Source organism: Barbus barbus (genome assembly GCF_936440315.1).
Source record: "Barbus barbus genome assembly, chromosome: 19".
In the NCBI taxonomy this organism is placed as follows: Eukaryota; Metazoa; Chordata; class Actinopteri; order Cypriniformes; family Cyprinidae; genus Barbus; species Barbus barbus.
Genome location: NC_136747.1, coordinates 2,686,577 through 2,758,665, shown reverse-complemented (window position 1 = coordinate 2,758,665; position 72,089 = coordinate 2,686,577). Strand labels below are relative to the sequence as shown.

At 39.8% G+C, this 72,089-nt stretch overlaps 4 protein-coding genes across 4 annotated transcripts; 2 read left to right on the top strand and 2 right to left on the bottom strand.

The window, feature by feature from the left end:
• Positions 1–23,582: 23,582 nt before the first annotated feature.
• Positions 23,583–31,718, top strand: LOC306885546 (tripartite motif-containing protein 16-like). The gene is made up of 6 exons (XM_079442147.1): positions 23,583–24,244; positions 24,597–24,692; positions 24,819–25,052; positions 26,697–26,844; positions 26,981–27,028; positions 29,264–31,718. Exons 1-6 carry the CDS (start codon positions 23,669–23,671, stop codon positions 29,785–29,787), a joined length of 1,626 nt encoding a protein of 541 aa, XP_079298273.1. The 5' UTR covers positions 23,583–23,668; the 3' UTR covers positions 29,788–31,718.
• Positions 30,579–41,456, bottom strand: LOC306885547 (splicing factor 3A subunit 3-like). The gene is made up of 17 exons (XM_079442148.1): positions 41,184–41,456; positions 40,721–40,768; positions 40,577–40,629; positions 40,396–40,501; positions 40,236–40,308; positions 38,660–38,751; positions 38,493–38,575; positions 37,621–37,759; positions 37,297–37,365; positions 37,107–37,174; positions 36,851–36,958; positions 36,136–36,205; positions 35,590–35,754; positions 35,216–35,326; positions 32,027–32,117; positions 31,395–31,450; positions 30,579–31,153 (listed from the first exon to the last, which is right to left on the bottom strand). Exons 1-17 carry the CDS (start codon positions 41,277–41,279, stop codon positions 31,076–31,078), a joined length of 1,506 nt encoding a protein of 501 aa, XP_079298274.1. The 5' UTR covers positions 41,280–41,456; the 3' UTR covers positions 30,579–31,075.
• A 5,168-nt stretch (positions 41,457–46,624) lies between these two features.
• On the top strand, positions 46,625–52,809 carry LOC306885302 (splicing factor 3A subunit 3-like; the record flags this gene model as incomplete). The annotated part of the gene is made up of 9 exons (XM_079441737.1): positions 46,625–46,717; positions 46,775–46,842; positions 46,991–47,098; positions 48,579–48,648; positions 49,031–49,195; positions 49,459–49,569; positions 51,257–51,347; positions 51,940–51,995; positions 52,235–52,809. 9 exons carry the CDS (start codon positions 46,625–46,627, stop codon positions 52,310–52,312), a joined length of 840 nt encoding a protein of 279 aa, XP_079297863.1. The 3' UTR covers positions 52,313–52,809.
• A 598-nt stretch (positions 52,810–53,407) lies between these two features.
• On the bottom strand, positions 53,408–59,631 carry LOC306885161 (tripartite motif-containing protein 16-like; the record flags this gene model as incomplete). Its single annotated transcript, XM_079441517.1, has 6 exons — positions 53,408–53,934; positions 56,169–56,216; positions 56,353–56,500; positions 58,159–58,392; positions 58,519–58,614; positions 59,056–59,631. The coding sequence occupies 6 exons, from the start codon at positions 59,629–59,631 to the stop codon at positions 53,408–53,410; spliced, it is 1,629 nt and encodes a 542-aa protein (XP_079297643.1).
• Between the last annotated feature and the right edge of the window lie 12,458 nt (positions 59,632–72,089).

Below are 72,089 nucleotides of genomic sequence, written 5' to 3'. Positions count from 1 at the left end.
TTTAGGAAATAGTAGATATTGAATTGATGTTTGATTTTTTTGTTTGTTTTTTTGTCTTTTTCTCCTCATTCCAAATGATCAGAAAAGAGGAAACCAACAATAAAACAGGAGAAAGTACTAAATTATTACTATATTACTATACTATATAGTAGTAAAACGCATGTGAACAGTAGCCTACTTTTTGATCAGTTCATCAGTAATATTCAGGAAATAATAGATATTGAATGGATGTTTGAACTTATTTGCATGTTGTTGTTGTTTTTTTGTCTTTTTATCCTCATTCCAAATGATCAGGAAAAGAGGAAATCAACAGTAAAACAGGAGAAAGTAGTAAATTATTCTTATATTACTGTGCCATGGTAAAATACATGTGCCTATTTTTTGATCAGTTGACCAGCTATCTGTCCAATCAGGTATCTAGGTGACAGTTTATAGTTCTTGAGAGTATGGTACCTCTCATTGTATGGCACAGCGCACAGATCTATCCCAAACCGACTGCACCTGTACTGTCTGCCGGCGGCCCTTGAGCGCGCGCGATCAGAACAAACAGCGCAATCTGGCCGATCATCAGAGAGCAACAGCTCTCCTATGGACACTAAGACCACGTCCACCCCTGCCACCCCCATCCCCGTTGGGCAAAGTGTTGAAATGATCACTTGTTTGTGCTTTGTGAACGATCGCGCCTTGAGCGCGGCACCATGGCACCATTGGAGAAGCGCGATCATTAGACGGCCGATCGTCATTTCCAAAAGGCAAATATTCCCCTTCAGAGTCAGAATCGGCGAATAACATTTGCAACACATCCTCACAGTACAACTTTTTATTAGCCGTTTGGCGATTTTCTCTCACAAATCTCACAATTTACTCAGACGCTATGAACTGAATTGCTTCCGCATCAATAACACGATAGCTCACTTACTCTGCTATTTCCTCGAACAATTTTGGTCTAGAATCGAAGTACTACATGTCTGCCATCTAGTGGAAGGGAATACAAATAAGCCATTACACTAGATTAGGAACTACAGCCCATTTCATGAAGTATGACATCTTGTCGCAATTTTGCGACTTTGGCGCTTAGAGGGTTAAAGACATCTAATAGACGTCTATTTGACATCTAAAATGAAACGTCCTATAGACGTATTGCAGATGAGCAAACACCCTAAATAATACGTCTTGCAGATGTAAATGCAGATGTCATATAGACGTCTCCGAGATGTACTTGTGCTATCAGGGGATTGATGACATGCCTCTGAAGTTTGACTTTTTGCACCATTACAATACTTACAGGCAACTAGTCATCATATCTTCCGCTCCATGAAACACATTAATGCTCAGAAGTACACATATGGTTTTTTAATGTATTTGCATTGTACTAAAATGCGTTCATTTTCAGTGGGCACATATCCGGCTGAAACAGGTAGCCTAGTGCATCCCACATTTTTCAACATTAACATTTTAATATAACATTATAGTCATTATGGCCTTTAGAAAAATGTTTTTTTGAGGAGGTGGGGTAGTGCACAATAGGCCCCTGTGCCGCGGCCTAAGCTTTTGTCCTTAATGGCATTTTTTTTCCTTCCATTACTTTTACTTTTATACTTTAAGTAGTTTTGAAACCAGTACTTTTACTTGAGTAAAAAAACTTGAGTTGATACTTCAACTTCTACAGAAGTCTTTTTAAACCCTAGTATCTATACTTCTACTTGAGTAATGAATGTGAATACTTTTGACACCACTGCTGCTATTGAAGCAATATACTGGAAAAACACTATATATATTATATTCACTACATATATTAAGGTTGTCACGACATGTATAAACTTTACTGTGTTATTGGAACGTATGATATTGTTGTAATCTTCTGATGCATAACGCCACCTGATGCCTAGTGTTCAGTTCACATGCTGGATGTGTTTGTGTAGAATTTAGGATCGTTTAATCAATGCATTAACCACTTAATGAATACAAAGGATATATGCATTTTTGTGCATATCAAATACGTAGGTGTTTGGTTTCAGATGAAAGCTGATTTCATTAATAGTACGCTGGGGTGGATGAAATTTGTTTGTTCTCATCAATGCATGATTACAATACGAATAGAAATCTGCTGTTAATAACTTTTCATGTGATAAATAACTGAACAGATAAGGTATGCGCACAGATAGAAGCTGTGCAGGGCAGGGCTCCGCCCCACAGGAAGAATCCGATTGGGTCAGTCGCCCGGGGGGCAGATCCCAAATCGTCCCGTTAAAAACAGATGCCCAACTGTTGTTGGAAATTGAAAAGAAAAGCTTAAGCTCAGCGCTCCTTGCTCGACGCTCTCAGTCATTTAACATCACAATCGAGCAGTAAACTGTGATCAAGACTCAAGCTTCCAAAGAACTTTAACATCTAAAAGTCTCCGAAACTAAACCAACTTCTGGGAGCGTCATCAAGTCAGAACGAGGCCAACCAACCACTGAAGAGTGTTCTCGTGACAGCAACCTACCAAGCCACCATCAGCGCGCAATCTTTTCTGAGCCGGGAAGGAAGAAATTCAACTGAAAGCAGAAAAGTTGAAGTAGAGACTCCTTGAACCGAAAAAAAAGACTGAACTCGACCGAAAGCAAAGTAAGACAAAAATCTCCTGAATTGGCTGAACGGGTTGTATTTATCTTTTAAGAGTAAAGATAGAAGAGTTCCATGCGTGTGTGATTTCCCTCAGGTTGAAAACGAGCATTAGAACCTAAGACTCTCTTCAGATCAAAACAATCCATTGCAACGAATATATGTGTTTGTTTACGTCTTGTGTTGTGTTGTTTAGCTTAGTATTGTGTTAGAGTAGTGAAATAAACTTTGATTCTATTAAGAAATCTCATGTCTGTTGCTATGTGATTTTCCAAGTCTTGAAACTACTTGCCAAGATCGTGTTACCTGTGCTCATGAGCTTGATAACTAACTATTTGGTTTGTTTTATCGTTGGCCGCGAATAAGATAAACAAAATTGTTAAGAGATAACGTGCTGATTTTAATGCTTGCTGGTCGCTAATAAGGTATCGTTAACAAGGTATAAGTTGGACATTCTGATTAATCTCAATTAATCATATAAATATCGAATCTTAACCCTCTAAGCGCCAAAGTCGCAAAATTGCGACAAGACGTCATACTTCATGAAATGGGCTGTAGTTCCTAATCTGGTGTAATGGCTCATTTGTATTCCCTTCCACTAGATGGCAGACATGTAGTACTTCGATTCTAGACCAAAATTGTTTGAGGAAATAGCAGAGTAAGTGAGCTATCGTGTCATTGATGCGGAAGCAATTCAGTTCATAGCGTGTGAGTAAATTGTGAGATTTGTGAGAGAAAATTGCCAAACGGCTAATAAAAAGTTGTACTGTGAGGATGTGTTGCAAATGTCATTCGCCGATTCTGACTCTGAAGGGGAATATTTGCCTTTTGGAAATGACGATCGGCCGTCTAATGATCGCGCTTCTCCAATGGTGCCGCGCGCAAGGCGCGATCGTTCACAAAGCACAAACAAGTGATCATTTCAACACTTTGCCCAACGGGGATGGGGGTGGCAGGGGTGGACGTGGTCTTAGTGTCCATAGGAGAGCTGTTGCTCTCTGATAATCGGCCAGATTGCGCTGTTTGTTCTGATCGCGCACGCGCTCTAAGGGCTGCCGGCAGACAGTACAGGTGCAGTCAGTTTGGGGTAGGTCTGTGCGCTGTGCCATGCAATGAGAGGTACCATACTCTCAAGAATAAACTGTCACATAGATACCTGATTGGACAGATAGCTGGTCAACTGATCAAAAAATAGGCACATGTATTTTACCATGGCACAGTAATATAAGAATAATTTACTACTTTCTCCTGTTTTACTGTTGATTTCCTCTTTTCCTGATCATTTGGAATGAGGATAAAAAGACAAAAAAACAACAACAACATGCAAATAAGTTCAAACATCCATTCAATATCTATTATTTCCTGAATATTACTGATGAACTGATCAAAAAGTAGGCTACTGTTCACATGCGTTTTACTACTATATAGTATAGTAATATAGTAATAATTTAGTACTTTCTCCTGTTTTATTGTTGGTTTCCTCTTTTCTGATCATTTGGAATGAGGAGAAAAAGACAAAAAAACAAACAAAAAAATCAAACATCAATTCAATATCTACTATTTCCTAAATATTATGAAATTCAAGAGGGCCGCCCCTGATGACGTCATAATATGCAAATTAGATGAGTATATTTACACCCCACATAAACTTTCGGTCATGCCCAACATTTTTCTAATTTACAGTAGATCTCTATCTTTAAGCCATTTCAAGCCACAAGCTTTTGAAATCTTGATGTCAAAATCCAGCATTTTTTCCAAAAAACCCTGGCGCCTAAAGGGTTAAGAGTGATTCCCTAAAAGCTAAAGTTAGAACAATGATTACTACACATTTTGGTGGAGAATGCGGGCATTAGTTTGATTTGAAAATTCATAGCACATTCATAAATAATAAATTTGTGTGTTTTTCTATTTTTAACTGGAAAGAAATAGTTGATACACAGAAAGCCAAAGTTGTTTTCACTATACTGTACACGTACTTGTGGCAATGTGTTTTGAATGAAAGTGCAATGTGTGTTGTTGTTGTTTAAGAAAATAAGAAACTGCAGTAAAATTAAAAGGTGTCCGTGAGACATAAGTCGCTCCTAGCGCAGAGGAAAAAAATAAAAGGAGAGAATTTAAGCATGTTCCTTTGTTCTCTTTCATAAGGCCTTCATAGTGTTAATATTTTGTGTGAGTTCCACGTCTATTCACCTATGGTTAATAAATCTCCCTGTCACTTGTGATTCACTAAAGAGTGAACTCAGCGCGCGGTGCTCAGAAGGAGCGGCCGAAACGCGTCTGTAAGGGAGCATTGCATCTTGTTGAAAATAAATAGTGTGATAGAAAATCCACTGTGTTTTGTCTGTGAAGTTACACAGAGAACTACGGCCCGCCGCGGCCAAAGTGTTAGATTGAAAATTAATCTGTGGGTTAATTTAATTCGGTCTAAATGAGTTGAGATTGTTAGCGCTATAAGAAAGAAACAAATCTAAATAGGGCTTTTGTGGCTGTTGAAACCTGAGATACCCTGAGACCAGGTGTGTCACCATGGTAACGGCCTGACTGGAGGTCGTCAGAGACTCTCTCGGAAATTTTCTTGTGCTCACGTTGTAACCCAGGTTCGACGACAGCAGTTGATTGGAGATGACCAGACAGCTTGGTCATAGCGGGTTTGTATTTTTGACATGTGGTACATTCCTTGCAATACTTCCATACATCATTTCTCACATTAGGCTAATATGCAATATGAAGTAATTTTAATAGAGTTTTCAATCTCCCCAAATGTCCACTAAGGGGACTGTCATGTGTGTAGTGTAACAGAGCTTCACGTTGACTGGACGGGATCATCAGTTGGAGTTTTTGTCCTTGTTGTCCTTTAGGTAGACTACGGAACAGAAAACCGTTCTTCATTACGTAGTGGATGCGGGTAGGATCAGCAACTTCATTGCCCTGTGCCTCTTGAATCAGTTCTTGTAATTCTGGATCTTTTTGTTGATCTGTGGCAATTTGTGCTAGATCTACTTGCAAGTTGCTTGATAATACTTCAGTGGCTTTGATTACTGCAATCATTTCCTGAGGAGTGTGATTGGTATGCACTCTGGACAATATGTCAGGCACTACATTGCATTGACCTTTACGATACTTTACGGTGAAGTGAAAATCTTGTAATCTCAAGGTCCAACGGGTGAGGCGTGATGATGGCTTTGGGTGCTGAAAGACCCATGTCAGCGCTGAATGGTCCGTGATAACTGTAAATGGTCGTCCCTCCAAATACGGCCTCCCCTACAGCCCAGATTGCCGCTAAACATTCCTTTTCAGAAACAGAGTATGCCTTTTCTGCTCCTCGTAATAAACAGGAGGCATAGGCGATGACCTTTTCTTCACCTGCTGTTTCCTGAGTAAGCACCGCACCTAACCCAACCTCACTAGCATCTGTTTGCACTGTGAATGGTTTACTGAAATCTGGGGGTATCAACACTGGTGCTTGAGTTAAATCCTGTTTTATAGTGTTGAATGCATGTTGACATTGTTCTGACCATAACCAAGTGGATTTTTTTTGTTTCAGTGCATGAAGTGGGGCAACTTTCTCAGAGAAATTAGAAATATAGCGGTGGTACCAACCAGCGAGTCCTAGGAATCGTTGCACATCTTTGATTGACTGATGGGTTGGAAAAGAAGCGACTGCCTCTACTTTTGCTGGATCTGTTTTTATTCCACTGCTTGACACAATGTGCCCTAAGAAGGTGAGAGTCTGTTGCATGAAGTTACATTTGTTCAAGTTGAGGGTTAGACCAGCTTTATGGAGACAATGGAAAACTTGCTGCAGGTGGCAAAGATGTTCTTCCTCATTCTTGGAGAACACCACAACGTCATCAATGTAAATGAAACAGCACTTACACTTGATTTCTCTAAGCACCTGTTCCATTAGTCTCTGGAAAGTTGCAGCAGCATTTTTAAGCCCGAAAGGAAGACGACAAAATTCGTATAGCCCAGATGAAGTGACAAAGGTAGTTTTCTGGATGCATCGAGGTGAGTTTTAGCATTCCAACCCCGATAGTCTACACACAATCTTGAACTACCATCCTTCTTAGGCACTACTACGACAGGTGCTGCCCATGGAGACGCTGATGGCCTGACAATCTTCTTGGTTAGCAGATTATTGATTTCAGATTCAATGAACTGCTGCTTGTCCAGAGACACTTTATATGGGCGTTTTCTGACTGTACTTCATCAGTTGTGAGGATTTGGTGTTTTACCATGTTGGAATGTCCTATTTCATGAGTGCATACTGCGGGCCATTGCAACATTAACTTTTCCAATTGTATTCTGAACTGACCATTAGTATTAGCTTGCTGAACCAGTTTTTGAATGATCAACTGGGTTTCGTTAGATGTAGGAGGGATGGGTACAGCTATATAAAAATGTGCTGTTGCTTGGGATCCATGTGGCAAGAAAGGGAAAGTTTCTTCAGCTCTTCCTTCTCTGGCGGGTATGGTGTATTGTGATCTCTGAAAGTCTAAAGTCAATCCAGAATCCATCAGAAAGTCCATCCCTAGGATGATTGGCACAGTCAAATCCACATCACTCATTATGTATAATGTTAGCTCCATCTTACATCCTTGGATCTCACACTTCCAAGTCACTCTTCCAATTGCAGTCTGCTGCTGTCCATTGGCGAGAAGAAATGCTTGTCCACCACAGAGCTGATATGACTCATTCTTGCTCATCTGGTCCCAGGTTGACTTTTTAATGAGCGAGAGTGTGCTACCAGTATCTACCATTGCTGTACAGTATCGATCTTGTAAAATAATAGGGATGGTTACAGTCTTGACTCCAGTTATGGCTGGATTATGGGAAGGTTGGACTATGCTCGTACTAGTATGACATGGTCCTACTTGGAGACAGCGAGCTGGTTGAACTTTCTTCTTTTGGTCAGCTGTATTAACTTGACTCCAATACTTCTTGGACTCTTCAAAATCCCTTTCGATTTGTGTGCCAATCCTTACTAGTTCAGCAACATCCTTCACTGTCCCTCTTAACAGACTAGCTAGACGAGGGTTACAGTTTCTTAGGACAGCCTGGACAATGTCTCTCTCACTCATTCCACTTTTCCATTTCATACACAACGCTCGATACCGGTAAGCAAAGTCCCGAATACATTCCTTCACCCTTTGTTTTCTTTCCTGCAATCTACTAATAGCTACGTCTTCGTAGTCTTCACTTAAGAAGGACTGCAAGAAGACTTCTCGGAACTGCTTCCAACTCCTCACGTGTTTCCGTTCTGCCAGCCACCAGTCTTTAGCGGTACCTTTGAGCACAGCAGTCAAAGCAGCCAGAACTTCAGCATCACTAAGAGGTCGAACTGCAAAGTACTCTTCACATCGCTCAATGAAGTTAACAGGATCCTCTTCCTGAGCATCACAGAAGCTAGGGAACTCAAGTTTAACCGGGGGATTGTACTGTAAGGATGTATGACTTTCTGAATACATTGATGGAATGTTCTGTACATTATAAGTTTGATTTTGAGAAGCTGTATGAGGAGTAGAGCAATTGGGAACAGTCTGTGTGGAGTTATACAAGCGAGTATTACATGATTTGAATTTTTGTTCAATTTGGACATCCCTCCATTTCAAACAGTCTATCATGGATTGTCCTAAGTCCCTTATTGCTAGTTCCAACTGGTCCTTCATTCTATCTCTCTCTCTATCAAAACGGTAGTTCATTTTTTCCTTCAGCGTTTGAACCTTGGATTCCAACAACTCTTGAGAAACACACTCATCTAACCGCCGTTTATTCTCTTCCCAGCTGCCTTCAAGTGTAGTTAGTCGATCTGATAGCCTCTCTACTATCATTGTTGTTGATATTGGTGTGGCTTGGTTATGCTCACGTTCCCATTAAAGGGGGGGTGGGGGTAGACACCTTTCCTGCACATCATCCAAGATATTTCCCTCCTCTTCTCCTGGATCAATGTACAAGTTGCTGAATGTGTGCATTAACTCACCCAACGGGTCTCTTCGGGTAATAAATGCCTCAGATGAGAAATCCAGTTCAGGACCATATTCATCCTCTCCCAGAGCAGCCTCACTTGCCATATTGAAATATCTGAAATCTATACTGAACACAAGAGCTTATAAATGCCTGCAGGTCCCTGTTCGGGCGCCACTATGTAACACTTCGTCTAGTAATCACACCCAGACTAATTGCCACAAAATTTATATTAGGGAGGGAACCACCGGCTATGGTCTGTGTTAGTTCAAATACTCAAAAAGACAAGAAATAGATGCAATAATGAGTATTATTCACAAAAAAAGAGGTAAAGAATACATACAATCATCAATACCTGATAGGAAATCACACATATAATACCCAGAGTCAAAGCATTTCAACATAGAAGGACAAAGTCATGCATCAACAATATTATTTACAAAAGTAGTTCAAATGTTCTTATCTGGATAGGCAGAAATGACAAAGTCCTTTCTGCTGTACTCAAGTGCACAACAGTCTGGAAATGAAATGGCCGGCACCAATCTGATATAATCCGTCATCAAGCAACGAGGATAGAAGATAACGAGGAGAATAGGAGTAAGGTGTCCTGGGGTTAAACAGTCCTTTTGAAGTACAATCCTCCTGGATATTATCAGGAAGGACTAAAGAGTCCTTCTACAATCAAACAAACAAAAATCAACATCATACCATATATGAATCCACACAGGCCAACAATAACCATGAATAAAACATACACAAAACACCAGATCTTACATTGACTGAGCAGAAAATCCCATAGATTCCCAGTCTGGACTCTAAGAGTGGTAAGCCATGCTGCTGGTCCCCAAACACATCTCACTTCTTCTATCCTTGCCTTACTGATATGGTAGAGCAATAAGCACACTACCTCCCCCTAATGTCAGGTAATAGCCTTACATACCAAAGGGAAACTAATGTGACAGGTCAAGACTGTTACAACGTGCAGCCTGTGAGCGCCATTTTGAAGCTGTTTGTAAACAAATAGCATAGCACGGAGCTAACTGAAGCTAGTAGGTAGCATTGAAGCTTATCTAAAGCTGGTAGCATTGAAGGCTAGCGATTAGCACCTAGCAGTGTGTACCCTGTGGGTTGACAGCAGTGTGTGCTGTGCAGTGTGTGTGTTAAACGGTTAACTCTTTTACTGCTGAACTTTAACTCACACTAAGAGTGTTCACATAATTTCTCTCTCTCTCCTTTGCATTTATTCATGCTATACCTCTCCTCCCATTTCAAAGGACTTTAACAAATGCAGACTTAGATAAACCATTGCTAAAGCAAGGCAGCTAATTTTTATAGGAATAAAGGTATTTAACGTTAGTCAGGATTGGTCTTTTTCCCTTTGAGTTAGACAGTTAATGTTGGACCTTAGCCTCATTGCTTTGATAGGAAGATAATTAATTTAATTATAATTGCGATCATGATTTTTAAGGATATCAGCGGGTGAATCGCTACGAAATATTTGAAACTGATAATTTGATTTCATAACTAATCCCAGATGTGAAATTAAAATAATTTCATTAAAATAATTTCAGCTCCAGATTCCATATAGACTGATTGAGATAATTATGCGTGCTTTGATAATTTACCAATAACATTAAGATCTTAATTATCAACTATCAATGTGTTTGATTGTCGGTCCGGGAAAATTTGAGAATTTCTTTTACAAATTGAGATGGTAAAAATTAATTTGTTCTGAAGGTTCTAATGACACAAGGAATTAGTAACCTGTGAGATTTAGGGATGTGGAATTTGTAATTTAATTTCATAATTAATTACAGTTCCTGTTTCATACTGGGTCCAGTTGTAATTGTGCTTGTAATTTTAATGACAAACCTCATTAAGATCTTAATACTTAACTGCCAATAATACTCTGCAACTAGGAAGACCATTATAATATTATAATATAATTATATCCCTCTGAAAGTTAATCTGAATCAATCCTATCAATTTTAACCTGTTAACCTTCGCCCCCATTGTGGGCCTCGCAGGTGAAAATAACCTACCTAAATTAAAATGGTAACAGTTTGTGACAAAGTGTGCTTACACAAACAAATTAGGTATCTTTGGAAAGAAGACACTCTCTGCTTTACTATCCATCATCCAGAGTTGATAATGTTCAAAAAGATAAAAAGTTATAAACACTGACATGCCTTGAAAAATATTTTTCCACACTGAATGTTTTTTTATTTCATATACAAATACATAACATAAGTCCTGGAGCAATCCAGAAAAGTAATGGTTGAAAGCCATGTGTCTCATGAGTTTATATTTCAAATTTGAAGAAGATACCATGAAAAATGAGATTCCTGCAATATTTTTTCTGAAACTATTTATAGTCCCCCCACCCCCCTGTTTGAGGAAAAATAACCACAAAATGGATTGCAGAATTATACAAGCAATTTTAGTCATTATACATGTTCCTGCATAGTCAACTATAAAATAATAGACAGATTTATTTGAGCACTAAAAAATACAAAAATAATTATTTGAGTAATAAAAAAGGAAAAAAAAAATAGAAAAAGAATGCTTTGTATATAGTATGTATACTGAAGTATTCTGTTTGCCAGACATGAAGTGATATTGCCAGACATTGTCATACAGTCAGTAATCACACGCTGATGTGCTTCCATTCAGATGATAATCATACAGATGGGCCATATAATGGATAAAGCAGATCGCTAAGTTACGCCCCGCTCAGAGGACAGCGTGCGTGTCACAGCGTGCGTCAGAGCTGGCAGGAGGGAGCGCTTTTATTCTGCCTGTTTTGATGTGTACTGCTTACACAAATGTAGCAAATACATTCCTTATTAGCTTTCCATCGGAAAACAGCGATCTGTCGTCGATGCTTGAGGCTTAGACCTTCAAATTGATATATAGTTTGTCAAGATTAACTTTGTCCCGTTTCATTTATTCTATTAGAAAACAATGACACATGCAAACAAAGAGCGTTCAGTGCGACGTCGCTCTGGTAAACGTTAACAGGTTAAACTGTGGAGTTAATTTGAGCCGCACCATCACCGGACTGAGCACTTTAGAAATCATAAACGGTCCAACAAATTTGGGTCCCAGTTTACGCGAGGGAAGTCTGAAGTTGATGTCCTTAGAAGACAACCAGACCCTCTGACCACACACGTAAAGTGGGGGCTTGGTACGGTGACGGTCCGCCGACGCCTTGTTCCTCTCGCCAGTCCGAGTGAGGGCTTCTCTGGCGATCCTCCAAGTACGGAGGCATCTCTGAATAAACGCGTGCGCGGAAGGATCGCTGAGGGTAATTTGGGGAGGGGAATAAAGTGGGCCGCCTTTGAGAACCTGTCTACCACAGTGAGGACTACCGTCTTGCCATTAGAAGGGGGCAAGCCAGTAACAAAGTCCATCGCTATGTGGCTGGAGTAGCCCTACTGGGGGTCGATTGGAGCCCTTACCCGCAGCGCAAATCGGACAGGCCGACACGAACAGTCGAGTATCCCGGGCCGCGGACGGCCACCAAAAACGCTGCTTGATTAACCTATACGTACGAGTCGCTCCAGGGTGGCACACAAGGCTAGAGGAGTGGCCCCACTGTAGGACGGCCGTTCGGACTGACTCGGGCACGTACAGCAGGCTCTCTGGGCATCCTGCGGGAACAGTGGCGTCGCGTAGCGACCTTGGACTCCACCCCCCAGGTGACTGCCGCCACAACCCGTTCGGGATGCAGAATAGCCACAGGGGGGGAGGGACTAGCCTTAGCCTCAAAGATGCGCGACAGCGCGTCAGGTTTACCATTCTTAGATCCTGGGCGATACGAAATGGTAAACCTGAAACGTCCAAAAAACAATGCCCAGCGAGCCTGTCTGGAATTTATTCTCTTAGCGGTGCGGATATACTCCAGATTTTTATGGTCAGTCCAAACGATAAATGGAAACCCCACACCCTCTAACCAGTGACGCCACTCCTCCAGCGCCAGCTTGACAGCTTGACCCTATTCCCAATGTCGTAGTTCCGTTCCGTGAGGGTTAAACGATGAGGAAAAAAGGCGCAGGGATGTATTTTCTCGTCTGAAGATGATCTCTGAGACAAAACTGCCCCAACCCCCACCTCGGACGCATCCACCTCCACCATGAACTGCAGAGACGGGTCGGGTGTCGTTAAGATGGGAGCCGAAATAAACCGACTCTTCAAGTTCTCAAAAGCAGTTTGGGCTTGCGACGACCAACAGAATCGCTTCTTAGTGGAGGTGAGATCCGTCAAAGGAAGGGCGACCTGACTAAAGTTCCGAATGAACCGCCTGTAAAAATTGGCAAACCCCAGAAAACGCCGGACCGCTCTACGGCTGTCTGGGGTGGGCCAATCAGCAACAGCTTTTACCTTGGCAAGATCCATTCGGATACCTTCTGTTGGAAACTTTTCCTTCGTCAAAGCAGAGACCAGGAGACTTTGGGATAAGTTACTCTTTATTGAGAACTCGCTGTAGTCGCTGTAGTCATCCAAGTCTGACTCAAACAGTATACATTGTAGTTTATATACATTTCAAGGGGGAGGGATACATAGAGGTGGAGACAATCTAAACAAAGCATGCAAATACAGTACAGGAATCGGCCCATTACCAGAATTTCCCCAGCCATGACATCATCAGCATAACAGTGTGATTCAAATGCATAGGTGCTAATCCAATCAGCATAGAGACAAAAGGTTAATGTCAGACACCTGGATTGTTTGACTTCATCATCTATGCCTCAAATGCTAAATTCAGTCTACTAAACTTTCTCAGATTATATACTATTGTATTGGAACCTAAATTAAACATTTAATAAATTTGTAATACAACAGTTCCCCCTTTGAGAGTTCTAATAACTCTCACAAAATACAAATTTAGACACTTAAAAGTTCATTCTTGTAACTTGTGATCGTTACAGGCACATAGCACATGCTCTGTGTTGATTTTCTGTAATTGCATGCTGACACAGAAACAAACATGCAATTAGGGTTCGTGAAGTTCTTACGGGTAATAGTCTTTTCTGGTTGGAACTGTCATTTTCTCGTGAGAGGCGTGAGTCATTTGTTGAATGAAACACTTGATACTGTGGACGCATAGATAGTATGCCAGTAGGAGAAACAACAGAAGAATTGCTATTTGCTTGATCCACAGCCAGGGTTTACCTAACAAGTTTCTGAACCATGAAGAATTATCTTCAGTCATCTTGTGTATTTTTTTCTGAAAGATCAAGAATGTCTTGTTGGATTTTGTTAGTAGTACGACAATCTTGATCATGTTGATGGATGACTGAAGTTCCCGTATGTGAGTCTCTGCGTTGTGTATTTTTTTTGTTTGTTCTGTCTTCCGTGACAGTTGGCTCGGCAGTGGGTCTAGTTGTCTTTTAGAGGTTGTGGCTTCATACGCAGGTGAGGAGGTCGGTGCGTATGGGTCTCGGGACAGCCATCAAGCGGTATCTGCACAGAGTAAGAAAGAAAACAAAAGACAACAGAGCCGTATTTGTTGTAAAAGACTAGGGTTGTATCCTTTGTTCGATCCGAGTCTGCTATTGTTGTTCCTTCTTTCCCTATTTCTTAATTGCTGCGATACCTAAAGAACAGTGAGGTAAGGATGGACTAGTGGATGGGGAAGGCCTATGAAGGAGTCTTCACCGCAGGGTTGGTCCCCGAGGCCTGTTGCATTCGGTTCTTCCCTGGGCTCCTCACTGGTCTGTGTGTCCTAGTCTGTCCCTGTAGTTGGTGTATGAACTTTACTGTGTGACATCTCCATCCTCTAATGGAACATCAGTCATAACAAACATCATAACCCAGAGAGGATAGGTGAGTGACTGGAGTGTGCTGTAGTATAGCTTTGAAGGCTGGGAGTGTACTTAGCTAGCATTCTCTCAATGGAAGAAAGTGACAGTCACCTTCCTGTAGTTTAATTTACAAAGGATCTTTCATCTTTGCTGTACATTACTGGTGAAGTTAAGCACTCACAGCCCTAACAGTTAACACCTGAGCAAGCTGCTCCAACAGTTCGGTGAAGTGGGGAGGGGCTGCTTCAGAGAAGCAAGTAGATTGAGTAGGAGCTGAGTAAAGCTGTTAATTTCTCCTAATGTCTTTTTACTTTTCCTACACTCTTTCATCCAGTGTCTAGGTTTACCACAGTAATGACAACTGCCCTCCTTCTTAGGACATTTACGCTTCTGTCGGTTCTCTGCGTTGACCTTATAGGATGCTGCTGCAATCTTTACTCTGGCTTTAACATCAAAGTCTCTTTCCCAAGTAGCTAACCTGTCCAAGTTGTTTTGCAGGCTTCCAGTGGACCATGTGAGATCTAAGAATGGCAAAGCAGATCTGTGCTCTGATAAAAGGCCATCAAACCATGTTCGAACTAGTGGTCCTTTATGATCCAGTACCTTCTCTGGAGTGTCAGCTATTCCACTGTATGCTGCAGCTGACTGACAAAACCTTTCAGTGTATTCACTTACAGTTTCTTCTTTCCTTTGCAAACAGTTAGTGATTCTGGACCAGTCTATTTTGGGTCCCATGATATTCTTTAGAATTTTCAAAACACCTTCTCTCAAATTGCCTTTACTGGCATATTGTAGTTCAGAAGTAACAGCGGACTCAAAACTGTTGAATTCAGATTCAGTTAGAATTTCTGACATTAGCTGTGTGACTTCTGCCAACGACATGTCATAGAGACGCATTTTGCTGATCAATGCTCTTCTAAATTCAGAAAAATTTGTGCGTGCTGAGGGTAAACTCTGGGATAGTCTCTCTATATCTTTAGGTCCTAGCACTTTGGCAACAGTTTGTATTTGGACAAAGAGTTGGGAGGAACACTTTCAGTTCCCTCAATTCCCTGAGATCTTCTCCTAGCGCCACATACCTTCACTGAATCTACAGGCTCATCAGTTACTGATTGGCTGGTTACATCTGTTTCAAAGAAAGCTTGTAAGTCAGGATAATTGTTATCAGGCTGACTAACTTCTTCCACATCAGTTTTTGCTGAAGCTTTGTTGCGGTTCAATTTCTTAGTCAAAGAGGATACTCTAGCACGGAGCTCTTTGTTCTGTTCCTCTAGCTCTGAGTTACGCTGAGACTGTTGTGTAGCTAGCGCTAAACCAAATTCTCTGTGGCAGCATATAATGCCTTTCACGTTGTTCTTGCGAATACATGCTCCTAGTACCTTTTTACACTCATTTACAGACCAAGTCTTGTCTGGATGCATCTCATATTTCTGAGTTAGTTCTTGTCTAACTTTCTCAGTGACTATTAAGTTCATTTGCACTCCTAACAGTGATTTGAATTCGCTATCTGACCACAAAGGAGTCGCTAGACCACCTTTTTCAGTTGTGGGGATCAGTCTAGCATTCTTTCTAAACATTTTGTGAGTTTCTTTGTTACCACACAATCAAAACACTAAAACTTCTCTGTTCAACAGAGGGTATGCTTGTTAACACATCAACTATTGTTAACCTTCCTTGCCAGAGCAACGGATAACGCAAATTACTATCACTTTACGCTAATCTTCTCTGCCGAAACAGAGGATAACAAATTCTTCCCTGCCTGAACAGAGGATAACCAATTCTTCCCTGCCGAAACAGAGGGTAACAAATATTAGCACGTAATGCTAATCTTCCCTGCCTGAACAGAGGATGAATCTTCTCTGACTACACAGAGGATAAATCACCTTCCCTGGTAAAGCAGAGGATAAATCTTCCCTAACTTTACAGAGGATAAACCTTCTCTAGCAACATAGAGGATAAACTAGTCTATTAAACAACCTTCCCTGATTAGACAGAGGATAACGAATATTAACATGTAATGCTAAACTTCCCTGCCTGAACAGAGGATAAATTTCATCTCTAAAAGAAAACTTTAGAGGATAGCTTAGTTAACCAAACCCTACAGCTGTCTGTTAACTCTTCTCTGACGGCGCAGAGGATAATACATTTGTACTGGTCTTAAAGGTTCTTTTGGATAGAGTGGCACTCACCAACCCTTGGTTTTACAGAAAGATTCAGTCTGGAACACAGTCAGATCTTTGTTGAGCTTGAAGTTTCAATCTGGATTCAGAAGATTCAGTCTGGAATGCAGTCAGATCTTTGAGCTTGAAGTTTCAGTTTGGATTCAGAAGATTCAGTCTGGAATGCAGTCAGATCTTTGTTGAGCTTGAAGTTTCAATTTGGATTCAGGTGAGGAGCTCTATCCGGGTCACGGCGCCAAAACTGTTGGAAAATTTTTCCTTCGTCAAAGCAGAGACCAGGAGACTTTGGGATAAGTTACTCTTTATTGAGAACTCGCTGTAGTCGCTGTAGTCATCCAAGTCTGACTCAAACAGTATACATTGTAGTTTATATACATTTCGAGGGGGAGGGATACATAGAGGTGGAGACAATCTAAACAAAGCATGCAAATACAGTACAGGAATCGGCCCATTACCAGAATTTCCCCAGCCATGACATCATCAGCATAACAGTGTGATTCAAATTCATAGGTGCTAATCCAATCAGCATAGAGACAAAAGGTTAATGTCAGACACCTGGATTGTTTGACTTCATCATCTATGCCTCAAATGCTAAATTCAGTCTACTAAACTTTCTCAGTTTATATACTATTGTATTGGAACCTAAATTAAACATTTAATAAATTTGTAATACAACACTTCAGGCGAGAGAATAAACCCCAGGAATGGAACCGACCGTGCGTGAAACTCACACTTCTCCACCTTGGCGAATAAACGATTCTCCAGCAGCCGCTGGAGCACTCGCCTGACGTGCTGGACATGATCACGCTCGTTCTGGGAGAAGATCAGGATGTCATCGATGTAAACAAAAACAAACCGATCGACCATGTCTCTGAGCACGTCGTTGACGAGTGCCTGGAAGACCGCTGGGTAATTAGAAAGGCCAAACGGCATAACCAGGTATTCAAAATGCCCAGAATGGGTGTTAAAGGCGGTCTTCCATTCGTCCCCCTCCCTAATCTGAACCAAGTGATAAGCACTGCGGAGGTCCAACTTCGTAAAGATGGTTGCCCCCTGCAAGAGTTCAAAGGCCGACGATATCAACGGCAAAGGATAACGATTCTTTACCGTGATGTCATTCAACCCCCGATAGTCTATACAGGGGCGCAGCGAACCATCCTTCTTCTCCACGAAGAAGAACCCTGCCCCAGCTGGAGAGGAAGAGGGACGGATAATGCCTGCTACCAGAGAATCCTGTATATATCTCTCCATGGCCTCCCTCTCTGGTCTGGACAGAGAGTAAAGGCGCCCCTTAGGTGGGGAAGTGCCTGGCAACAGGTCAATCGCACAGTCGTACGGGCGGTGCAGAGGCAGAGATGAAGCTCGGGACTTACTGAACACCGCTCTCAAGTCATGGTAAGCCTCCGGTACATCTGCCAGGCTCACCGGCTCCTCCTGCAACACAGAACAAGACATGACCGGGGAAAATGCAGCACCCAATCATTGAGCTAAACAGAAAGGGCTCCAAGCCAAAACAGAACTGCGAGCCCAATCGATATGGGGGTTATGTTTGACCAACCACGAGTGACCCAACACCACTGGAGTGGTGGGCGAGTGAATAAGGAGGAAACGGATCTCCTCCGCATGATTACCAGATAGTGTTAACGTGACAAACTTAGTGACATGTGTAATATTAGTCAGTAGTGTGCCACAAAGAGTTCTGGCAGAAATGGGTTCGGCCAGGGCAACAGCCGAAATCCCCAGGCGTGTGGCCAATCCAGAATCCATGAAATCGCCCTCCGCTCCAGAGTCGATTAAGGCAGAAATCTGGGAAACAGCTCCCCCGAACCGTAACGAAGTCTGAAACTCTAAACGACCACCAGATGGCAGTCGAGTGGCAGTCACGCTCACCCTATGCTCTCCCCTGCGTGATGAGCGTCGCCCCGCTACAGGGCACGCAGCTGCCACATGACTCGCCTCCCCGCAATAGAGACACAGCTGATTGACCAAGCGACGGTGTCGCTCCCCCACAGTCAACCGTGCTCCTCCGACCTGCATAGGCTCCTCCTCCGGGAGGACGAGGCGGTGAGACAGCGTGTCACCAGCTGTTGTCGACTCGGCGCCCGTGACGCGCTCGCGGGGAAATCCCCCTCTTCGGTGCTGGGAATGGAGCGCGATCCGGTCGTCGACTCAAATGGCGAGGTCGATCAACCCATCCAAGCCAGCAGGCAGCTCAAGGGAATAAATCTTGTCCTTTACATGCTCTGCCAAGCCGTGGAGGAAGTGATCCCAGAGTGCCTTCTCGTTCCAGCCACAGGAGGCGGTGAGCGTACGGAATGCAATGGAGTAACCGGACACGGACTGCTCGCCTTGCTGAAGCAGTGACAAGGCGCGTGCCGCCTCAAATCCCCGAGCCGAACGATCGAACACCTTGCGTAGCTCCTCCGAGAACGCCTCCAATTTCTGACAGCAGGCATGCTCGCTATCCCACATGGCCGTGCCCCACTCCCTCGCTTGACCCACCAAGAGCATAATGATATACGCTACCCTGGAAAGCTCCGTGGGAAAACAGGATTGTTGGAGATTGAAGACGAGTGAGCATTGGGACAAAAATGACCGGCATGAATTGGGCTCACCCGAGTACGGAGTGGGCGGATTAAGCCGCGGCCATTATAGAAAAGTGAAGCCAAAACATCTCAGTATGGCCACTGCCATCGTGAGTAAATGACGTCATTTGGAGCCCGAGTCTGCGCAATAGAGCTTCGTTTGGAGCCCGAGTCTGCGCAGTAGAGCTTCGTTTGGAGCCCGAGTCTGCGCAGTAGAGATTCGTTTGGAGCCCGAGTCTGTGCAGTAGAGATTCGTTTGGATGAAGGCCTCGTGGAGGAGGCGGGGCTGGAAAGCCCCGGTGTAGAGGCTAAAGCCCTCGTGGAGGAGGCGGGGCTGGAAAGCCCCGGTGTAGAGGCTGAAGGCCTCGTGGAGGAGGCGGGGCTGGAAGGCCTAGTGGAGGAGGCAGAGCTGGAAGGCCCAGCTGTGGAGACTGAAGGCCTTGTGGAGGAGGCGGGGCTGGAAGGCCCAGCTGTGGAGACGGCAGGCCTTTTGGAGAAGGTGGGGCTGGAAAGCCCTGCTGTGGAGGCTGAAGGCCTCATGGAGGAGGCGGGTGAAATATATCTACCTAAAAAAGGTAACTCTTACAGCTAACTTTTAAAGCTCTTAAAGCAACATTCCGCCGTGTTTTGGTTAATTTGCTCACTTGCTGTCTACCAGAGAGTTAGATTAGGGAGGGACATATAATTTTTTTGTATTTGCATGCAACATCCCAGTTCGACATATCCCCCTATTAGCCTAATTCAATTGAAGTCGGAGGGGCCGACTAGCATGTAAGCTAAAGGCTAGTTGTCTCCAACTGAAATCATTAGCTTAGCTTGGCCCAAGTACTCCTGTGATTTGGCCAAGCTAAGCTAATGATGTCAGTTGTTACAATGGAGGTTATTGCACACATAAGAAAGATTATGGTATGTACTGTATCCAACAACTTTTTCAGCAATTTTGCTGGGCAACTTCTCAACCGATTGATTTAGTTCTGATTGGGTCAAGATGATAATTTTTGTGGTATGACATAGGTTACACATGAGGGTTTGTGTGCGTATTGTTGTGTGTGTGTGTGTGTGTGTGTGTGTGTGTGTGTGTGAGCGAGCAAGTGAGTGTGTGAATATGTGCCTGTTTTAATGAACATGTATAAAAAGACATACATAGATAGTCCTTAATTGTTTGCCACTCCATACTTAGTTTGACATCTGACTTCTTCAAAACCACAGGGTCAACAGGGAAGAGAAAGCAGAAGTCAGGCATGTTTTGCATTTGTCAGGTTTTTTTAATGATATTGATATTTGTAATAAATGAGGCAGAAATGGATAAAAGAAAAAAAAAGAAAAAAAAAGTAAGTTTAAATGACATACTACATTTGTATTCAGACTTAATATTTGATCATTTACATTTACGCATTTAACAGACGCTTTTATCCAAAGCGATTTACATTGCATTCAAGTTACAGTTCTTACATTTTATCAGCTCTTGCTTTTCCTGGGAATCGAACCCATGACCTTGGCGTTGCTAGCGCAATGCTCTACTATTGATGTGAATGATTGACCTGAATATGTTAATGATGTTGTTGTGTTCCTAATCTGAGTTTTCAGATTGCTCCTACCACACAGGCCTAGGTGTTTATCCAATTAGGATAATTCTGAAAGAAAGAGTGAGAAAGGCAAGACATGCATAACAGAACACCATACTACTCTTTATTTGTTCTATTTACATCAAACTAAAGTCAAGATGTTAAGTTAAAATACCTGTCAATCACAGAAGTAAAGCTGGCAAATAGTCAAACAATGTAAATATTGTATACAGTATATACTATAGTCTCTTGACTAAAATACTTTAAATATCATGGTAAAACATGAAACAGGAAACATGGCGGCTGTTACCAAAGCCTAATGCAAAAAATATGTAAGCATGTATTGTTGTTCCTGTCATAGGGCCAAACAGAATTGCTGATTGACTGGGAGCCTTGTGCTGCTGGCAAGTCAAGGGCCCAGACATCCTCGGATCATAAGACAGCATGTGGGCAGTAATTTTTCAACAATTCTCCAACCATTGACAGAACATTTACAGGCTATAGGCTTTTAGAAAAATATATGGTTTTGGTGGTTGAATCAGCTGTCCCTCATTGGTAAATAGGCCAAAATGTACCACCTGTAAAGATGGTTCCACAATCTACAATATGGGGCTATGTAAACTGTAACCCATATGCTAAAAGCCTGTGCATGTCAATTCATATGAATTAAGACATGTTCCATCTTCCTGCTTACTTCGGTGCATCATACTGCATACATAGCCCTGTATTCTATATTGATGAACTGACTGTCCAATGCATCAATCTCATCCATGCCCTCATCACCTCCAGACTGGACTACTGCAACAGTACTCTCTATGGCAGTGTTTCCCAACCCTGCTTCTGAAGGACCCTCAACACTGCATGTATTCTTTGTCTCCCTAATCAAACACACCTGAGTCAACTCATCAGCTCATTATCACATGGGTTGAATCAGGTGTGTTTGATTAGGGAGACAAAGAAAATGTGCAGTGTTGGGAAACTTTATACCCTATATATTTGGGGGGGGGGGGGGGGGGGGGGGATCAAGTAAGAATCCTTGATCAATGCATTCAGTTTGGCTGGACCAATGAGTTCAAAAGTAAAAAACAACTCTACACCCCTTTCATGAAAATGTTTGACAATTGAGAGCAGCTAGATGCAATCACAGACTGAATGAGTCTGAGGTACCTAGGCTTATATAATAGCCTTATATAATACTGTTTTCTGATAAGCTACAGAGTGATTATTATAGCCTAAATATTTCTTCAACCATTAAGATACAATGGATAGTTGTTTTATGTACGTGGCAATACATAGAATAGGCCCCGATGTAGGCACTGTAAAGCACCTACCCTGGCTTCAGTCAGAACATGTTCTAAGCTCATTTCAAGAGCCATCCGTCTCCCCTCCATGTAATGGCCATCTCGACAGTCGGTGACACGTGTAGTGTTCATCAGACAGAAAAAGAAGAACAGACACTGAGATGGACAGAGATATGAGACACAGACAGCCCGAAAGACAAACAGTGCAGAAATCCAGAGAGGTTGGCGTTTAAAAGGGCCTTTAGTTGTGGTGATCTACTGGTGATCTACTGGTGATCTACTAGTGATCTACTGGTGATCTACTGGTGATCTACTAGTGATCTACTGGTGATCTACTGGTGATCTACTGGTGATCTACTAGTGATCTACTGGTGATCTACTGGTGATCTACTAGTGATCTACTGGTGATCTACTGGTGATCTACTGGTGATCTACTGGTAGGTAGGTTGGTAGAATCTAAAAAACCAAAAAAAAACACTTGTTTAGGGGAAGGGAGTTAATGGGACAGAGACAATAAACTAAACTCCTTTGTAAAATCAATATTTTGTGTCAAATGATTGATTTATTTGGTAAGTAGCCATGTAATAGGATAATGTAGAGAGATGCGGTTGATATAGTGAATGCTGGTGACAAAAACACAGATTAAATGTAATTTTATTTTAATTCTTTTTGCTGTAAGATGCGCAATGGTTCTTTTGTTTACTTTTTTATTTTTATTTTTAAAATTACAGAATTAAATATCAAGTCCTTGACACATTACTTTTACACATTTTAACATTTAGTAACAATATAGTTTAAATAAAAAGAACCAAAAAAAAAAACTTAAAATAAAGGGCATCACAAACGTATGTTAAATTCTTTTAGCAGAGATAGGCCTACAGATCTTTGGGACTGTAAATATATTGTAAAGGCTGCTTGTGAATGCAATCGCCTCTACTGTGGTTAATGACCCGCTGATCGCTGTCAGATTCTGTGATATGAATGCATTGCATTGAGGCTAATGGGCTTAGAATGAGCCCCGCTCGGCCCATGTTCTGGCTTACTGTAAATGTTGATTAAACAGCTTCTCTGCTGCAGCCCGGCTGGCAGAAATAATCGTTTTCGGTGCATGTCAGTTCCTGAACATGTATGATGAGATACACTTAAGTCTCAAATACCGTTCTGAAATGTGGATTTAGTATTCATTAATAGCCATGAGCTTTGCCAATTTTTTAGAATTGGGACACTTACTTACTGTCACGTGCAGATACTCTCAAGTGGCCAAGACCACAAGTGTGGATATTATAACAGGCCCATACTTATGCTTGTCTGTATACTTGCTGGTATGACAAAAGATTACTTAACTTTCATTTTAAATATATCTTTGAATAGCAAATATGAGGTAGACTTAAAGTATACTCTCTTACTTTAATATAAGTATACTAATAGCATATTTAAATAAACTTCTTTTTTGTAAGGGTAACATAAAAATAACACTCTGCATTTCAGTGTGAGACTGACATCTAGTGGACATTTCAGTATGAGAGTTTACAGACTTACAGACGAACTTGTTTTGCACACGTCTCTCAAACACAGAACCAGGAAACTCAGTTAAAAGAAACTGAAACTGATCTGCTGTTGAGCTGTTGTTTGTGTGTCTGTTTTGCTGTAGACGGTGAAATGGCTGAAGCCGGTGTTTTTTCAGTGGAGCAGTTCTTGTGTCCAGTGTGTCTGGATCTCCTGAAGGATCCAGTGGCCATTCCCTGTGGACACAGTTACTGTATGAGCTGCATTACAGACTGCTGGGATCAAGAGGATCAGAAGAGAGTCTACAGCTGCCCTCAGTGCAGACAGACCTTCAGTCCAAGACCTGCTTTAGGTAAAAACACCATGCTGGCTGAAGTGGTGGAGAAACTGAAGAAGACCAAACTAACAGCTGCTGTTCCTGCTGGACCTGGAGACGTGGAGTGTGACATCTGTACTGGAAGAAAACACAAAGCTGTCAAGTCCTGTCTGGTGTGTCTGGAGTCTTACTGTCAAACTCATTTTGAGCGTCATGAGGAGTTTCGCTCAGGAAAGAGACACAAAGTGATTGATGCCACTGGACGACTGCAGCAGATGATCTGCCATCAACATGATATGCCTCTATTGGTTTTCTGTCGTACTGACCAGCAGTGTGTTTGCATGCTGTGTGCAATGGATGAACATCAAAACCATGAGACTGTATCAACTGCAGCAGAGAGAAAAGAGAAAGAGGTATGAACTGAAATGAATGCTGACACTTCAAGTGTTTCTCCTCACTGCAGTATCCAGCTGTATCATGGGTGCATCATGTGATCTACTCTCCCATTGGGTGTTACTACACGACAGCTCTGTGCATTTGAGCAGGAGTTGAACTTTGATCATTTTTGTAACATTGCTCAAGTTCTCTGCTCAGTAATAATCATATATGTCCCCTTCATGTGAAAGGACTTCATGTCTAACCTAAATTCATATAATGATCTTGCAAACGCTGTAAAGAAGAAATCAAACAGGCACCTTTTTACATGATGAATTTGTGATAGTTTTATGTAATAAGTCTTGGGTTTGCTTTTAATTTCTCCTCCAGAAACACTTGAAGGAGACACAGAGTGAAATCCAGCAGAGAATCCAGCAGAGACAGAAAGATCTTGAGCAGCTGAGAGCGGCTGTGGAGTCTCATAAGGTGAGTTTGGAGAAGAAGAGAAGTTTGAGACTCAGTTTGAGTCTCCTCTTTCAGTCCCACTGAAGCCGCTGTGGCTCTCAGGCTGTGAGGAAGCAGTAAGAGCTGATTGTGATGTGTGTCTAACAGCGCTCTGCACAGACAGCAGTGGAGGACAGTGAGAGGATCTTTACTGAGCTCATCCGCTCCATTGAGAGAAGCCGCTCTGAGGTGACACAGCGGATCAGAGATCAGGAAAAGACTGCAGTGAGTCGAGCTGAAGGACAAATGGAGCGACTGGAGCAGGAGATTGATGATCTGAAGAAGAGAAACACTGAGCTGGAGCAGCTTTCACACACAGACGATCACATCCATTTCCTGCAGGTAACAGAGATCTAGAAAAAAACAGAGTAGACTTTAGCAAGATCTGCTGTTACAGCAACTAAATTAGTCTTTAATTAACTGACATTTATTATCTGAAGCACACTGATTGACTGATTGAATAAGAATCATTCTGCTGCTGGGAATGTAGTCAGGAATATTGTCTCGTGATGTTGTTTTTACTGTAAAACTGGTTTCAGTCAGGTACTCTGCAGCAGTGAGGTGACCTGATGAAACATGCTAATAATAGAGACCAATACGCATTATATGACTCTTTTATTTGCCCAATTAAGCATTAGTTTTAAGCATGTTTAACCCTCTGTTTCTCTTAGATCATTTTGTCCAATAATGTTTACATTTTGTTTGTTTCTTTAGATTTTTTTATTATTATTATTATTATTTTTCTTCATTGGAATGGTACGAAGCTTGGTAAAGGTTTTGGCTCTTGCTACATGAACACACACCAAAAAATGAATGGAGATGATTTGAAAAGGTTAAATGATCCTGAAACAAACAGTCACACTTGTACTCATCACAGACACAAAATATGGTCTTGAAATGGAAACAAATGGGAAACTAATTTCATCTAGAGGACACAATTGGGTCTGCAACCAAACATTTCACTTAAAGCTTGTGCTGTATATCATCCTGAAATTTAAAACACAACTTTTTAAGATGTATGGCTTTGATTTTCTCACAGGTTTAGACCAGTGGTTCTCAAACCTCTCCGTGAAGTACCCCCAGCACGGCACATTTTGTATGTCTCCCGATATCTGACACACACACTTCAGGTCTTGCACTAATGAGCTGATGAGTTGAATCAGGTGTGATAGATGAGGGAGATGTACAGAATGTGAAGGACAGGTTTGAGAACCACTGTACAAAACATGTTTTAAGCCCGAGATACACGGCACGATTTCTGATTGGCCACGATTGTTTCATGATGCCAATCTTTCGTGCAGTGTGTTTAGGGCTTTAGAGTAAAATATGATTTTTTGAAAATTTCATATCAAATTTTGCATTGTTCGTAACAATAAACTTCTATAACTTTTTTTCTATTTTACTTTTTTCTACTTCTGAAAAAATCTGGCAAGTGTCTTTTTTAAAAAGAGATAAAACTTTATCTGATTTATGACAGTTTCAGATAGAAATGTAATTTTCAGGTCTGTGCTCAAACAGTGGTAAAGAGGTAATAAATTAATTATAATTACTGCATAAATATAATTTATAAACTTTAACCTAACCTGAAAATACAAAATATTAAAAACAAACAAAAAAATAACTAAAACATAGTACATTAATTTGAATGAAATTGAAAAAACAAAAACAATCATCGCCATGTGAGGATCACCAGAGGGTTAAACTTCTCTCAATGATGCATCATGACACAGTAAATATTTATTCACATATTATTTAATGTAGTGTTTTAAGTGGGCAGCTAAACATTACATTATTGAGGAATTAATTGAAAGAAAGCAGGTGTTTTTCTAGGCAGTCATGTTTGGAAGCTGGAACAAGAGACTTGTGAACTTTTACCAGAAATGTCTCTCACTCTATTTACTATTTCTTTGCACTCACTATTATTTTATAATTTCTTTTTTTTAATAATCAGATGTATTTCTGGTTTATTGATTGTTATTCCTGCAGAGTCTTCAGTCTCTCTCAGATCCTCCTGAATCTACAGAAAACATCTCTGTCAGTTTCCTCTCTTCTTTTGATGCTGTGAGAGAATCTGTCCGTCAGCTGAGACACAAACTGGAGGATTTCTGCAAAGAGGAGATGAAAAAGATATCTGGTAAAATATTAGAGATTCATCTGCTGTCTGTAATGAGACAAACAGCATCTAATATTATCATGAAAATGTTAGAAATGTCTGAGGAATGGATACAGGCATGGTTTTCTCTCTGTGTTTATATCTGTTATTTTCTCAGTCACTCACAGTAACATTGTTCCCAGGACCAGAGAGGACTTCCTACAATGTAAGTCACTAACAAACACAATAACACACACTGAGATACTTCATCTAGTAAGTTTAGTTTAAAGTGACAGAAAACATTATCAGTGTTTTTATTAATCATGTGCAGTTTAGGCAAATTTATTACAGAATATTGCAGTTTACTAATTACTTCCCTAAGGTTCGAATCAACTTACTTACAGCTTACTCTGCCTTCTTGGAGGCTATTTACAGTAACTCCGCCAGCCAACGTTTGGTTGAGCTGGACAACATTACAAAACATGATCTTCTGACAACAGCTCACGTGGCATTGGTGGTAAATCACGGGCCATTTTTGATGCCATCGACCCGCGTTTGAATCTGTCTTTTGCTGAACTTTCTTTTCTCCTTTTCAAATCTCATATCACATCAGAAAGACGTTTATTTTCAATAAAAATGAAGGAAATAATCGAAAAGTTGAAAATAAAGTATCAGGTAGGGCACCGACATGTCAAACAATAGGGATGGGCGATACCTCTTATTTTATTTTCGATCCGATACCGATATTTTCAAGCCCAGTATCGGCGATATTGATACCAATACCGATACCTGTAAACTAAAATGATATTTTAAATTATTAAACGAATATAAGCCATTTTTTAAAGCCATGTTTGTTTGTTTTTTTATATTTCACAGGCCTTTTGTTTATACTGTCAGAAATTAGATATACTAAAATTGTATTTTAGCCCTTTACTGGGGCAGTAACCTCAAAACATCAGTACCTTTGAGGGTACCTCATGAAAAATAAACATGGTGTTACATATAGTAAGTACTAAAATGTATTATTATTATTATAATTACCATGGTAAATTTGTGGTTACTACAGTTTTACTACAAATACTGTGGTAAACTGTGTTTACTGTAATAAAACCATGGTTAATTTTTTTAAAAGGCTGCCAGAATGCTGTACTCCTAAAAGTGAAACTTTAGCATATTGTTTTCTGACAGATTTATTAACAGCAATTACAGAAGATAACAGAATCCATTTGAACTTTTAACAACAGTTTAAATTGACTTACACAAACTAGCCTATTTAAAACATTTCACTGCTGGTTATACTCTGTATTATTGTGTATGTGACGAATACAAATCTTGAATCTTTAAAATAAATATTACATGTACACAAAAGTTTGGGGTTAGTAAGATTTAGTAATATTTTTTAAATAAGTCTCATGCTCACCAAGGCTGCACTTATTTGAACAAAAATACAGTAAAAACAGCAATATTGTGAAATATAACCATTAAAATAACTATTTTCTATTTTAATGTAGGCCTATTTTAAAAATGTAATTTAAATGCATCTGTGATCAAAGCTGTATTTTCAGCATCATTATTCCAGTCTTCAGTGTCACATGATCTTCAGAAATAAATCTCATATCATTTGCTGCTCAGGAAACCTTTCTGATTATTATTGCTGCTTCATATTTGTGTATGAATCGTGAATCAGAATTAATTGTATATATAGTAATAATGATATTTAATGTAATGTAATAATGTGGCAATGGTTTCTTAGGCTCTACTTCTGCTTCTGATGCTTTTGGGAAACGCAGCTCTATTTGAACAAACACTGACTGAGCCATGCGTCAGCAGCGAACGCTGTCTGTGATTGGTTGGTTCTGTCTTTCAGCATTTGCTTTGTTCCAATGAGCAGGAGAAATAGCTCTATCCAACACTATGGTTCGCTAATATAGTCTATTTTTCCATTTAGAAGCTTATTTTATGCACAGAGTTTCTTGATAAATAAAATTAGTGGTTAAAAAATGCACTTTAGAATCGATATTTTTATGTGAGGATCGATCCTTTCGATACAACACCAGTATCTAAAGTATCCATACCCTAGGATCGATCCGCCCATCCCTAATTAATAATATCAAACAACCAATCACAGTTCGTTTCGTTGCGGGGCGTGGAAATGTCGTCACAATAACAGACCGGTGTGTGAAACTCTTGATGTATTTAAACGATTCTTACTTTTCTGAAAATGCAGCTTGACTTGTTTGTCTGTTCTGTCCAGATATCTGCAGCTTTCTGTGCTTGTGTGTGAATTGTAGACCTGCATGTGAATGTGTGAGCATTTGTGTTCATGTACAAGAAAAGAGAAGCATAACCAAATAAAATTAATCCATTTAAAAAAAACAAAAAAAAACACTCAAAGAGTTTTTTACAGTTTAACTTTAATAACCACTGATTACAGTTAGTTTTGTGTGTTTTTCTTCATCAGATTCCCATCAGTTCACTCTGGATCCAAACACTGCATATAAACACCTCCGTCTGTCTGAAGAGAACAGAGTGGTGACTTACACTAACACACCTCAGCCGTATCCTGATCATCCAGACAGATTTGATAGTTATCTTCAGGTGTTGTGTAGAGAGAGTGTGAGTGGACGCTGTTACTGGGAGATTGAGTGGAGTGGGAGTTATGTGTATATATCAGTGTCATATAAGAGCATCAGCAGGAAGGGATCTATGTATGAGTGTGTGTTTGGACGTAATGATCAGTCCTGGAGTTTGTCCTGCTCTCCCTCCAGTTTCTCATTCTGGCACAATAATAAAGAGACTAAACTCCCTGTTGGCTCCAGCTGCAGGAGAATAGGAGTGTATGTGGATCTCAGTGCAGGAACTCTCTCCTTCTACAGCGTCTCTGACACAATGAACCTCATCCACTCAGTCCAGACCACATTCACTCAGACGCTCTGTCCTGGGTTTAGTGTTTGGGGTCGTCAGTCATCAGCAAAGCTATTATAACTATCTAGATTATAGAGAGATCTACACATTGTACTGTTATATGCTAACTCTGAGATGCATGATAAATCTGAATATTTATATTTTATGTGTATTCAGTTACCATGCACTTTTATCCAAAGTGGTTCACAAAAGAGAAACAGTGAAATGTTGTAGGTCTTTTATTTTATAATCGTTAAAGGGGTCATAACATGTGAAATCAACTTTTTGTATTAACATTATACTGCAAGTAAACCTCGAGGAACATGTTGAAATTGTCACGACCCCTTTAAAACAAAACTACAGCTGAACTTCTGTCACTGACAGTAACATATTATACAGTACTATAACTGAGCAAATACTTTATCACATTCATCTAATATTGATTGTAAAATTGTTTGTCTATGAAAAAATTGTTAAAATGTCATTCTATAACCAAAGTCCCTATTTTAATTATTCAGGAGTCCCAACTGAGTCTTAAAAACAAAGAGTTAATCTTATCACCCAAACTCAGTTCAATTGATGAAGATACATTAAAACATCTTGGCCAAAAGACTGAAGATGCAGAATGGGGTTGTTGTTTCATGATCCTGTAGGAAGGGATCTGATACAGCTGTGCTCGAATTACACATAAGAGGACCTTTAATAAGGTGAACTCAACATTGAAACACAGTGGAAATCTGCATTTGAAGATGTTTTATCTCAATGATGATCCAGAGAACTTGGGTGCATCTGAACTAAATTCAGTCAAAGCAATAATACTTCATTCTTATGTCAATGTGATACTGTTTTTCAGTTTGTTTTTTTCCTTCTTTCAATACATTTGCAGTTATCACATCTGATTTTTCTTTTCATTATGATGTATGGAGTGTAGATTGATGTGAATGAAGAATAAAGGATTTTAGCATTAGGCTGCAACATAAAATGTTGGGAAAAATGAAGGGGTCTGAATATATTTTAGTACAGTGACAGATGCCTACTGAAATAAAACCATCTCACTGTTTGATTTTATTGTACAGCAGGTTTAAAAAGTCTCCAGACTGGTTAAAAACAGCATGCTGCACAAGACAACATTTTTCACACAACGTACTAAAATTTATTGATTAATGAACGTCTCTGTTTCATATTTAAGACAGCAAATGAGACAATGGGGAATAATCAAAGTGTAATAAAAATGTACAAACTGATGATTTTCAAAAAGACATCACATTTGTCAAACTGTGTGAAAGACAAGAGGACTAAACTCAGGATCACATTTCTGCTTCAGTATTTACACTGCGAGTATTTATGTTCAGAGATCTTGTCTGTTGTGCTACAGAAGCCCCTGTCGTTTCAGATCCTCATAAGTCTTCTTGTTGACCACGTTTCCGCTGGAGTCTTCATATTCCTCCTGCAAGATAAAAACATATGTTCTTTCTGATCTCATAAACATCCAGTCTCAAGATTTATTCCTGCTTGAAAACTTCACTAATCTCTCTCCAAAAGGATCGAATCAAGCAGCTGAAGCAGAGTTTTAACAGCTGATTAGCGTTGGTTAAAGCAGATGCTTCAGTCAGAGCAGAGCTGTACAGCTGAATGTGACTTCCCTCACCGTAATGTCTGACTACTGAATGTGTTTCAGAATAACTCACCTCTGTGTCTGGCTGCCAGCGCTCTAATGCTTTCTGTGACTTCAGCTTTGACCAGACTATTCCAGAGAAGAGAGAAAAATGCATTTTAATACAGGGACAGATACCATTAGGGACAGTTTCCAGAGCCGGGCCCTTTTGTGTCGTTTATTAACATGCATCAATATTCATTTATAGGTATTTTTCTCAGCTTTTAAATGGTTTAATATGGTAGTTTGTCTTTCTGTATATTTTCAATATATTTTGTAAAGCTCAGTGATATATGTTGTGCTCCATGCAACAATCTGGTCTTTTTTTCCCCCATTTATTAAAATGTGTTCTTCTCTTATCATGGACAATTAAAATTTGTCAGGGGGACAATTATAACCCCGTTATTTTTTTTTATTAAATGATTACTGAAAATAGATATTGGTAAAAATGTATCTCCAACAAATAGCTTGTAGTGTCTTGAGTTTGAGCAGAAGGCTAGTAATGTCAAACTACAACAAAACTGTTAATCCTGTTAGCAATTAAATAACAGCATGATTGGAGATTGAAGAATGCTTTTTAATCATTTATTAACATAATTCATAGTATACATTGCATGAATTGGGTGATTTATGTACTGTATATCTGTGAGGAACTATTGTACTCACGGGACACTGCGTCCTCAATCTGGGTGACGTTGGCGAAGTGGGCTGTATTAGGAATGCCCAAACAGCGCATGCCGTGAGCGTGACGCCACTCCTGAAACACAGAAAACCAGGAACACCAAAGCTGTTATAGGCTTTTCAATACAGCACAACGGTTAAGAGTCAAATTACAAATACTTGTTACATTACATTTACATTTAGTCATTTAGCAGATGCTTTTATCCAAAGCGACTTACAAATGAGGACAATGCAGGGCTTGACGCTTACCTTTTCCCCAAGGAGCACATGTGCTCCTAAGTCAAAAAATTTAGGAGCGCATTAAAAAAATTTAGGGGCGCAATGCAAATTTTTCAAATTAGGTGTTTAGCTTAATAAGGGGATACAAAGAGACATTTACAAGCACAATTATTTAATTTATCAGAATACAGAAAGTACACAAGGTTTTTAAATAATTTTACTTCAGACACTATTTAATAGGCTAATTATGTAATTAGTTATAATCCTATTAAACTGTGTCGGTAAAACAATTTCACAATAAATCATTGAAGCTTTTGTCACGGTATATGTTTTTGTTTTTAAATCACAATATATAATTTCTAAGTGAAAAAAAGTGTTGTCCTCCTAACAGGTTAAATAACTTTATTAAAGATAATTTACTAAAATACATAAAAATATAAAGTAAACAAGTGTTTCAAGATTAGAGTGCAAAAAAAAGTTCAAATGAATGAAAGAACAATAGGTAAGTAAGTCCCATTTGTTAACATTAGTTAAAGCAGGTTAACATTAACTAAAAATGTGCAATAGCTAATTGTTGCAGTAGTTAATATTCTTTGTTAATGTTGATTAATAAAAAATACAACTATGTTAGTTAATGTTAGCTCCATTGAATTATATTAAGACAACTTTTGATTTTATAATGTATTATTAAAAGTTGAAATTAAGATAGCATTATTAATAAATGCAGTCATAGTTTTTTTCATGTTAACTAATGGAACTTGTGTTACTGAACAATAATAACGAATCAGTCGTTGATGTATAGATAGGCCCACTGTTCTCTATTATAGATCAGTGGATGGGCCATGCTTTAGCTTAGAAACAATGTTTGAAAATAAATAGCTCATTAAGTAAGAATTATTTGATGCTATTGTGAAGACTAAAGCGAATATAAATATCTAAATGACTGAGTGTGAAACATTATTTACACAGTTTTAGGAGTAGCGCAGCTGATTTGTTTACTGGGTTACCGGGGTAACGGCAGCGGCAGCGCCCTCTAGTGACGAATATGCGTCATTCAGCGCGTCTTCACTTTAACTCGCTCCGCTTTTCTTCTCATCTGTGCTCATTTAAATCAAACCGTTGCCTTTTTAAAGTTCTAAAGTAATCATATGAGGCTGCATCGAAGTTTTTCCATAAATAAACAGAATAAATTAATACGTTTGTTATAGGCTACTGTATAAGTTAGGCTGTTTTGTATTCGCACTTGTGCTCCTAAATACATTTTCCAGTTCGCACACATCTATTTTTAGTCGCAAATGCGAGTGAAATGCTCGCACTGTCGAGCCCTGCAATGGAAGCAATCAAAACCAACAAAACAGCAATATGCAAGTGCTATGACAAGTACAGCTTAATGCAGTACATGTAGCAAGGGTTTTTTGTTTTTTTTAAATTATATAATAATTTTTTAAAAAACTAATAGAAAAAGAAGAGGAAGCTAGTGTAAGAGGCCTTTTTTGCCAATTGTATTATAATAAATAAAAAGACAACTAATAGATAGAATACAAAAACAATAGAGAAGCTAGTGTTAGTTAGTTTTTTTTTTTTTAAGAAAACAAGCAGTTATTTAATGAATGAAGTGCAAGCCTAAAAGTATTTTTTTTTTTTTTTTTTTTTAAGAATAGAGTGCTAGAGTTAGAGGGTCAAATAAATATGGAAGAGATGTGTTTTTAGGCATTTCTTGAAGATGGATAAGGATTCAGCTGCTGGGATTGAGTTGAGCAGGTCAATCCGCACCAGGAGGGAACATTTCATTTAAAAGTCTGTGAAAGTGATTTTGTGCCTCTTTGGGATGAACAATAAAGCGATATTCACTTGCAGAACTCAAGCTTCTAGAGGCACAGAAGTCTGAAGTAATGAAATTAGGTAAAGGGGTGCAGAGCCAGTGGTGGTTTTGTAGGGAAACCTCAATGTTAAAATTAATCTTGCTGCCGTGTTCTGGATTAATTGTAAAGGTTTGATAGAACTGGCTGGAAGACCTGCCAAGTCCATTGCAATAGTCCAGCCTGGACAGAACAAGGAGTTGTGAAGCATGTTCCGGAAGAAAGGGCCTAATCTTCTTGATGTTGAATAAAGCAAATCTGCAGTTTTAGCAATGTGGTCAAAGAAAGATTTTGGCTGTTTTTGAAGGAGTTATGGTTGATGTGCCTAACTGGATGGTGAAATTGTTATGAAACGATGGGTTTGATAGAACCACAATCAGTTCTTTCTTGGCAAGGTTGAGTTGAAAGTGGTGGTCCTTCATCCAACAAGAAATGTCTGTTAGACAAGCTGAGATGTGAGCAGCTATCGTCGGATCCTCAGGATGGAATGAGAGATAGAGTTGAGCATCAGCATAGCAGTGATATGAAAAGCCATCTTTCTGAATGACAGAACCTAGTGATGCCATGTAGACAGAGATGAGAAGTGGTGCAAGGACTGAGCCCTGAGGCACCCCAGTAGTTAGATGTTGCGACTTGGACACCTCGCCTCTCCAAGATACCTTGAAGGACCTATCTGATAGGCAAGACTCGAACCACTGGAGTGCGGTTCCTGAGATGCCCTTTGCCAATGGGTTGACAGGATGAGCTGGTGGTTAACCGTGTCAAAAGCAGCGGACAGATCCAACAAGATAAGTATAGAATATTTGAAATCCACTCTTGCCAGTCTTAGGGCTTAAACAACAGAGTCTCGGCTGAATGTCCACTTCTGAAACCAGACTCTTCATTTACATTTGTTTCTTTACAGTGTAACATACTAGCAGGTATTTTATTTCACATTAAGAGTAGATCTCTCAGTGCATGATTAGACCCAAGTAAAGATGGCAGAAAACATGGGGAAACTGCATTAAAAGTCTGTAAAATCACTAACTAAATTATAACTTGGATCTTGCTCCATTAATACATCTGCTACATAGAATATGTTTTCTTGCAAACTTACTGCAAAGTGTCTCTGGAAGGCTTTGGGTCCTCTGTACGTGTAATTCCCACAGATCTCACAGTTGTAATTGATGTTCAGGCCGTGCAGCTTGTACAGCCAGTATGGAATCGGCTACAGACAAACAAAAGATTAAGTTAATGACACACTAGAAGCGTTTTATCACTAGAGCTGAGTGATACATGTGAACTAGTAAAGAGTTCAAATTTACTAAGGAGTAAAAAGAGTTATTTACTAAGGCCCAGTTTTAATGATTACTACTGTTCATTATGTTTTGGAGGGACTGGAATCCTCTCAATGTCTAATTTGAATTTAAAAAACATTTGTGTTCTTTAGAGATCGAATCAGAAAACTAACTACAATAAATCTAAACACACCTTTCCGTCCCAGCCGAGTGGCAGGTTTTTGGGGTTGTATATGATCTCATTATCTTCATCTTCACTCTCACTCTCACTGGGCTGCTCTTCATCCTCCTCGTCACGCTCCTCTCCTGTGCGCGCCTGCTTCCTCTGGACGTTCTCATGGGTCAGCTGCCTTTGCTCCTGCAGCACACAACAAAACACCCCAGCTTCAGCAACATCACTGTAGAGAATTCACACCAACGTCAGCAAACCAAAACCATTAAACCAAAACTCAGTTAGTAGGAAAAACACTACAATACATACTGAAGGGGACCTGACATCAATGTTAGACATCTCTTATTGACAAATTTGGATTAAAAATTATATATATTCTAGCTGACTAATATATCACACCCCTTCACAGATGCCACTGTAACGATATAATCAATGTTATTCACTTCATCTCGCCGTGGTTTTAATGTTGTGGTTGTGTATATATTCAGTCTAAATATTTTGCAAATATTATAGTATAATGTGAAATGAGGGGAGACTAAACAAAACTACAACAGGCAGACTGCTTACCCCCAAAATCTCCACATATTCATAAATCTGAGCTTCAAGAAAAGCAGTTTCCTTGTTGCGCTCCGAGTCTCTGCAGACAAAAGACAAGACAAAAGAACAAATGAAGAGCATTCAAACAAATACATGTAACTTACAAAATTAAAAGTTCATTGAAAGTAGCTGTTTTTTATAAATTAAAAATTTGTTTTATAATAAAAGCAGATAACTCCAGTTGTTTTTTGGCAAAAGCATATAACCTCACATTTCATGTTTCAGAGATTTCAAACAAAACCACTCGTTTAATCTTTAATAGCCTCAGCTGAGTGTCACCTGACCTGAATACAGTGCACTGATTCGCTAAAACAGACTCATCTGCTTCTGTTCACAAACAAGAGCCCTTGCTGGCTGTAAAACATGAACTTGCGATGCTTTGAAAATGGACAATACTGGCTTTTTGTTCAGATCGCACTATATGTGGAGAATAATGCACTGCACCCAGTCCACATTTTCTGAAAGTGGCGTTTATCGGTTTTTGCAAATTAACTCTTTAAATATTACATAAGACAAGACCAAATAAATAAACAAAAGTTACATTATACAAGCAAATAATGCATATAAATAGGGCTTCATCTACAACAAAATTAACAAATATTTAGTAAACAAGTCACTTGTTTCTGAACTAATTTAAACCTGAATGCATTGCATTATACAGTTTATCAAATTAAAATAGGCTTACTTCTTTGGTCCCTTGGCTTTTGGGTTTTTGGCAAACAGTGAGGGGTCCAGCGACTCCAGAGACTTGCCTTTAGTGCTGAACAGACGCTGGGCCCTCTCTTCTAGTGTGCTACAAACAAAACACACAAAAATAACATGTTTGGACATTACGAACAGACTCAAGAATCAGGGACTACCAGTCCTATGAATGTTTTATTTGCGATCCAGTTAAATGTGAAACTACAGTTAAACAAGAGCAGGACAGTGTTCACACTCACCCTCCACATTTGAGACCCAAGGCCATGAGAGCAGACTTCAATCTGTCCAGACCCAGAGACGCCAGCTCCTGTAGAAATTGGACATTACTGATCAGGCAATAGAAATGTGTGTGAGACAACATTACTGAAAATATGTTTAACTAGGAAAACATGAAAGTCACATTTTTAACAGACACCAAGAGAAACTGACCTCCCAGGAAGAGAAGGCAGACAGATCCAGATGTGCTCCAGCGTGAGTCAGAGCACTACTCGTCTCTTTCTGTAACACACATTTATAAAACACCTCGATTCATTCCTCATGCGCTCACATGCATTCAATAGAGGACAGCAGGACAATGTAGATGTAATAGATGATAGAAATCTCTTCCAGTACTTCTTTATTATAGCACTGATGAATATTAACTTCAGTGAATGGTAATATATTGATATATTTGGAAAATATGCAGTCACTGCTGAAACACATGTGATAATATCTGTGGAGCTCATTAATGTTGTCTCTGAAACACAAACCCACCGGCCAGCCTGGAAACACTCCACTCTCCCACTTCTTCTCAAACTCTACCAAGATCTTTCCATAGAGCTCATTCTGATCCAGCAGAGGCTTGACCCGATCCGTGTATTCCTGCAGGTACTCCAGCAACATCTCCAGATACCTGCAAGAACACAGACATGAGATCCCTGACCAGGAACAACATACATCCATATCAAAGAGCAGTCTTTAACAACAAGAACTAAACTAACTAAAAATTACACAAAACAAGCCACCTTTTATGTTTTAGGACTGAAGAATTTGAGAGAAAAAAGTGATTTTTCTGAGACAATTTGCTATTGGTTTCCTGTGATTGTTTGTAGGGCTGCACAATCTGACCAAAAACTAGGGCTGGGACAATACATCGATGCATCGCGAATTTCAATGATTCAGCATCGATTCTGAGATTTTTCTAATGAATCGCGATTCCTCTGGAATCGAGTCTGAGCTTAGTTTTGAACAGCAGATGGTGCTGCATGCTTTAGAAACAGCCGTACTCTGTTTCCAAATCCTTACACACACTTGAACCTAAAATAATCACTCATAAAATTAGAAAATGTGAATTACAAGGGAGTTCACAGTGGGCTGCGTTTACATTAATTTCTCATCATAAAAGCATCCTGAGCCGAGGTGAAATTACAGACTCAGCCGAACGCACAAGCGCTCTTCTTCATGAGCATTTGAGTGTGCGGATAAAAACTAGATTAGAGATCTAGTTAAAAATCTATAAAATCTAGGCTCAGAATCAATTCCTGAAGACTCGCGATGCATTCTGAAAATCCCAGAATCGATGTATCGTCCCAGCCCTACCAAAAACTCATGTCATGTGGTATTTAAAATGACCACCTTTCACCTACTTCTTATACTCTGCATTCTTCCTGTCTTTAGAGATGTCAAAGAGCTGATCGAATGTGGACAGATAAGTCACATACTCCAGTTTCTAGAAAAGAGGAACCGACAGAAGTATAAGAATCTTTTGCTCAATTATTTGAAGATGGGTGAATCATAAGAAGTCAGACAGTACCTCCACTCCTTTGAGATTAGTGTACTTCTGGTAGCAGTCATGGAGATCCAGGTAGCGTCCGTAACCCTCTTCATCAGTGAACTCCACCAGATCTGTGATCAGCATAGAGACAGTTACTGTCCATTCACAGCATGAACCAGCAAACATCAGTGACGCCTGCCTTATAGGGGTGGGCGATATAGCCTCAGAATTATATCACGATATTTCAAGAATATTTGCAATAATGATATTTATGAAGATACAGAAAAAAAAATGTTTTATTGGTGATTGCAGCTGGCAGGCAGCAGCATTTATTAGTGCAAACACAATGAAGGGCATTTTCCATCCTTTTCCAACGAGCTACTGTCATTGATTACAGACTACTTAACTGGAAGTGTAACTCTATTGTCATAAGCTGCTGCAGCAGCAGCATTATAGTGTAATAGTAGTGACCAGTGTTGGGCAAGTTACTTTAAAAAAGTACTTACTGCTCCCAAATAGTTCCTGAGTTACATCATTATAAAAGGAACTAATTACCAGGGAAAGTAACTATTAAAAAAAACAATAAAAATTAAATGTTAAATGAAATAGACACTAAATAGAATAGATTATTATTTTTAAACATTGTACAATAACACAAAAAACTATTTAAAAACACTTATTTAACACTGAACATTTTAGCATGACAAAGCACAATATTTTGTGGCCATTTTTGAGACCCCCTTCTTGAATCAGGCTTGCAAATAAATGCAGCCTTGCAGAGCAGAAGGGAATTCTTTGGAAACATTAGAAAATATTACAGATCCCAATTTGAACACTATGTGTGGATGTTATAATACATGTATTAATAGAGTTGTTATTGTCTTTTTAATTTTAAAACAGAACAACAGTACAATCACGAAACTAACATTTATGAATGTTTCTGGAGCTTTTATTTTGACGGAAACCCGCAGAAAGTCCTCAGCGCTTCTTTTTGCTGACAGCAGCAGATTTATCATTTATTCTCATTACTAATTTGGGAAGATGCACGCATCACATTGTCACATGCCGTGTAAAAGTGCATAAAAGTGCTACTGAGCAGCTGACGAGTAACAGTTTCAGCGCAGATTTCCCTCGTGGTTTGGACTTTGAACCCTGGTTAAGGAGACTGCATCAGCTCCTGCAGCGCTGTTCAATGCAGTTTGAGCGTGTATTAGAAAACATAACGTTCTGCAATGCATTTAATCGTTTAAGGCCATTTCGCCAGCAACAACCACCCCTTCCTCTTCTCACCGGAGACATGAGATGCAGCACTAAACGGGCTCTCGCTGTCAGTGCTTGTAATGATTTTTGCGTCTTTCTTTCTTTCTCGGACAGTTTCAAATGCTTCCACACTGCCATCATGTTTACTGCATTAATGCGCGCCTCTTATGATCACGTTACGTCATTGTTCAGTACAATTTATTCGGTCCTATTGCTTAATTTCGGCTGCTGCCTTAGTAAATGCGCCATACATCATCGCGTCGCTACATCATATCACACTTTTTTTATCACGTAAAAATGTTATGGTGGACGGTATGATATGGCACACCCCTGCTCTCACATACTCCAGGCTTACTTTGTGCCTCCTCACTGGGGTTGTCTTTGGCTTTCATGAGCTCTTCAAACTCCACTGACATGGGCACACAGATCTGGAATTGACACACAGAACAAGCGGAGTGAATATTTTCACTCTGAGACAGAAGCGTGTCGTTCAGGACAAGGTGACGGCTGTTTACCTCATTAGGGTGTTTTCTGTGGAACTCCTTGATCAGTTTGAGGCGGTTGTAGAATTCAGCAAACTCGTTCGGTCCTGATATTGCATTCAGCTCCTCCTTCCTCATACTGATGATCAGACACACAAACTAAATAAGGCTGATATATTTCTATACTGACTCGGATGTGCTTGAGATGTCTTACCCATCTTTGTCTTCATACAAGTCTCTGAGGTTTGCGCTCACTTCCATGTATCGCTGCAAGAATCAAACACAAACACACCAGCTGCATGAGTTTAATGATTATGAAAATTATTCGGAAATGTAACTAAAAAGTGATGATCCTTACATCCAGCATAGCTCTCACTCGATGATCAGAGTTGATCTGGTCTCTCAGCTGATGAACAGAGAATAGAAATGTTGTGCTGAATAAGAGCATCTGCTAGATTTAACTCAACTTTCACTTTAAAGAAAACCGTGGTATTGTCAAAACAACAAACAAAGTACCCTCCTCAAAACAGTCTGTGTTTATTATTAGCTCCAAACAAACCAATGGTTTATCAATCATAACAACTACATATAGAAGTAATAAAAATACACTTAAAACACTGAGAGGAAACAAACTTGAGTAACATTAAGTTATAAGAAAACTATAATGTTGTGAACAAAAAGTGCCATAACATACATAATCTTTAGTCACTGTTAGGCGTAAGAAATGTAACAAGTGTTGGATTTAGTTTAGAGTTTGTTTATTAATAACATGATTAATGTGTTAGCATCATTTAAACTCATTCAGAGACCCGTGAAGTTACCGTGGCTTTTTTCGTCAGCATCTCCTTCGTTTTGGCGTCCATCAGTCTCTCTTTCTCCTCATGGTATCGGCGCTGTTGCTCTAAAATCGTTTCCATCGTGATTTATTAATTTCAAGATATCTGGTTTATTCAGTCGTTGTTTAGATGATCCTGTGTACGCGCGTGTAACGTGAACTACAGGAAACAGATCCGGTGTTTATGTCCCTCGACCGGAAACACGAACGAGAGAAGAAAGGGTCCGACTCTTTCAAACGTATTGAAGTGTTTTATATCTACTGTATATCTAAATAGTATCGAACATATCTAAATATATCATTTCCGAATGAATTTTTAGTTATTATTTTGCAAAGCGGAAAGACTGTGGGAACACGATTTTAAATACACTAAATATGTTTTTGATAAATGCAGTCTTGTTAAAACATTTTCGCAGTTTTGTCCATCTCCAACATAGGACTAAGCGACCAAAGCATCTAGCATATATGGCTGTTTTACATTTAACCAGCTTAGTCCAGAATATGCCCTCAGCGTGTGTGTTTTTTCCAATTTACCAAGCATTTGATTAAATTGATTCAAAGATTCATAAAGCCTAGTTTCTTCTATTAGGGTAAGATGTAAAGTGTTGTCATCCTCTGTGCTGGCCCTTATATTTATTCCACACTGATTCATATGCTTGATCTATCAACATACAACACTTTTACTCTATCAATATTGCATTTGTTGTTCGGATCATATATCACTTAAAATGCATTCGCAAGAGACAACACATGTTTTTAAAGAAACGTTAATATGCTTAATATATATTATGATTCATTTGCAGGTTTATAGACAGTTTATTCATCAGAACGAATAATAATAATAACGATGATGAAAATAATAATAATAAATAAATAAATACGTTTATTCATCAGAACTACTATACTTCTCAGATACTGTCCTACTGACCTATACTAATACATTTATACTAATACACTTTACTATTACATTTGAACAATTAATACTTTATAATGCAATATAAACATATTACTTTACTTTACACAACACAAGGCTGGGGCTATACTGTTGTGGTGTTGATGTAACTTTAACCATTGATTCTTCTTGTCCTTTGGCAGTAAAAAAAAATTAATAATAATAATAATAAAACAATTTAAAAAAGACAGTGCAGAGCACAGCATATTTTTGCCACCCCAAAAGCAGCACCTACACTGTAAAAAAAGAAAAAAAAAAGAAAAAAAAAAGTTGAGCCAACTTAAAATTTTAAGGCAACCGCTTCAGCAGATTTTTGAGTTCTCAACTTATTTTTTTTAGGAAATTTCTCAACTATTTGTTGTATAAACTTAAAACAAGAAGTAGAGAAAACTCACAAATCTGCTTCTTTTTACAGTTTAGTGGCAAAGAATTAATTTGCACTTTCATTCAGACCAGCTTGAAAAGACCAACAGTTTTATAGGAAGAGTCACAAACTAATGTAAACTCTGTCTTCAAAGAGAGCATCGAAAGGCAGAGTCAGATTCACATATGCTGATTTATCAGGGCATAACATAACATACAATAGACATTATGTTCTGTTTTTAAAATCACAATTTAAAACAAAAACAAAAGTGCCAGAAACAAAAGGGAGAACTCCAGAGAAAATTATGGAGATATTAAATATAAGTAAAACAAAGATTATGTTATTTGGAAAATATATGAACAAACCCTCAAGTAGAATTGAAAAGTAACCATGTAAATATAGAAAGAGTATATGAACATACATTTTTGTGTAATTTTAGATCACAATGCTGGAAACCACAAATAAAGTATGTTAAAGCTAAACTGGCAAAGACTATAGCTGTTACGAAGAGATGAGGCAGAGAGAGAATCCACTTGCAAACACAACTTTAATTGAGAAGATACAAAACACTCAGATAATCCATCAGGCAGGAGCCAAGAACATCCAGGGAACAACACAGCATCAACAACAACCAGCGCCACAAGTGAAAACCAAGCTGTTTAAGTGCACACAGACAAACAAGATAACAAGGGGGTGTGGGCAGTTGGCATAGGATCACACAAGGAACAAACAAGCAGACTAAATAAACTCAGAAAGTGAAGACAGACCACTTCAAAATAAGAATCCACAGCATAACACAGGAGACAGATCGTGACAATAGCAATTCTGAATAAAGCAATCTTATTTTGGACAATAAATCAATGCATATTCTGTATAATACACTTGTATTGCCGTACTTGAGTTATTGTGTGGAGATCTGGGGAAATACCTACAAAACCAATTTACAATCGATATGTATATTACAAAAGAGAGCAATCAGAATTATTAATAATGTGGGATACCTGGAACAGACAAATGTATTATTTCTACAGGTTTTTTTTGGTTAGATTTAACATTCTGATGTAATATATTAAACGGTAATAAACATACCAACATGATATATTAAGATATACTGGAACGTTATGGAAATATATATGGGGTGGGAAACATCCTTGGGACGTGTTTTTTCTTTGGTGCTGCAACATATTTGTTGTGTTTATATATTGTGCTTTTTTCGAAATAAAAAAATGAAAATGAGAACTATTTTAGAACTGAATGTTCCCTCACCATTACTGAAGCTTAGTGTGATGTCACAGTAGGGGGGGGGGGGCGAGTGATTAGAGCCTGCAGGGAATTTGAACCACTCCTTGTTTCTAGGCAACCTTAAAGTGCCCCTATTATGGGTTTTTGAAACAAGAGTAACACAGATCTAAGTGAATGAAAACATCCTGCAAACTTTTAAACCTGAAAGTGCACCGTGTATAAAGTTATCGTCTCTCAAAAGAAAGAGTCTGTTATATTCTTGTGTCCTGTAAGTGTTTGTCCGATTGGTGCGTGTCTTATTATTCTAATAAACACACTGTGAGACAGTGACTCTCAACGATTCTCCATCATTGCACACAACCCCCAGGCTAGAGCAATCAACCCGCGATCGATACAACATATAAATCTTGAGAGATTTCAAACTTTTAACCATATAAAATAATGCATGTGAATTAGCAAATTATATTTTTATTAGGCTTATAATATACATCACTTTCCTATGCACAGCACTCGAAAGCAAAAGTCTTCAGATTTGCAATGTTCTAGAGTAAGATTGAGAATGATTTTCATAGATTTTTAAACATTTTCTTAGACTCGTGAAATCACGGAAGAAAGCCTATTGAATTTGAAAAGGCCAGTAGTAGTTTGCATTCCTGAAAATTAATGTCTTTCATTTAACTTTTTTCTTTTTTTTTTTTTTATTGTAAACGGTTGGCAAATATTGCTGAATTGTCTCATCATGTTTAGCTGCTTACCTCAGTTTGCATTCAAGTCACGCGCAGGTCAGCGTCTGTGAACAGTAATTATGAAGGTAAATTTGGTGCAAAACAACTGAGCGTCCGTGACAGCAGAATCTGTAGTTGTAGAGAATAGTCACACATGTGTATCAGAACTTGAAGCCACAGACAAAAGTCGCAAACTTGTAGATTTTTTCTCTCTCTGCTCGCTGTTGTCTCTACAGAAGCACAAAACACTTTTTTATCACACAGATCATAGTCATTTGCAGTTGAAAAACAGCGTTAAGACTCGTAGCAGCAGATTCAAGACGTTGTCGTTATGTACTTGTGTTTGTGCTCGAAAAAGCACCTGAGGAAAAAAATATATATATAAGTAAGAAAACATTGTACAAGTGTGCAAATCTCATTGCAAGAATTCAAATACTGATGTGTGGATGTACAAAATTCATCTGTGACATATTTGGTACAGGTGTGTGAATGTGTTTTGCACCATATTCACTGCAGCAATAGTAGCAAAACATGTGAGAGACGAGTTTCTTGATTTGTGATTAGTAGAATAGGATTTGTGTTTCTGCGATGAAGGATTTGAGAAGGTGTAACTATTGTGTTGTGTTTGTGGGGGAGAGAAGAACATCTACAAGTTTGCGACTTTTGTCTGTGGCTTCAAGTTTACTGATACACATGTGTGGCTATTCTCTACACATTCTGCTGTCACGGACGCTCAGTTGTTTTGCACCAAATTTACCTTCATAAGTAAATCCCGCCTTCTTTGATTGGCTATTTCAAACATTTTGACATTAACGAGTGCTTTTGAGCCGCTACACTGAGCCTGTACACGCTAAATTAATTAAAATTTTTGAATCAAGTGGGCCGCGCAGGGCAAACGTCTGGGCCGATGGAAGGATAGCCTATACGTACATTTACTACAAATTTTGTTTATATATATTTATGCAAAGGGCCGGCCCACATTATACAGCGGCCCACCGGGAAAACTCCCGGTGCTCCAGATGGCCAGTCCGCCACTGCCTCTGGCCAAACGAACCACGAGTTTGTTCCAACTGCAGCAAAGTCAGATTGTAAGGGCTCAACTGGTTACAGTGGTCTTTTCCCGATGGCTGTCTAGGTGGCGGGGTCCTCACTGGGGATCTGTCTCTGGCGCTCATCTCGGTGTCCTGGTCTCCGCTGGCGTTCAGGGCTGTAGAGGTCGTCTCTAGGTGCTGATCCACAATTTGATCTGGATACGAACTGGATCCGGTGACTGCAGTGACCATCTGATCTGGATACGAACTGGATCCGGTGACTGCAGTGACCATCTGGGCTGGATACGGACCAGATCGCGTGGCTACGGTGACCTTGGAAATAAAAGAGAAACAGACTAATATTAGCATAGATGTCAATCTTCTTACAATATAACAAGTACATTGTGTGTTTCGGGAAGTGTTCCCGGTTCCGGTTGACCTAATTAGTGCAGCCTAACAATCCTTTAACAGATTTGCAAATGAGAAGCATATTAGTGTGTTATGTGTACACCAGGTTAAAGAGATGGATCTTTAATCTAGATTTAAACTGACAGAGTGTGTCTGCCTCCCGAACAGTGATTGTTACAGAGTTTGGGCGCTAAATAGGAAAAGGATCTGCCGCCCGCAGTTGATTTTGATATTCTAGGTATTATCAATTTTAAATACCACATGACATGAGTTTTTGGTAGGGCTGGGACTATACATCGATTCTGGGATTTTCAGAATGCATCGAGTCTTCAGGAATTGATTCTGAGCCTAGATTTTAACAGCAAATGGCGCTCTAATCTAGTTTTTATCCGCACACTCAAATGCTCATGAAGAAGAGCGCTTGTGCGTTCGGCTGAGTCTGTAATTTCACCTCGGCTCAGGATGCTTTTATGATGAGAAATTAATGTAAACACAGCCCACTGTGAACTCCCTTGTAATTCACATTTAATTTTATGAGTGATTATTTTAGGTTCAAGTGTGTGTAAGGATTTGGAAACAGAGTACGGCTGTTTCTAAAGCATGCAGCACCATCTGCTGTTCAAAACTAAGCTCAGACTCGATTCCAGAGGAATCGCGATGCATTCGAAAAATCTCAGAATCAATGCTGAATCATTGAAATTCGCGATGCATCGATGTATTGTCCCAGCCCTAGTTTTTGGTCAGATTGTGCAGCCCTACAAACAATCACAGGAAACCAATAGCAAATTGTCTCAGAAAGTAATGTTGTCTCACACACATTTCTATTGCCTGATCAGTAATGTCCAATTTCTACAGGAGCTGGCGTCTCTGGGTCTGGACAGATTGAAGTCTGCTCTCATGGCCTTGGGTCTCAAATGTGGAGGGTGAGTGTGAACACTGTCCTGCTCTTGTTTAACTGTAGTTTCACATTTAACTGGATCGCAAATAAAACATTCATAGGACTGGTAGTCCCTGATTCTTGAGTCTGTTCGTAATGTCCAAACATGTTATTTTTGTGTGTTTTGTTTGTAGCACACTAGAAGAGAGGGCCCAGCGTCTGTTCAGCACTAAAGGCAAGTCTCTGGAGTCTCTGGACCCCTCACTGTTTGCCAAAAACCCAAAAGCCAAGGGACCAAAGAAGTAAGCCTATTTTAATTTGATAAACTGTATGTGACCGGGGATTTTGATTTACCACCAGGAACACATTTAGCGGGTTCACTTACTTGTAGTTTATTGTTATTTGTTCTGAAAAGGTTTACAAAGATGTACAAAAACAGTTCCGGCTCACAGCTTTCACAAAATAGACCGGAAAGGGAGGAAAAAGTAACAGATTTCTTTTGAAAAAATAAACAGAACAGAGAAGGATGCACAGAGCTGGGGATGCAATATAAATCTCACAGCTCTATATATTTTTAGTGTATGATTATCCCTGATGTACTACACACTTTAGTTCCGCAGTCCGGTTGCGTGCACGCAAAAAACAAAACTCTTAATCATCAAAACACGGCACTACAAAAACACAGCCGTCAAACAAAAACAAAAAGAAAATACTTCAACATCGAAAGGTTTGTGATACACTACAGAGAAACTACCACACAAAAATGCATGCGGTATTAGACGGTACTATACGGCACAATACGGCAGTGGGAATATCAACGATGAGCTCCTATTACACACCTCACGTTCACGTTATGAGGGCTGAAATCCCCAACATAATGCTGTACACATTGTAAATAATCAGGTAAGTATCAATCACCATTGGATGGTCTTAAACCGGTCACCGATTATGGAGAGTGCGCGTCTCCCTCGCACTGCTCGCTGCGCATCACCCAAAATGTCTGAGGACAACAGCACATGCGCATTTCCCATGCGACATGCTCACAACACCACCTACTGACGACTCGAGGAAAATGCAGGTATTCACTGCTTCTTTTTGACTAGATTATTTACAGAAAACAGCAAATAAAAATAAACTAAGTTTAACATTGCAAAGGGAGAAACAAACATTTATACTTTTTACCACTCGGTTACATGTATAATGCAATGCATTCAGGTTTAAATTAGTTCAGAAACAAGTGACTTGTTTACTAAATATTTGTTAATTTTGTTGTAGATGAAGCCCTATTTATATGCATTATTTGCTTGTATAATGTAACTTTTGTTTATTTATTTGGTCTTGTCTTATGTAATATTTAAAGAGTTAATTTGCAAAAACCGATAAACGCCACTTTCAGAAAAAGTGGACTGGGTCGATCTGAACGTTTTGTCAAAAAAGCCAGTATTGTAAATTTCAAAGCATCGCAAGTTCATGTTTTACAGCCAGCAAGGGCTCTTGTTTGTGAACAGAAGCAGATAAGTCTGTTTTAGCGAATCAGTGCACTGTATTCAGGTCAGGTGACACTCAGCTGAGGATATTAAAGATTAAACGAGTGTTTTTGTTTGAAATCTCTGAAACATGAAATGTGAGGTTATATGCTTTTGCCAAAAAACAATTGGAGTTATCTGCTTTTATTATAAAACAAATTTTGAATTGATAAAAAACACCTACTTTCAATTAACTTTAATTTTGTAAGTTACCTGTATTTGTTTGAATGCTCTTCATTTGTTCTTTTGTCTGCAGAGACTCGGAGCGCAACAAGGAAACTGCTTTTCTTGAAGCTCAGATTTATGAATATGTGGAGATTTTGGGGGTAAGCAGTCTGCCTGTTGTAGTTTTGTTTAGTCTCCCCTCATTTCACATTTATACTATAATATTTGCAAAATATTTACACTGAATATATACACAACCACAACATTAAAACCACGGCGAGATGAAGTGAATAACATTGATTATATCGTTACAGTGGCATCTGTGAAGGGGTGTGATATATTAGTCAGCTAGAATATATATAATTTTTAATCCAAATTTGTCAATAAGAGATGTCTAACATTGATGTCAGGTCCCCTTCAGTATGTATTTTAGTGTTTTTCCTACTAACTGAGTTTTGGTTTAATGGTTTTGGTTTGCTGACGTTGGTGTGAATTCTCTACAGTGATGTTGCTGAAGCTGGGGTGTTTTGTTGTGTGCTGCAGGAGCAAAGGCAGCTGACCCATGAGAACGTCCAGAGGAAGCAGGCGCGCACAGGAGAGGAGCGTGACGAGGAGGATGAAGAGCAGCCCAGTGAGAGTGAGAGTGAAGATGAAGATAATGAGATCATATACAACCCCAAAAACCTGCCACTCGGCTGGGACGGAAAGGTGTGTTTAGATTTATTGTAGTTAGTTTTCTGATTCGATCTCTAAAGAACACAAATGTTTTTTAAATTCAAATTAGACATTGAGATGATTCCAGTCCCTCCAAAACATAATGAACAGTAGTAATCATTAAAACTGGGCCTTAGTAAATAACTCTTTTTACTCCTTAGTAAATTTGAACTCTTTACTAGTTCACATGTATCACTCAGCTCTAGTGATAAAACGCTTCTAGTGTGTCATTAACTTAATCTTTTGTTTGTCTGTAGCCGATTCCATACTGGCTGTACAAGCTGCACGGCCTGAACATCAATTACAACTGTGAGATCTGTGGGAATTACACGTACAGAGGACCCAAAGCCTTCCAGAGACACTTTGCAGTAAGTTTGCAAGAAAAAATATTCTATGTAGCAGATGTATTAATGGAGCAAGATCCAAGTTATAATTTAGTTAGTGATTGACTTTTAATGCAGTTTCCCCATGTTTTCTGCCATCTTTACTTGGGTCTAATCATGCACTGAGAGATCTACTCTTAATGTGAAATAAAATACCTGCTAGTATGTTACACTGTAAAGTATAGAAACAAATGTAAATGAACAGTCTGGCTTCAGAAGTGGACATTCAACCGAGACTCTCAGTTGTTTAAGCCCTAATACTGGCAAGAGTGGATTTCAAATATTCTATACTTATCTTGTTGGATCTGTCCGCTGCTTTTGACACGGTTAACCACCAGCTCATCCTGTCAACCCATTGGCAAAGGGCATCTCAGGAACCGCACTCCAGTGGTTCGAGTCTTGCCTATCAGATAGGTCCTTCAAGGTATCTTGGAGAGGCGAGGTGTCCAAGTCGCAGCATCTAGCTACTGGGGTGCCTCAGGGCTCAGTTCTTGGACCACTTCTCTTCTCTGTCTACATGGCATCACTAGGTTCTGTCATTCAGAAAGATGGCTTTTCATATCACTGCTATGCTGATGAGACTCAACTCTATCTCTCATTCCATCCTGATGATCCGACGATAGCTGCTCGCATCTCAGCTTGTCTAACAGACATTTCTTGTTGGATGAAGGACCACCGCTTTCAACTCAACCATGCCAAGAAAGAACTGGTTGTGGTTCCATCAAACCCATCGTTTCATAACAATTTCACCATCCAGTTAGGCACATCAACCATAACTCCTTCAAAAACAGCCAAAATCTTTCTTTGACCACATTGCTAAAACTGCAGATTTGCTTTATTCAACATCAAGAAGATTAGGCCCTTTCTTTCGGAACATGCTTCACAACTCCTTGTTCTGTCCAGGCTGGACTATTGCAATGGACTTGGCAGGTCTTCCAGCCAGTTCTATCAAACCTTTACAATTAATCCAGAACACGGCAGCAAGATTAATTTTAACATTGAGGTTTCCCTACAAAACCACCACTGGCTCTGCACCCCTTTACCTAATTTCATTACTTCGGCACCCCTTTACCTAATTACATTGACCTGCTCAACTCAATCCCAGCAGCTGAATCCTTATCCATCTTCAAGAAATGCCTAAAAACACATCTCTTCCATATTTATTTGACCCTCTAACTCTAGCACTCTATTCTAAAAAAAAAAAAAAAAAAACTTTTAGGCTTGCACTTCATTCATTAAATAACTGCTTGTTTTCTTAAAAAAAAAAAAAAAAACTAACACTAGCTTCTCTATTGTTTTTGTATTCTATCTATTAGTTTTCTTTTTATTTATTATAATACAATTGGCAAAAAAGACCTCTTACACTAGCTTCCGGTTCTTTTTCTATTAGTTTTAAAAAAATTTATTATATAATAAAAAAAAACAAAAAACCCTTGCTACATGTACTGCGTTAAGCTAACTGAGACTCGTCATAGCACTTGCATATCATTGCTCTTTTGTTGGTTTTGATTGCTTCCATTGTCCTCATTTGTAAGTCGCTTTGGATAAAAGCATCTGCTAAATGACTAAATGTAAATGTAATGTAACAAGTATTTGTAATTTGACTCTTAACTGTTGTGCTGTATTGAAAAGCCTATAACAGCTTTGGTGTTCCTGGTTTTCTGTGTTTCAGGAGTGGCGTCACGCTCACGGCATGCGCTGTTTGGGCATTCCTAATACAGCCCACTTCGCCAACGTCACCCAGATTGAGGACGCAGTGTCCCGTGAGTACAATAGTTCCTCACAGATATACAGTACATAAATCACCCAATTCATGCAATGTATACTATGAATTATGTTAATAAATGATTAAAAAGCATTCTTCAATCTCCAATCATGCTGTTATTTAATTGCTAACAGGATTAACAGTTCTGTTGTAGTTTGACATTACTAGCCTTCTGCTCAAACTCAAGACACTACAAGCTATTTGTTGGAGATACATTTTTACCAATATCTATTTTCAGTAATCATTTAATTTAAAAATAATAATAATAAAAAAAATAACGGGGTTATAATTGTCCTCCTGACAAATTTTAATTGTCCATGATAAGAGAAGAACACATTTTAATAAATGGGGGGAAAAAAGACCAGATTGTTGCATGGAGCACAACATATATCACTGAGCTTTACAAAATATATTGAAAATATACAGAAAGACAAACTACCATATTAAACCATTTAAAAGTTGAGAAAAATACCTATAAATGAATATTGATGCATGTTAATAAACGACACAAAAGGGTCCGGCTCTGGAAACTGTCCCTAATGGTATCTGTCCCTGTATTAAAATGCATTTTTCTCTTTTCTCTGGAATAGTCTGGTCAAAGCTGAAGTCACAGAAAGCATTAGAGCGCTGGCAGCCAGACACAGAGGTGAGTTATTCTGAAACACATTCAGTAGTCAGACATTACGGTGAGGGAAGTCACATTCAGCTGTACAGCTCTGCTCTGACTGAAGCATCTGCTTTAACCAACGCTAATCAGCTGTTAAAACTCTGCTTCAGCTGCTTGATTCGATCCTTTTGGAGAGAGATTAGTGAAGTTTTCAAGCAGGAATAAATCTTGAGACTGGATGTTTATGAGATCAGAAAGAACATGTTTTTATCTTGCAGGAGGAATATGAAGACTCCAGCGGAAACGTGGTCAACAAGAAGACTTATGAGGATCTGAAACGACAGGGGCTTCTGTAGCAAAACAGACAAGATCTCTGAACATAAATACTCGCAGTGTAAATACTGAAGCAGAAATGTGATCCTGAGTTTAGTCCTCTTGTCTTTCACACAGTTTGACAAATGTGATGTCTTTTTGAAAATCATCAGTTTGTACATTTTTATTACTCTTTGATTATTCCCCATTGTCTCATTTGCTGTCTTAAATATGAAACAGAGACGTTCATTAATCAATAAATTTTAGTACGTTGTGTGAAAAATGTTGTCTTGTGCAGCATGCTGTTTTTAACCAGTCTGGAGACTTTTTAAACCTGCTGTACAATAAAATCAAACAGTGAGATGGTTTTATTTCAGTAGGCATCTGTCACTGTACTAAAATATATTCAGACCCCTTCATTTTTCCCAACATTTTATGTTGCAGCCTAATGCTAAAAACCTTTATTCTTCATTCACATCAATCTACACTCCATACATCATAATGAAAAGAAAAATCAGATGTGATAACTGCAAATGTATTGAAAGAAGGAACAAAACAAACTGAAAAACAGTATCACATTGACATAAGAATGAAGTATTATTGCTTTGACTGAATTTAGTTCAGATGCACCCAAGTTCTCTGGATCATCATTGAGATAAAACATCTTCAAATGCAGATTTCCACTGTGTTTCAATGTTGAGTTCACCTTATTAAAGGTCCTCTTATGTGTAATTCGAGCACAGCTGTATCAGATCCCTTCCTACAGGATCATGAAACAACAACCCCATTCTGCATCTTCAGTCTTTTGGCCAAGATGTTTTAATGTATCTTCATCAATTGAACTGAGTTTGGGTGATAAGATTAACTCTTTGTTTTTAAGACTCAGTTGGGACTCCTGAATAATTAAAATAGGGACTTTGGTTATAGAATGACATTTTAACAATTTTTTCATAGACAAACAATTTTACAATCAATATTAGATGAATGTGATAAAGTATTTGCTCAGTTATAGTACTGTATAATATGTTAAAAGTGCATGGTAACTGAATACACATAAAATATAAATATTCAGATTTATCATGCATCTCAGAGTTAGCATATAACAGTACAATGTGTAGATCTCTCTATAATCTAGATAGTTATAATAGCTTTGCTGATGATTGACGACCCCAAACGTTAAACCCAGGATAGAGCGTCTGAGTGAATGTGGTCTGGACTGAGTGGATGAGGTTCATTGTGTCAGAGACGCTGTAGAAGGACAGAGTTCCTGCTCTGAGATCCACATACACTCCTATTCTCCTGCAGCTGGAGGGAACAGGGAGTTCAGTCTCTTTATTATTGTGCCAGAATGAGAAACTGGAGGGAGAGCAGGACAAACTCCAGGACTGATCATTACGTCCAAACACACACTCATACATAGATCCCTTCCTGCTGATGCTCTTATATGACACTGATATAAACACACCATAACTCCCACTCCACTCAATCTCCCAGTAACAGCGTCCACTCACACTCTCTCTACACAACACCTGAGAATAACCATCAAATCTGTCTGGATGATCAGGATACGGCTGAGGTGTGTTAGTGTAAGTCACCACTCTGTTCTCTTCAGACAGACGGAGGCGTTTATGTGCAGTGTTTGGATCCAGAGTGAACTGATGGGAATCTGATGAAGAAAAACACACAAAACTAACTGTAATCAGTGGTTATTAAAGTTAAACTGTAAAAAACTCTTTGAACTCAGATTGAAAAAGTGTTTGTTTTTTTAAAAAAATGGATTCATTTTATTTGGTTATGCTTCTCTTTTCTTTTACATGAACACAAATGCTCACACATTCACATGCAGGTCTACAATTCACACACAAGCACAGAAAGCTGCAGATATCTGGACAGAACAGACAAACAAGTCAAGCTGCATTTTCAGAAAAGTAAGAATCGTTTAAATACATCAAGAGTTTCACACACCGGCCTGTTATTGTGACGACATTTCCACGCCCCGCAACGAAACGAACTGTGATTGGTTGTTTGATGTTATTAATTAGGGATGGGCGGATCGATCCTAGGGTATGGATACTTTAGATACTGGTGTTGTATCGAAAGGATCGATCCTCACATAAAAATATCGATTCTAAAGTGCATTTTTTAACCACTAATTTTATTTATCAAGAAACTCTGTGCATAAAATAAGCTTCTAAATGGAAAAATAGACTATATTAGCGAACAATAGTGTTGGATAGAACTATTTCTCCTGCTCATTGGAACAAAGCAAATGCTGAAAGACAGAACCAACCAATCACAGACAGCGTTCGCTGCTGACGCATGGCTCAGTCAGTGTTTGTTCAAATAGAGCTGCGTTTCCCAAAAGCATCAGAAGCAGAAGTAGATCCTAAGAAACCATTGCCACATTATTACATTACATTAAATATCACTATTACTATATATACAATTAATTCTGATTCACGATTCATACACAAATATGAAGCAGCAATAATAATCAGAAATGTTTCCTGAGCAGCAAATGATATGAGATTTATTTCTGAAGATCATGTGACACTGAAGACTGGAATAATGATGCTGAAAATACAGCTTTGATCACAGATGCATTTAAATTACATTTTTAAAATAGGCCTACATTAAAATAGAAAACAGTAATTTTAATGGTTATATTTCACAATATTGCTGTTTTTACTGTATTTTTGTTCAAATAAGTGCAGCCTTGGTGAGCATGAGACTTATTTAAAAAATATTACTAAATCTTACTAACCCCAAACTTTTGTGTACATGTAATATTTATTTTAAAGATTCAAGATTTGTATTCGTCACATACACAATAATACAGAGTATAACCAGCAGTGAAATGTTTTAAATAGGCTAGTTTGTGTAAGTCAATTTAAACTGTTGTTAAAAGTTCAAATGGATTCTGTTATCTTCTGTAATTGCTGTTAATAAATCTGTCAGAAAAAAATATGCTAAAGTTTCACTTTTAGGAGTACACCATTCTGGCAGCCTTTTAAAAAAATTAACCATGGTTTTATTACAGTAACCACAGTTTACCACAGTATTTGTAGTAAAACTGTAGTAACCACAAATTTACCATGGTAATAATAATAATAATAATACATTTTAATACTTACTATATGTAACACCATGTTTATTTTTCATGAGGTACCGAGGTTTTGAGGTTACTGCCCCAGTAAAGGGCTAAAATACAATTTTAGTATATCTAATTTCTGACAGTATAAACAAAAGGCCTGTGAAATGTAAAAAAAAAAAAACATGTCTTTAAAAAATGGCTTATATTCGTTTAATAATTTAAAATATAATTTTAGTTTACAGGTATCGGTATCGGTATCAATATCGCCGATACTGGGCTTGAAAATATCGGTATCGGATCGAAAATAAAATAAGAGGTATCGCCCATCCCTATTGTTTGACATGTCGGTGCCCTACCTGATACTTTATTTTCAACTTTTCGATTATTTCCTTCATTTTTATTGAAAATAAACGTCTTTCTGATGTGATATGAGATTTGAAAAGGGAGAAAAGAAAGTTCAGCAAAAGACAGATTCAAACGCGGGTCGATAGCATCAAAAATGGCCCGTGATTTACCACCAATGCCACATGAGCTGCTGTCAGAAGATCATGTTTTGTAATGTTGCCCAGCTCAACCAAACGTTGGCTGGCGGAGTTACTGTAAATAGCCTCCAAGAAGGCAGAGTAAGCTGTAAGTAAGTTGATTAGAACCTTAGGGAAGTAATTAGTAAACTGCAATATTCTGTAATAAATTTGCCTAAACTGCACATGATTAATAAAAACACTGATAATGTTTTCTGTCACTTTAAACTAAACTTACTAGATGAAGTATCTCAGTGTGTGTTATTGTGTTTGTTAGTGACTTACATTGTAGGAAGTCCTCTCTGGTCCTGGGAACAATGTTACTGTGAGTGACTGAGAAAATAACAGATATAAACACAGAGAGAAAACCATGCCTGTATCCATTCCTCAGACATTTCTAACATTTTCATGATAATATTAGATGCTGTTTGTCTCATTACAGACAGCAGATGAATCTCTAATATTTTACCAGATATCTTTTTCATCTCCTCTTTGCAGAAATCCTCCAGTTTGTGTCTCAGCTGACGGACAGATTCTCTCACAGCATCAAAAGAAGAGAGGAAACTGACAGAGATGTTTTCTGTAGATTCAGGAGGAGCTGAGAGAGACTGAAGACTCTACAGGAATAACAATCAATAAACCAGAAAAACATCTGATTATTAAAAAAAAGAAATGATAAAATAATAGTGAGTGCAAAGAAATAGTAAATAGAGTGAGAGACATTTCTGGTAAAAGTTCACAAGTCTCTTGTTCCAGCTTCCAAACATGACTGCCTAGAAAAACACCTGCTTTCTTTCAATTAATTCCTCAATAATGTAATGTTTAGCTGCCCACTTACAACACTACATTAAATAATAAGTGAATAAATATTTACTGTGTCATGATGCATCATTGAGAGAAGTTTAACCCTCTGGTGATCCTCACATGGCGATGATTGTTTTTGTTTTTTCAATTTCATTGAAATGAATGTACTATGTTTTAGTTATTTTTTTGTTTGTTTTTAATATTTTGTATTTTCAGGTTAGGTTAAAGTTTATAAATTATATTTATGCAGTAATTATAATTAATTTATTACCTCTTTACCACTGTTTGAGCACAGACCTGAAAATTTAATTTCTATCTGAAACTGTCATAAATCAGATAAAGTTTTATCTCTTTTTAAAAAAGACACTTGCCAGATTTTTTCAGAAGTAGAAAAAAGTAAAATAGAAAAAAAAGCTATAGAAGTTTATTGTTACGAACAATGCAAAATTTGATATGAAATTTTCAAAAAATCATATTTTACTCTAAAGCCCTAAGCACACTGCACGAAAGATTGGCATCATGAAACAATCGTGGCCAATCAGAAATCGTGCCGTGTATCTCGGGCTTAAAACATGTTTTGTACAGTGGTCCTCAAACCTGTCCTGCACATTCTGTACATCTCCCTCATCTATCACACCTGATTCAACTCATCAGCTCATTAGTGCAAGACCTGAAGTGTGTGTGTCAGATATCGGGAGACATACAAAATGTGCCGTGCTGGGGGTACTTCATGGAGAGGTTTGAGAACCACTGGTCTAAAACTGTGAGAAAATCAAAGCCATACATCTTAAAAAGTTGTGTTTTAAATTTCAGGATGATATACAGCACAAGCTTTAAGTGAAATGTTTGGTTGCAGACCCAATTGTGTCCTCTAGATGAAATTAGTTTCCCATTTGTTTCCATTTCAAGACCATATTTTGTGTCTGTGATGAGTACAAGTGTGACTCAGGATCAGTTTTTTCAGGATCATTTAACCTTTTCAAATCATCTCCATTCATTTTTTGGTGTGTGTTCATGTAGCAAGAGCCAAAACCTTTACCAAGCTTCGTACCATTCCAATGAAGTAAAATAATAATAATAATAATAAAAAAATCTAAAGAAACAAACAAAATGTAAACATTATTGGACAAAATGATCTAAGAGAAACAGAGGGTTAAACATGCTTAAAACTAATGCTTAATTGGGCAAATAAAAGAGTCATATAATGTGTATTGGTCTCTATTATTAGCATGTTTCATCAGGTCACCTCACTGCTGCAGAGTACCTGACTGAAACCAGTTTTACAGTAAAAACAACATCACGAGACAATATTCCTGACTACATTCCCAGCAGCAGAATGATTCTTATTCAATCAGTCAATCAGTGTGCTTCAGATAATAAATGTCAGTTAATTAAAGACTCAGTAAATTTAGTCGCTGTAACAGCAGATCTTGCTAAAGTCTACTCTGTTTTTTTTCTAGATCTCTGTTACCTGCAGGAAATGGATGTGATCGTCTGTGTGTGAAAGCTGCTCCAGCTCAGTGTTTCTCTTCTTCAGATCATCAATCTCCTGCTCCAGTCGCTCCATTTGTCCTTCAGCTCGACTCACTGCAGTCTTTTCCTGATCTCTGATCCGCTGTGTCACCTCAGAGCGGCTTCTCTCAATGGAGCGGATGAGCTCAGTAAAGATCCTCTCACTGTCCTCCACTGCTGTCTGTGCAGAGCGCTGTTAGACACACATCACAATCAGCTCTTACTGCTTCCTCACAGCCTGAGAGCCACAGCGGCTTCAGTGGGACTGAAAGAGGAGAGTCAAACTGAGTATCAAACTTCTCTTCTTCTCCAAACTCACCTTATGAGACTCCACAGCCGCTCTCAGCTGCTCAAGATCTTTCTGTCTCTGCTGGATTCTCTGCTGGATTTCACTCTGTGTCTCCTTCAAGTGTTTCTGCAGGAGAAATATAAACAGCAAACCTGAGAAAAATTACATAACACTATCACAAAGGTATGATGTAAAATGTTCTTCTTCAACAGCATTTCTTTGGAGAGTTTTGAGATCATTATTAGGTTATATTAAATTTAGGTTAGACATGAAGTCCTTAGCCATGAACGGGGTATATAATTACTGTTATTAGTATTCTGCAATAATCAATTAATGTAAAGCAGAATTGGACATTCAAACTGCTATTTTCAGAGAAACTCATGTTCAGTTAAAGTATATTTGACAAAAGCAAGCAAAGTTCAGCTTGTGCACATATACAACGGCGTCATGTAGTAACCAATGGGATAGTAGATCACATGATGCACCATGATACAGCTGGATACTGCAGTGAGGAGAAACACTTGAAGTGTCAGCATTAATACATCAATGTGTCGTTTCAGTTCATACCTCTTTCTCCTTTCTCTCTGCTGCAGTTGATACAGTCTCATGGTTTTGATGTTCATCCATTGCACACAGCATGCAAACACACTGCTGGTCAGTACGACAGAAAACCAATAGAGGCATATCATGTTGATGGCAGATCATCTGCTGCAGTCGTCCAGTAGCATCAATCACTTTGTGTCTCTTTCCTGAGCGAAACTCCTCATGACGCTCAAAATGAGTTTGACAGTAAGACTCCAGACACACCAGACAGGACTTGACAGCTTTGTGTTTTCTTCCAGTACAGATGTCACACTCCACGTCTCCAGGTCCAGCAGGAACAGCAGCTGGTAGTTCGGTCTTCTTCAGTTTCTCCACCACTTCAGCCAGCATGGTGTTTTTACCTAAAGCAGGTCTTGGACTGAAGGTCTGTCTGCACTGAGGGCAGCTGTAGACTCTCTTCTGATCCTCTTGATCCCAGCAGTCTGTAATGCAGCTCTTACAGTAACTGTGTCCACAGTGAATGGTCACTGGATCCTTCAGCAGATCCAGACACACTGGACACAAGAACTGCTCCACTGAAAAAACACCGGCTTCAGCCATTTCACCGTCTACAGCAAAACAGACACACAAACAACAGCTCAACAGCAGATCAGTTTCAGTTTCTTTTAACTGAGTTTCCTGGTTCTGTGTTTGAGAGACGTGTACAAAACAGGAGTGTCTGTAAGTCTGTAAACTCTCATACTGAAATGTCCACTAGATGTCAGTCTCACACAGAAACTCAGAGTTAGTGAGAACACAAAGTTGGATAAACACCTTTACAAAATAAAAATACTAATACTGCATCCAAATTACTCAGGATTATTAGAAAGGTGAGTTTGATCAGGTTTGGAGCTAAACTCTGCGTGACAGTGGCTCTCCAAGACCAGAGCTGCTCTGACATTCAGAAAAGCCTCATGTTAAATAATTAGTAACACTTTAAAACACTGTTCCATTGTTAAAGAATAACTACACAGGAACAAATGAGTAACACACTAACTAACAGGAAACTCATGATGAATGAATTAGTGAGTAGTTCACAAGGTGGCTCTGACTGTTGTGATATTAGCAGGGCTGGGGAGTAACAAAATACATGTAAAGTCGTTACGTATTTAAAATACAAAATACCAGTAACTGTATTCCGTTACAGTTACATTTTAAATGGGTGGTAATCAAATTACAGTTACAAAGTAATTACTTTGATAATGTCATTTATTTATTTGAATATTAATGTAAAATGATTGAAAATTTTAACCATGAGGCAACTGGTGATACTCTGAGTTGCGTGCGGCCTGTTTAAACAGCTGCCTGCCTGCAGAGTGACGACTCACTAAAATCCAAGAGAAAATCAGAGCCAAGCGCGTAATTGTTATGGAAATAAAAAGACGATTTTACTTATAAATGCGAAAAAGGACGGAACATCACAGTATGCTATGTCATTTTTGTTTACCTGCAACAAAACGTCTCTCGGCTTCGAAGGAACATCTAACTTGAAAAAGTATCTTAAGTAAGTTGTTCTCAGTCTCAGGTTTGTCGAGTTCTTGTTTTTCTATATTCATAACAAAAAGTTAATATTTAGTGACTTAAAAGAACAGTGTTGTCTGATTTGCTCTATAGCGCAAACAAAAATGGTTCCATACAACCGCTGGTCTATTTACACTAAGCGCAACTCTGGTTGGGATAGACATCGTTAGAAAAGACAGCTATTTGAGACACGTGGTGATAAGATTTGAGTTTGAATCCGCCTGCTGAACTCATTCAACTCCCATTCTCTGAGAAAAGAATATTGTTATAAATTGTAGCAACAACTCACCCTTGTCAGGATCCTGGACTGTTTTGTTGTGTTTGTGCCCCTCATGTGTTCCCTGTGACCCAGTTTCTCCCCAGTCTGATTGTTTTAATTTGCTCCAGGTGTGTCTCATCGTCCTCCCCTATTACCCAGTGTTTATAAGCTCCAGTCCGTTCAGTTAGTGTTTGTCGGATCTTGAACATCATTCCTCGTGTTTCCCGTGCCTCCCATGCTCTCTCGTGCTTCCTGAGAAGTGTGACACCCCTTTACCTTTCGGACGTGGCTCATTTTTATAGCAGTAATCTTTTGGGGGTAGACTCATGTAAAGTAATGTATTCATCTGGTTTTAGCCATGTTTCTGTCAAACAGAGTAAATCTAGATTATTATCATTGATCAAATCATTTATAAAAAGTGCTTTTGTAGAAAGGGACTTGATATTCAGTAAGCCAAGCTTTATCAATTGTTTCTCTGTATTGTAAACATTTTTTATTTGTTGAACATCAATTAAATTGTTACTCTTAATTTGGTTTGGATGTTTTCTGTATTTTCTAGTTCGGGGAACAGACACAGTCTCTATAGTGTGATCTCTAGGTGAAAGAGTCTCTATGTGCTGAGAAGTAACTGACTCTAGGACTTCTTCTTGTATATTGCCAGGTATCACAAGTCTCTTTCCTTTTATCAGCAAGCCCTCTGCGATGAGCAGGTCATATCTGTGTTGCTAAAACGATGCTAAGTATGATAGAATACTTTTTTTTTTTTCTTCCCACCCTGTGTGCACAAGTTAACTTACCTGTCTGCACACTTCATTCTCTTCCTGAGCTCTCTTTATTTGAGCAAGTTTGATAGGCGCTGCTGGCAGTTGTTGAATGACACGATCAATTTGACCTCTTCCTCTCTTTTTAGCTCCACTTCAGACAGGTGTTCTTTGAGTGGAGCTCTAGAGAGTGTGTTTCAGTATGCATGGAGGCACATCATTCAGTCTTGTGCCTAGCAGTATAACTAGTGGCTTGTGATCAGTTGTGACCACAAAATCTAGTCCAAGAAGGTAGGTTTGGAATCTTTCACCAGCCCAAGTGATTGCTAGTGCCTTCTTTTCAATTTCTCATGTTTACAACTTTAAGCAGGTCTTTGATCGTTTCAGTCAGCTCTGCGATGTTGGGTGAACTTTGTCCAATGTAATTCATCATGCAGAGGAATCTCTTGACATCAGCAGTATTTTTAGGCTCTGGCATCTCTTTTATAGCTTTAATTTTGTCTGGGTTAGCTCGTATGTCCTCTGCACTGACGATATGTCCTAAGAACCTAACTTGAGGCACCATAAATTGACATTTCTCGTTCAGTGTCAAACCCTTCTGTTCTAGGCGGTTAAGTACTTTGACAAGCCTTGCATCTTGTTATTCTTATGTAGCGCCGAACACCAGGATGTCATCTGCGTGGCACAATTTCCCTTTCCAGACCCTCGAGCATCTGTGTTTAGTGCTTCTGAAAGTGTTTCGGTGCTGATGAAGTGCCAAGTGATGTTTTATTAACAAATTTCGGGAGGAGCACGCGCAGATAATTAACACGGCCAATTCATCATCAGCAATTACACCACCTATCCAATCAGCACGAGAGAGAATCCCTATAAATAACCAAGCAGTCTTACCGTCATTATCTCTCGTCTTCCAACATTGGCACACCCAATCGCAGAACCATGTCTGAGACAGAACTTTTCACAAACAAAAAATTCCTTGGAAACCACGGATCCTCCTGCATCACCAGCAGCTGTCCTCTGCACCAGCGCTTCCCAGGACATCACATTCGAGCCCACGGCTGCAACACGGGGCTGCCGGCTTTCCCGCGCAGCACCCGCTCATACATCCAGGCGTCGAGGCACGCCATCACCTGCATCTTCAAGGCGTCAGCCACCTTCTCCAGCATCCTCCTTCACGTCAGCCATTTCTTACGCCCCAGCCGCGGAAAATCGGACCGTGGCAGGACTTCGCCAGGTACTCAACAGCGCCAGCATCATCATTCCAAGTCGTTCTACAAAACCGGATCTCCTCGCCCTCTACGCTTCTCTCCAGTCTGGGGAGCCTTCAAACTCTTCACCTCCGTCCAAAGCAGTGACTAAAAAAAGCCAGGGCCGCGGCGTTCCCTATTCACGACCAGAACAATTCACCACTCCCTCGGGGACGGGCCTCCGGCCACTAGGCCGCACCAGAAGGCCTTCAGCAAGTTTAGGCCGCACCTCGGATGCCGCTGCCACCGGCCCCCACCCTCCACCTCGAGCCACCGGGCTAGTAACCCATCCTGGCGAAGAGCGAGCACACCTCCGCTAGCGGCGAGGAACCACCCAAAGCCCGGTATTTATCCCGTTGACTGACAACATAAACAGTAAAATATATAAAGAAAAACAGTTTTATTGAGAATTTGGCTGCATTAAAATACAGTATGAGCACAGAGAGACAAACAAATGTAAAAGGTAATATGATGTGAGGACGTCATGAATATGCTAATTAGAGCATGACGTCATCTGGCGACGTTATCGACTTTCAAACTGGCTTTAGCTACTTTCCATCGAAAGAAGTTGGCAACACTGAGCAGCCCCACCACACACGTATAGCGCGAGCATGCCTCCGCAATCGGCGCAAGCCCCGGCGCCCGCCATTCCCCCTCTCTTCCCCTCCCTTTCCTCTGCCCACCAAGCTTACCCAAGCGCAAGCATGCCTCCGCTGACCACGGTGCAAGCCCCGGTGCCCGCCATTCCCCCTCTCTTCCCCTCCCTTTCCTCCGATCCTCGAAGTTTCCCAAGCACAAGCATGCCTCCGCTAGCTGCCTTGGCGGCTAACTTTCCCCTTCCCTCCTCCTGAGGTCCATTCTCACTTTCTTCAGCCACACCCCTACCCATCCCGCCAATGTGCTCGCACTGGAACCAGCCCCGTAGCCAACTCCATCAGGACACAGATCTTGTCAGGTGCGGATATAAACCTTTTTGTCACCAATTTCACCTCCGTCCGCTGATCGCCAAATTGACGAATTTTCCGTCACTTTAAAGAACACAGCTAACAACACATCATGTATCTTATCATTCACCGAATTCACGATCACTTTCAACCACTACACGGAAGTTATTTGCACTGAATTTCCCCACAGAAGACGCGAGCTCGGCGACTATGTCGCGATAGTTGCCGAACTCGCATTATCATACAGAGGCTCCCACTTCTATACGTACCATAAACTATTTGCAGCTAAATGCGCCATTCGAGTGGTCCAGTGGAATCAAGCCCCTTACTGGGGAGCCCTGGACACCGAACTCCATAACAGAATATTTTAAGGCTGCCGTAACATTACATGCGCGGTCTGCCGATCCATTTCCCACTCCACCACCTTATGCCCCTTCATCAACCCATCCATTCCCCCCTGCCCAGAATCAAGCGCTTGGTCACTGGTCGTCAGAAGCTTTCAAAAGCTATATTCGATTAGACCGCTCCCACATCAAGGAAGCTCACCAAACACTAATCGGCCAACCCCTTTAATGATATACATCCCTGGGAACCCGGACTTCAGACCCTCCATAGCCAACCCCTCTTAACATCACCTATATCCACCTTCAACGGCCCATCCCCACTCCATTCATTCCAACAGCACTACATTCAGCCTTGTCTGTACTCCTCCACTGCCGCTGCAGTGTCTGCTCCCGCAGGAGCCTTTTCTATATTTCTCCACTGCCGCAGCAGTGACCGCTCCCGCAGGAGCCCTATCTGCATTTTCCCCACTGCCGCTGCAGTGACTGCTCCCACAGGAGCCTTTTCTATATTTCTCCACTGCCGCAGCAGTGACTGCTCCCGCAGGAGCCCTATCTGTATTTCCCCACTGCCGCTGCAGTGACTGCTCCCGCAGGAGCCTATCTGTATTTCCCCACTGCCGCAGCAGTGACTACTCCCGCAGGAGCCTGCATCTCTACCTCCCTCTCATCTCTACTTCCAGATTCCACAGAAGTACCACTACCACAGCAGTATCCAGCATCCCTTCAGCCTAAGCCATGCAAGTTTTTGGAGGGTTATCAAGCCCCTCTTCGGCTGCTGTCCTGCAATAATAGCGTTTTGGGGGAGCACTTTGGGTCTGGGCTAAATGCCGAGCTCGTACCCTCTCCCCGGTCGAGGGGAGTACCCCAGGCTCGGGAATGATTAATGAGCTCAGAGCCCTCCCCCCGGACAGCACGCCAAATACGCAAACTTGCTCCGTTATTATTATATGTAAGTGTGAACTCGTGAAGTGATGTTTTATTAACAAATTTCGGGAGGAGCACGCGCAGATAATTAACACGGCCAATTCATCATCAGCAATTACACCACCTATCCAATCAGCACGAGAGAGAATCCTTATAAATAACCAAGCAGTCTTACCGCCATTATCTCTCGTCTTCTAACATCCCTCCACCACCCCGACTCCTCGCCTACAGCCGGTTCCTACCCCAGCACGGGGAGGAGCACTCGGGGGGGAGCACTTTGGGTCTGGGCTAAATGCTGAGCTCGTACGGGGAGCGGGTGGCGATGGCGCAGTGGATAAGACACCTGCCTTTGGTGTGAGAAACCCGGGTTCGAATCCACTGTGAGACACCAATGTGTCCCTGAGCAAGACACTTAACCCCTAGTTGCTCCAGAGGCGTGCGACCTCTGACATATATAGCAACTGTAAGTCGCTTTGGATAAAATCGTCAGCTAAATGAATAAATTTAAATGTAAATTTAAATGTACCCTCTCCCCGGGGAATGATTACCGAGCTCGGAGCCCTCCCCCCGGACAGCACGCCAAATACGCAAACTTGCTCCGTTATTATTATATGTAAGTGTGAACTCGTGAAATGGTAGGCGGTGAAAACAGTATCTTCCATAAGGCGTAATGAAGGAAGTGAGGGGGACCGAATCTTTATGCAAGGGAATCTGCCAGAATCCAGCAGTAGCATCCAGCTTAGAGAAAACTGTTGCGCCTGACAGATTAGCCAGTGTTTCATCCACTGCTGGAAGAATGAGTCTCTCTCTGCAGATATTGTTGTTCAGATGTGTTAAATCAACACAGATTCAGATCTTGCCTTTTGGTTTTGGTACTATAACCATACCTGAGCACCACTCTGTCGCTTCTTCGATGGGCGCTTTGACTCCCAGGTCTTCCATTCTTTTTAGATCCTCTTTGACTTTCTTCATCAAGGGCAAGGGCACTCCACGGGGGACAGACAGAGCAAATGGAGTGGTTGACTCTTTCAGTTGATTTTGTAAGCTCCTTCTAGTATTCCAAGACCTATGAAGACTTTTCTGAAAAGGTCATTGTAATTTGGCTCTGATGTCTGAATTATATTCACTGTGTGCAAAATTTTAGCTCTTTTATGGCAGGTAGTCCAAGAAGAGGAGTCATGAGTCTCTGTATCATGAACAACTGGGTGTTTTATTATTTTTCCCTGATGATGAAGTGATGCTTTGAACTGCCCTCTCAGCTGTATTGGCTGAGGTCACACAGCTTTTTCGTAGGCCGGCTAAGAACAGTGTGGCTCCTCTTTGAGTTTTCTGTTACCGCAGCTCCACACAGTCAAACCCAACAAGTTAGGGTAACTCAGACCATTTGAGTAAACCAATTGCCTTGGCTTAAACAATGTAAGTTTTAAAACTTTGTAGTTAAATAATTAAGTGATTAATTAAGTGATGATTGTGCATTAGTAATGAACACCTGCTGTTAATAAACAGGATCACTGAAGGAAAGAGACAACAATTATTCAACACAGAATTCAAATATTTACTGTATGCAGACGACTTACTAATTCTATCTAAAACACCAGAAGGTCTCCAGAACAACCTTGACATTTTATCTAAATATTGCCATGATTGGAACTTAGAAGTCAACATCCAAAAAACTAAGAAAAACTAGCTATTATGATATTTCAGAGAAAAAAAATAGAAATCTAGAACATAAACATATATTTACTATAAACAACACCACACTTAAGTAAAAAGTAAAGTCGTGACGTATTGTCAAGTATGGTGACCCATACTCGAAATTGGTGCTCTGCGTTTAACCCATCCAAGTGCACACACACAGCAGTGAGTAGTGAACACACACACACACACACACACACACACACGGAGCAGTGGGCAGCCATGCTGCGGCGCTCGGGGAGCAGTTGGGGGTTCGGTGCCTTGCTCAAGGGCACCTCAGTCGTGGTATTGAGGGTGGAGAGAGCGCTGTGCATTCACTCCCCCCACCTACAATGCCTGCCGGCCGGGGACTCGAACCCGCAACCTTTCGATTACGAGTCCGACTCTCTAACTATTAGGCCACGACTTCAACATGCTTTACAATATAATCATCTTGGTCTGGTTTTAACTCCCACTGGAAATTTCAATTTGGCAATTAAAACATTACTTGTAAAAGCCCGCAGGGCACTGCACGCCATACGAACAAATTTATTCAAAATAGACATCCTCATCAGAATCTGGACAAAGATTTTCGATAGTGTCATACTGCCTATTGCCCTGTATGGAAGCGAGATCTGGGGCCCAACGAGGAGTAACTACAGCCATAAAGATTGGCACAAACACCCTTTAGAAGCTCTGCATGTAGAGTTCTGCAGAAGCATCCTTCATGTGCCCAGAAACATGCCTAATAACGCCTGCAGAGCGGAGTTAGGCCATCTCCCCATAAATCTAATCATTAAAAAACGAGTTTTAAAGTTCTGGATCCACTTAAACTCTAGTTCTGAAGATTCTCTTCATTTTAAAGCATGAGTGCCCAAAAAAGTCATCTTTGTGTAATAGTGTCAGATCTGACTAACAAAGCATTCAATATCACTAACCCTGAAAAACCTAGAATAATCAAAGAAATTATGAATGAAGAGAAGGAGACATACATACAGCATTGGAAAGAACAAGCCAAAGACCAAAGTCGTCTCCAATGTTATATGAAACTCAACAGAGAGTACAGTCTGGCTGACTATCTGGTCTCAGTCAGGAATATAACTTGTAAACGCCCCCTAGTTAATATCATTACCATATAAAAGAGCAGACGCCAATATCCTATGCTTGAGGATGACGAGCACAAAGAAAAAAAAACTTTACTCAGTCTGAAATTGAGGTTCTGCTGGCGGAGGTAGAGGTTCTTGCAGGGACGCTTTTTGGGAGTCTCTCCAGTGGCATGGCAGTGTGTAGCGCAGGCTGTGAACGAGGTAGGGGGGCAGCAAAGGTCCAAAGTTCCAACGGTCCAATGAAATTACAGTCCAAAAACCGTGTTGCACGACAGAAGCAATGTGCAGGCTACGGGAGGTGGAAGCGGCACTGTACCCCTCACACCGGAGGACAACCGAATTGCTGCCATCATGGGTGAGACTGCTATTGTTGGCGTTTGTGGTGAGACAGATCTTTTGTCTGCACCAGCTTCAGAAGGTAACTGGTATGTGATAAATTATAGATTATCGAAACCGAGTGTTGTTTTGATTGTGTAATTTTATTTTTTACTGTTGATGATGAATATTTACAAAGGAAAACAGCCCCTAGTAGATCTGTCTCCCAAACTGCGACAGCATCAAGCAACACTCCTGTTCAGGAGGAATCTCCCAGGCCATCAACATCCATCTCGAGCGGTCCTAGCCAGGGGAGAGTGCTATCTGCGGCTGCCCTGCAGTCACAGAAAGAGCTGAATCAATCAGTTTGTGATGTTGTGACTGAACTGCGCCAGGTGCGACAGTCTATGGTTCAGATGAACCAGACTCTGTGCGCTCTTGTTGATTGTTTGAAAAACTGTGTGTGTGTGAATAAAAGTTCCGCGTTTGAAATACTTTTAATGTTTGTTTCTCTGCTTCACATAATTTTGCATTGTTGCAAAGCAGCTGTATAGAACTAGACAAACTTGTATAAAAATATAAAACACAAATAATGAAAATGCAGCCTATTAGATTATGTATTACTTGCATGGTGTGGTATTCTGCAAAAAAAAACTTAAATATTTTTACATAAAACGGGTGGTCTTACCTGTTGAAATAACCTGTGGATTAACTGCCGTCTTCTCATGATCGCAACAGCATGTGCGTTCCAGTCAGCTGGTAGTTGAGGGGGATCCTCTGGTACATCCATGAGCATTTCCTCTTCTGGCAACCCAACCCCATAACACAAGCAAATATTTTGCAGAACACAACAAGCCAAAATAATTTGGCACACTTTGCCTGGATCATATAGGATTCTCCCGCCCGATGCATCCAGACATCGCCACCTTCCCTTCAGTAGCCCAATTGTGCGCTCCACAACTGACCGGGTGCAGGCATGGGACATGTTATAGTGGGCTTCTTCGGCTGTCTGTGGGTGTGCTATGGGGGTGAGAAGCCATGGCTTCAGAGGATAACCTCTGTCACCTATAATTGTATAGAGAATTATTTTTGAACACGAAAACAGAATAACAGCTAAACACAAAGTTATTTACCTATAAGCCATCCATCACTACCTGCTCCTGCCTCTAGACGATTACCCACGCTGCAGTTGCGCACAATGAAAGAGTCGTGCATCGACCCTGGCCATCTTGCAACTGCATTAAGAATTGCCATACCTTAATTGAATGGAAATTTTTCCTCTTTACATACACATATTCATTTGCATGAGGTGCTCTTATGGCAACGTGAGTGCAATCTACTGCACCTAGAACATTGGGGAATCCTGTTTGAGGCACAAAATTATCCATAATATGCTGCTGCTCCTCGGCAGTGTATGGGAACTTTATGTACCGAGCGGACAATCAGATGATGCCTTGAAGCACAGCTGGCATAAGTCTGCTCACAGATGGTTGGGATATCCCTCATCAGTCACCAATCTATCTTTGAAATGTTCCCGTGGTCATGTTCACAGGTATGGCCTGGTTGCAGCTTGTACGCCTCTGTATATTAGGGCCTACAAAGATGTAACAGTGCAGCTCTTGGCAAACGGTACCTGCTTATCAAACATTCGTCGCCATACGCAAAGAAATCTGCCCGATCTCTAAAAACGCGTTGTCTTCTCATTGATATTGCAAACCGCGGTTTGCAATATCTTCAAGAAGCGCTAATGCCGGCATTCTCTCATCATAGGCCAGTTCATAGGCCATAGATGCTTAGGAATTATTAACATGCGTGGATACAAATTATTTAATAATGTGTAATTATTCTGTGGACATACAATGTGTGTGTGGTTATATTTTTTCTATTGTCTTATCAAAATGACTACTTATAGAAACAGCAGAAATAATAATAATAATAATAGTAGTAGTGGTAGTAGTAGTAATTATTAAACAAGGTTTCCAAAAGTAAGAATAAACTACGAATTCAAGTAAAATTTTCATCTTATAAAAAGTGAGCCATCCTACTACTACTGACAACTAATAAAAAAGTGTAGTATCCAAAAATTCTTGCAAAACTTAAATTAAAAAAATAATAAAATAAATAAATATTAGAGAAAGAAAAATGTTACGTTTCATATCATAAAAAAAATTATTACACGATTATGGTCTCTGGTCTGAAAAAACCTGCGTGTGATTTGGAATTTCTTTATATTTACAGTTTACTAATGCTGCTCAAATGTGCCATTAATGTACTGACAAATATAACTGATGTAAATGACAAAAACAAAGTTTCTATTTAGTCTTTATTCATTTTCACAGAAGCAAAGCAGCAAATGCTATAAATAAAAACAGTTAACAATGTTATTGAATAGAATATATTAAAACCATTATTGCACGACATATTCTTATAGGCTGCACAGACAAAACAGAGATGTGTTTATGCATTTTTTTATATTTATTTTTATTTTACGCATTAAAGTGAGTGAAGTGAAGTGAAGTGAAGTGAAGTGAAGTGAAGTGAAGTGACATACGGCCAAGTATGGTGACCCATACTCGGAATTCATGCTCTGCATTTATCCCATCCAAAGTGCACACACACACACACACAGCAGTGAACACACATACACCCGGAGCAGTGGGTAGCCATTTATGCTGCGGCGCCCGGGGAGCAGTTGGGGGTTCGGTGCCTTGCTCAAGGGCACCTCAGGCGTGGTATTGAGGGTGGAGAGATCTCTCACCCTGCATCTTTTTTGTTCATGATGAATTCGGTGCTTGCACGTACACCGCTTTTATTAGATGTTCAAATAGCTGCAGTACTCCGACTTTGCCACAAGGAAAAGTGCGTACGTCTGCTCAGACCTTGACGTGGCGGTAATTACTTTTCCACGTCAAAGACCGTTTTTATAAATATGAGCGCTTGCGTGGATTTAAGCGTACACACACTCTAAGATCAAATCTGAGCGTACGCACACTTTCTAAATGAGGCCCCTGGATCAGTTGAGACTGAAGAACACTTTCTCCTCCACTGTGACAAATACCCATCCTTAAGAGACGCACTGTGCAGTCAAATACAGCAGATTATTCCTGAGTTCCAGTCACTCAATGAAAATGACAAATTAAGAATATTACTCGGTGAAGGACCTGCTTCCTCTTTGGTAACACAACATATTTATAAATGCCACAAACTAAGAAGTAAAGAGTGAACACATCTGCATTAGTAGTACCATTAATGTTGATATAAATATATATATATATGGATGTATATTACATGTATTTTATTTTGTTTTGTTTATTTATAGATGTATATAATATGGAGTTTAGTTTTGTTTTTATTCTGCTATGTACAATGCTTTGGCAATATGTATCTAAGTATGTCATGCCAATAAAGAAATATGAATTGAAAAAAAAAATTGGATTGAGAGAGATTACCTCTGTGAGTCTGTCTCTCGGTAGTGTTCAGCAGCAATGTCTCTAGTTATAGTGAAACTTAAAGCTCATTTTCTTCACGAACAGCACCGTTGTTGTTACCTTGCTTGTGAGAAGTCATGTAGTTTTTAAGTTGTTAAACTATGTTACTAAAAATAAATCAGAGTAGCGTTAACAACATTAGTGTGTATGTTAACGTGTGTGCAAATTGTGCATCTGTGAGGGAGAGAGAGCGGGAGAGATCCCTGCAAACAAGCCTGCAAAGGCCCTTTACAGGCTGCCAGCGCAGGGTCCCTGAGAATTTGCTCATTGGCAAAACATTGGCCCCTTAGCACTGGCCCTGCACGGGCAGCCCTCACTTAGCCTGCAGGAAGCCTAAGTGTTGATTTATTGAAAATAATAAAGTTTGTTTGAAGTCACCGTTATGGAGGTAAGTGCTTGCTTTATTTGGGTTCCTGACCCTTGACTTTCTAACTTA

What these genes read in the sequence shown, in the direction of transcription:
- LOC306885546 (XM_079442147.1), top strand. Translation starts at nt 23,669, where the DNA reads ATGGCTGAAGCCGGTGTTTTTTCAGTGGAGCAGTTCTTGTGTCCAGTG. An exon ending in ATCACATCCATTTCCTGCAG is followed by an intron (nt 25,053 to 26,696) that starts GTAACAGAGATC and finishes TTATTCCTGCAG; the next exon opens with AGTCTTCAGTCTCTCTCAGA. An exon ending in GGAGATGAAAAAGATATCTG is followed by an intron (nt 26,845 to 26,980) that starts GTAAAATATTAG and finishes TTATTTTCTCAG; the next exon opens with TCACTCACAGTAACATTGTT.
- LOC306885547 (XM_079442148.1), bottom strand. Translation starts at nt 41,279, where the DNA reads ATGGAAACGATTTTAGAGCAACAGCGCCGATACCATGAGGAGAAAGAG. An exon ending in CACTCGGCTGGGACGGAAAG is followed by an intron (nt 35,327 to 35,589) that starts GTGTGTTTAGAT and finishes GTTTGTCTGTAG; the next exon opens with CCGATTCCATACTGGCTGTA. An exon ending in CCTTCCAGAGACACTTTGCA is followed by an intron (nt 32,118 to 35,215) that starts GTAAGTTTGCAA and finishes TCTGTGTTTCAG; the next exon opens with GAGTGGCGTCACGCTCACGG.